Raw genomic sequence first — 57215 nt, 5'->3', positions numbered from 1 at the left:
GCCTGATTCCCTGAAGAGATGGTTATTTAGAATTTAATCCTACTGTTAGAAGGAAAATCCATCTGGTTCAGTTCCAAACTGGGAGAAAGGGGCTGGAAACAACATGGAGGCATGATTGGATAGTTTGTTGAACAGAACAACAAAGACAATGTGCAGTTCTGGGTTAGCTGACAAAATGGAGTTTAGAATTTGTGGGTTTTTATACCTTCTGGATTCCTATGGGGCTCATGTAGGGGATGATAGCCAGCTCTAAAGGTAGATTTGCAAATGCAAACCCTAGGTGTTTTGAGCTAATTTTGTCAAACTTTTTGTTTGTTGCTTATCTAAGTTTCTGCCTTGATCTAGTCTTTCTGAATGGATTACCAAATCTGCATTTCTAAAAGCTGGACGCCTCAGTTTCTGCTCGGGGCAGGGAAACTCTGGCTGGTTTCTGACTCCCTTAAGATTGTTTTCATTTCTCCTTTAGGGGAAATGTTTTATTCTGTTTTTTTAATATTTCTCAAAATATTTCATTATTCTTCTACTATATCCAAAGTTCAGTCAGAGTTCTCACTCAGACACAAATAATCAGGCTCAATTTCAATTTGTGTTCCAGGCTCAATTTCAATTTGTGTTCCTGGTGCAAATACTCTATTCTCTGGAGAGGGCTCTGATTCTGGGAAAGAATCAGAAAGAAGGCTTTGCAATTACAGATTTCTGGTAGGCCTGGAATGTTCAGGGAAAGTTTGCGTCTTCAGAAACAAACAGATTTGAATGAGATCATGGGAAAAGATGGGAGTTCTGGCTGGCACCATTAAGCACATTCTTTTACCTAGCTTCTCAAGCTTTCTGTAAACATCTATCACTATACCTGCAGCCTTATTTATGAAGTTGGCAGGCTCATGAATTACAGCATCATTAAAAACTGTGCATGTGTATTAGCTGCATTAGGTCATAGAAAACACATTTCGTAAACTACTCAAGACTCACTTATGCCGCCAGGCATGGGGGAGTTAAGATATTCCTTCCCCCTGGGCCATTACAAGTTATGCATGGTATGTTTGTGTGTATGTTTGGTTTTATAATAAGGGTTTTTAGTTGTTTTATTAATTGGATTGTTACATGCTGTTTTTATCATTGTTGTTAGCTGCCACCGAGTCTACGGAGAGGGGTGGCATACAAATCCAATAAATAATAATAATAATAAATAATTATAAAAGGTGCTGTGTAAAATAAGTTAGCATACAGTTAGGATCAATAAGTTAGCATACATATATGTTTTAGGATAAGTTGATTCTTTTGCTTTTGGTTCTTTTGGCTTCATGGCCTCTTCACTAATAAAGTAAGGCCTTTGGCTTTTTTCACCCTGTGATGCTCTTTGTCTATTATTAAATCTACGATGATTCAGTAATTAATGGCTTCAAGTCTAATGTTCATTTCTTTGAGTTATTTATAAAAAGAATGAAAGCTGCACTAAAAAACAATATATAGTGCCTCAACATCCATAGTGGCTAAAATGGCATTGTCAATGAGATTGATTATGGAGTCTTATTGGAAAAGGAGCCTCTCCTGGTGCCATCTCCTTGAATTCTAAATATAAAGCTTATTTATTTATACATTTACTTTTATTTACAGTGATACCTTGTCTTACAAACTTAATTGGTTCCGGGATGCGGTTCTTAAGGTGAAAAGTTTGTAAGACGAAACAATGTTTTCCATAGGAATCAATGGAAAAGCGATTAATGCGTGCAAGCCCAAAATTCAACCCTTTTGCCAGCCGAAGCTCCCATTTTTGTGTTGCTGGGATTACCCTGAGGCTCCCCTTCATGGGAAACCCCACCTCTGCACTTCTGTGTTTTTGTGATGCTGCAGGGGAATCCCAGTAGAGGAATCCCAGCATCACAAAAACGAGTGCTTCTCTGGCAACGGAAGTCCGAAGGTGGGGTTTCCCATGGAGGGGAGCCTCAGGGGAATCCCAGCAGCGCAAAAATGGATGCTTCGCTGGCAACGGAAGTCCGGAAGTGAGGCATCCCAGCGGCGGTGGTGGGTTTGTAAGGTGAAAATAGTTTGTAAGAAGAGGCAAAAATATCTTAATCCCCGGGTTTGTATCTCGAAAAGTTTGTAAGATGAGGTATCACTGTATTTATATTCTGCCTTTGTCATCTTTACAAATAACTCAAGACAGTGAACAGTGACTCCTCCTATTATCCCCATAACAAAAACATTATGATGTGGGTTGGGCTGAGAGAAAGCACAAAGTCACCCAGCTGGCCTTCACAGCTAAGTCGGAACTGGAACTCATCAACTCCTGACGATTGGCCCAAAATTATCTAGCTCCCTTTCATGGTATTTGAACTCATGGTCTCCCACTTTCTTGCCCAGTGCCTAAAATACTAGATCAAACTGGCTCTATATTTGGGGTTTGCATGCATATTGATCTCCTGTTTACACAAGGATTTAATTGTGTGTGGTATAATTACATTTGAAGCTATGCCCTCTTGTTTCTTCCAGCATTAAGTTATAAAAAAGATGTTTCATTTTTCATTTTATCAGATGTGAATGGTATCAAGAGAAATTAATCTATTTTATTTTACAGAAAGCAGAGCCTTTATTACATCTACTTATGAACTTAATTCGTTCCGTAACCAGATTCTTAAGGAGAAACGTTTGTAAGAAGAAACAACTTTTCCCATAGGAATCAATGTAAAAGCAAATAATGTGTACGATTGCAGAAACCACAGGGAGGGTGGAGGCCCTGTTTCCTCCCAGGAGATTCCTAGAGAGGCCCCACGGAGGCTTCTCCCTGCCTTTTCTGGTTACAGTTTCGGAGGCTCGGGTTTGTAAGTGGAAACTGGTTCTTGAGAAGAGGCAAAAAAATCTTGAGCACCCGGTTCTTATCTAGAAAAGTTCATAAGTAGAGGCCTTCTTAGGCAGAAGTACCACTGTATTCTTGTTCTGCTTATATGCAACATGAATATTTTAATTCCTGTTTCAGGCCAATCTCCTTGTCAAGTGTAATTATACCTATATCGTAAATAAATTTTAAACATTATTGATGTAACAATATCAATCACTGATTAAAAATAGAACTGCACAAACCATAGTAGGTGTACCGAGGTACACCCATATTATTGTCTGCTGTTGCACAAGATGGGTATCCTATACATAATATACTTAATCCAAATATGCTTACATATGAAGACTTTAATGGAATTGAGTTTAGCTTCGGAGAAATTATACATCGAATAGAGCTGTACATTTCAGTGAGAAACCTCTGGTGGCATTTATCTCTAAAAAATGAATTATATAAAGTTATCATTATTTCAGGATGGAAGAAATAAAAGCCAAGCAGCTATTACTGTGCTATAAAGTTTTAGCTGTTTGCTTCAAGAAGATAAATTGCTGGGAGGCAGAGGCCAAAGGGTAGAGGTGGCACCCAAGTCTTTATTCCCCAAAATACAATAAGTTATAGGATATATATTAAGTTACATGACATTTTAGTATGTATGGCAAAGATAACGACCAGGATGGCTACACTGTGTTCAATGTTTCTAATGTGTGTTTAATAAAATTTAAAAAAAATTGGAATCACTCAACACCCAGTTTCTGTCTATTGAGATTCAGGCTTGTTCTTGTGCCAAACTCTATTTTTTAGTTCACATTTACTAATTTGCTAACCTAAGTGTGCAGCAACAACAAAACACAACATTCTTCTTGCTTTCTCTTTTATGTAGTGAAGCTGAGTACAGGCAATGGAATGACTAAACTATGATAAGGCTAACCAGGGATGATGTACCCACCCAGGTATCTTTACTTGATCCACAGTGGCAGTCATTTTATATTTCATTGTACTACTGCATGGTCCTTTCTTCCTTTATTTTTTTTTAAATTTGTCAAACAAGTATAGTATTATAGTACATATTAACATAACATAACATAAGTAGAACGTAGTAATAGAAAGGATAATAAGACAGTAGGACAGGGACATTAGGCACATAAGTGCACTTATGCACGCCCCTTACAGACCTCTTAGAAAAGGGGAGAGGTCAATTGTAGACAATGTAAGGTTGAAGATTTTGGGATTGGCGGAAGCAGTAATGAGTTCCATGCGGTGACCACTCTATTGCTGAAATCGTATTTTCTGCAGTTAAGTTTGGAGCGATTTACATTCAGTTTGTATCTATTACGTGCTCTTGTGTTGTTGTTGTTAAAGGTGAAGTAGTCACTGACAGTACATTATGATGTATGATTTTATGAACAACAGTTAAATCAGTTCGGAGACGACGTAGTTGTAAATTTTCTAGCGTTAGTATTTCCTTCTCTCCTCTCCTGTCCCTGTCCTTCTCTCTCCTCTCTCCTTTCCTTTTTCCTTTTATCTTATTTTTCTTCCTCCTTCCTACTCTGACTCATTAACAACAAAGAACCAAAAGGATGTTTCTTTAAATAAAAATAAATTTGTACTACTAAAGAGCAACTCAACTCTTAGAATTCCAGTAGTGCCCATTTTGAGGTTACAACTCAACAAAAGAAGTCTACTGGTTTTTTAAATCCTTTTTAGCATACTGTTCAGCCTTAGGACTCAGTCACATTCTTTGGATGACTGGACTAGGAATTATTCTTGTTTAATCCATCAAATATTTTTCAACATTCCTGAAAGAGGCAGAAATTATCTTACCACCCTTTGCTATTACGGCTCAGGTAAAGGAGTGTTCTAATATAAAATTAACAAGCTTTTCCTTTTTTAGGTTTTGAGACATCTTTTTCCAGGTGAAGGAAGGAAATATGTGGATAATTAAAATTGAAAGCAAAAGATGAAAACTGTGAAAAACTGCAAATGAAGCGTCAATCGATTCCACTGCCCAAGTGAAGCATAAAATTGACCGAACTGATTTTTTTAAAAAATCTTCTCTTTATTTCTGTCTTCTACTCAAACTCAGTGAGCTGGAAAGTACTTCCCAAACTTACAGATTTCCTTTAGTGAAAAAGACCTGCCAGTTTTCTTACAGCACCAATGTAATAGAAAAAGTCATTTCTGCCCAATTTCTCTCTAATATGCTCAGTGCTTGGCAGCAGTTGTCTGATATTATGCAGGCATTTGAAGCTGGTTTATTTAGACTCTACATTTTTAACCAGCGCAATCTGAATATCAGGCAAGCTCATATGCTGCTAGTGGGGCATAATTTAACCAAGCATGGAAAAGAGGTAAAGAAAGATACAACCCATATTTGCAAGATGTCTGAGACAATGGAGAAAAGCTGAAATAAAAACCATAACCATCTTAAGCAAGCTGTCATAGTTCATACACAATGGCAGGTTCTTTCCACTTGCATTGTTGGTTTGCTCCATTTGTCTCCCCAGAAAGTAACGTATAATTGACCATGCCTGGAATCGGAGGCTAAGAAAACCCAAAACATAAGAACATAAGAAGAGCCATGCTGAATCGAGCATTCTGTGTCCAGCAGTGTCGAGTCCAGCATTCTGTGTCACACAGTGGCCCACCAATTGTCCATGGGGATCTTGAGCAGAAAGAGAAGGCAAGACCCTCCCTTTCCCTTGACCCCCAACAAATGGTACCCAAGGGAATCCTTCCTGCCTCAACCAACATAGAGGCGGCACTTGGACATCAGTTTCAATAACCACCGATACCCTTGGCATCTATGAATCTGTCTAATCCTGCCTTGAAGCTATCCAGGCTGACAGCTGTCACGACCTCTTCTGGAAGTGAATTCCATAATTCTGGGTGAAGAAATATTTCCCTTGATTTGTCCTCACTTTTTTACCTATGAGCTTTAGGGAATGCCTCCTCATCCTAGCATTGTGTGATAGATAAAATTTGCCTCCATCCACCTTTTCTATCCCATGCATGGTTGCATGAAACAAAATAGCAAAATGCATTTTGGGTTGGGTAAAATAGTTGCATTTCTGAAAATAATACTATATTTCACCAGGGTTCAGCCAGTGGTGAAATTCAAACTTTTTTACTACTGGTTCTGCGGGCATGGCTTGGTGGGTGTGGTGTGGTTTGATGGGCATGGCTTGGGGATGGCAGGGGAAGGATACTGCAAAATCCCAACTCCCTCCCCACTCCTGGGGGAAGGATACTGCAAAATCTCCATTCCCACCCCACTCTGGGGCCAGCCAGAAGTGGTATTTGCCGGTTCTCTGAACTATTCAAAATTTCTGCTACCAATTCTGTAGAACCTGTCAGATCCTGCTGGAATTCACCCCTGGATTGAGCCTAGTTGATGCTCATCATAAAAGAAAAGTGCAGGATAGACTGGGAAGTATAATAATGAAGAAAATAATGGCAAGTCATCTCTATACCCCTGCCAATAAAATTGAATGTACAGTATGTGTCATGGGGTCTCCAGGAGTTAAGTTCAAATCAAAGAACTCTTGATATTCTATTTTAACCTACCTCTCCATTTATCAACTCTTTGAAATGAAATATAGTGTATTATTTTCACCAGTTGCTCATGCATTTTGCCAATTTTTTTGTGTGTGTGGGTGTTTCTGATGCCATCACTGTCTGATTTTGGTTACCTGCGAAATTAGGGTTCACAATAGAACACCATGCAACTACATGCAGGCAGACATATTTACATACCTTCCCATCCTTCCTGCAAATGGGAATACAGTAGATCTGAATGAATGAAATATTCTCATTGAATACTTTGTTCTGTACAAAGTTGAATGTGCTGACAACATGTGAAATTGATTGTCAAACAGTGTTGCTTCCTTAGTAGACAGTTTGATTTAACAGAAGTTTGATTTACTTGGAGTTATATTGTGTTGTTTAAGTGTTCCCTTTATTTTTTTTTTAGCAGTATAGTTGAATGCTTTACGGAACTTACTCTGATACAATCTTTTAAGACAATCTGTTGTTCAGGAAACATTGTGACATCCTTCCTAGACGAGACTCCTAAAGAAATATATTTAGTTTTTAGAAAATTTTTTATCCAGGAAAAAAAATTAAGAAAGATTCATGATATTTCAACAGTGCCAATTTGTTTTGCCTAAAGAGATGCTTATAACTCTTGAAATCGGCTATTAGGAAGAAGTTCAATAGCATGAGAACTATTAATTATAGTTATTTGATATTATGCCAACTAATTAAAAAGTAAAATGTAGGCAACCAAATTAAAAATCAGCACAACAACAAAATTAAACATTAAGGAAAAAAGAAAAGTAGAAATTGCCTCTTAATCAGAGCAAAAAATGTGACGATGTTTGTTAGAAATAATTTTCTTTCCCTATCCACTGAAGAAAAAAAGCTAATTAAAAATATTGACAAACACATTTGCACAATCCATTGCTGCAGTTCCGGTACAGATTTCATCAAGTATTGAATAAATAATTATTTTAGCTAAATCCCATGTAGGAGGTATAATCAAGAATGACAAATGTATTTTTAGCCTACAATGGTTGATCCAGATTGAGCCCAGAATATAAAACCTGGTGAAAAACTTAAAAAAAAATATTTTGTTTTAAAAAATGCTTCAAAATTTCTGCAAAGACCGCATTGAAAGTTTTTATTTGTTTGTTTGTTTGTTTGTTTGTTTGTTTGTTTATTTATTTATTTATTGGATTTGTATGCCGCCCCTCTCCCGAGACTCGGAGCGGCTAACAGCAACAATAAAACAGTGTACAATAGTAATCTAATACTAAAAACGATTAAAAACCCATTAATATAAAAACCAGACATACATACATACATACCATGCATAGAATTGTAAAGGCCTAGGGGGAAAGAGGATCTCTATTCCCCCATGCCTGATGGCAGAGGTGGGTTTTAAGTAGCTTACGAAAGGCAAGGAGGGTGGGGGCAATTCTAATCTCTGGGGGGAGTTGGTTCCAGAAGGCCAAGGCCGCCACAAAGAAGGCTCTTCCCCTGGGTCCCGTCAACCGACATTGTTTAGTTGACGGGACCCGGAGAAGATCCACTCTGTGGGACCTAACTGGTCGCTGGGATTCGTGCAGCAGAAGGCGGTCCCTGAGATAACCTGGTCCGGTGCCATGAAGGGCTTTATAGGTCATAACCAACACTTTGAATTGTGAACGGAAACTGATCGGCAACCAATGCCTACTTTAGGAATAACTGTGATGATTGCCTTACTAAACTGAACTCAATCTGTATAGTCTGGAGGACAGAAAAAAAGGGGGGGACATGATCGAAACATTTAAATATGTTAAAGGGTTAAATAAGGTTCAGGATGGAAGTGTTTTTAATAGGAAAGTGAACACAAGAACAAGGGGACACAATCTGAAGTTAGTTGGGGGAAAGATCAAAAGCAACATGAGAAAATAATTATTTTACTGAAAGAGTAGTAGATCCTTGGAACAAACTTCCAGTAGACGTGGTAGATAAATCCACAGTAACTGAATTTAAACATGCCTGGGAGAAACATATATCCATTGTAAGATAAAATACAGGAAATAGTATAAGGGCAGACTAGATGGACCATGAGGTCTTTTTCTACCGCCAGTCTTCTATGTTTCTATGTTTCTAACTAAAATGAAAGCAAAAAAGATGTTGAGAGAGTGCAGAGAAGAGCAACAGAGATGATTAGGGGACTGGAAGATAAACCTTAAGATGAACAACTGAGAGAACTGGATATGTCTTGTCTAAAGAAGAGAAGAACTAGGAGGCTCAACTACTGTAACACTCTCTACATGGGGCTACTTTTGAAAAGTGTTCGGAAACTTCAGATCGTGCAGAATGCAGCTGCGAGAGCAATCATGGGCTTCCCTAAGTATACCCATGTCACACCAACACTCCGCAATCTGCATTGGTTGCCGATCAGTTTCCGTTCACAATTCAAAGTGTTGGTTATGACCTATAAAGCCCTTCATGGCACCGGACCAGATTATCTCAGGGACCGCCTTCTGCTGCACGAATCCCAGCGACCAGTTAGGTCCCACAGAGTTGGCCTTCTCCGGGTCCTGTCGACTAAACAATGTCGTCTGGCAGGCCCCAGGGGAAGGGCAGTATACCTGGATTTGGAGAAGAGAGGGCTGGGAAGGAGCAGCTGCCAGAACTTACACTCTCTTCTTTTCCAACTGATGCGCTATCTCAGAGTTTCTCAAGTTTGGTAGTCTTAAAACATGTCAATTTCAACATCCAGAATTGTCAAGGCACTAATTAAGGAAAACTTGCACAACATGAGGCTGTTAACAGAATGCTTAACCTGTAATATAAGGATATCTGCGAGACCGCCTTCTGCCACACGTATCCCAGCGACCAGTTAGGTCCCACAGAGTTGGCCTTCTCCGGGTCCCGTCGACTAAACAATGTCGTTTGGCGGGACCCAGGGGAAGAGCCTTCTCTGTGGCGGCCCCGGCCCCGACCCTCTGGAACCAGCTCCCCCCAGAGATCAGAATTTCCCCCACCCTTCTTGCCTTTCGTAAGCTCCTTAAAACCCACCTCTGTCATCAGGCATGGGGGAACTGAGATATTCCCTTCCCCCTAGGCCTATACAATTTATGCACGGTATGTTTGTGTGTATGTTTGGTTTTTAAATTAGGGTCTTTTAAATTATTTTAAATATTAGATTTGTTATATGTTGTTTTACTATTGTTGTTAGCCGCCCCTTGTCTACAGAGAGGGGTGGCATACAAATCAAATCAAATCAAATCAAAAAATAATAAATATGATGACAGTCTTCCAGTACTTGAGGGTCTGTCAGAGAGAACAAGGGGTCCACCTGTTTTCCAAAGCACCTGAAGCAGGACAAGATGGAAGGAAGATGAATAGAGGGTAGAGGATGAACAGGAAAAAAACCTGTGAAGTATTTTTTTAATTAATATTTTTAATATTAATATCTGTTAACACCATCATGTCATGTTGTGCAAGTTTTCCTTAATTAGTGCCTTGACAATTCTGGATGTTGAAATTGACATGTTTTAAGACTACCCAACTTGAGAAACTCTGAGTTAGGGCATCAGTTGGAAAAGAAGAGAGTGTAAGTTCTGGTAGCTGCTTCTTCCCAGCTCTCTCTTCTCCAAATTCAGGTATACAGTGTTCCCTCGATTTTCGTGGGTTCGAACTTCACGAATGTTAGAAAGTATGGTTTTTCATATACAGTGGTCCTTTGACTTTCATGGGTCCGACTTTCGCAGAAGGGCTATACCATGGGCTTTAAAAAAATATTAATGGAAAAAATACTCCACGGTTTTTTTGAACACCACTGGTTGTCCCGCGGTCACCCGATGTGCTGTGCGTTTTAACTCTACTCCTCCCTCGCAGCTGTCCTGCTTCTTTAAATAAAAGCTCCGCTTCCACTCCAGCCTCCCGATCCCTCCCCTTTAATTCTCGGAGCGTTGGTATGCTCCACTTGAAGCCGAACCTTGCGGCAGACAAGACCACCCTGACTTGCCCAAGTGGGGAGGAGCTAATGGCACTGTTGAGTCGATGGGGATGGCTCGCAGTGGGCCTATCACAACCCACCAGTAGCCTCCGCCCGCAGCTCAGTGTCACCTCAAGCACCAAAGGGCATGGTTACCTCTTTTTCCGCTGCTGTCGCTTACTGCCGCCCGCCGCTGCCGCCTCTTCTTCCCCCACCCACCTGAGCCGCCTCCCTTAGTGGTAGCGTCCAACCACCCAGCTGACCGGCCTGGAATCCCAGCTTCGAGTCCTGGCCTGGATCCCTCCTGCCTTGAGCTTCCCCTTCCCCTACCCTGATCACTGGTGCTGCCACCGCCACCATGGAAGACGCTGGCAGTGAACGCAGCAATGCCACCAGCTTGCCGCCCCATTGCCCATGCGGATTCTGGGGGTGAGCAAAACCAGGAAGGGAGAGGGAGGAAGGAAGGAAGGGAGCATCTCCACTTCGCAGAAATTTGACTTTAATGGGCGGTCTTGGAATATATCTCCCACGAAAGTGAAGGGAACACTGTAGTAGTTTTTGTATTGTAGATTTTATTGATGTTTTTATTGCTCTTTCTATCTTTTTTATATTTATAACAGTTGTTAGCCACTCAGAGTCCATTTCAAAGTGAGCAGCATATAAATGCAACAAATAAATAAATAAAATATATAAGAGGACAATAGGACAGTAGGATAGGGACGGTAAGCACAATGGTGCCCTTATGCACGCCGCTTACAGACCTCTTAGAAACGGGGAGAGGTCAACTGTAGGCAATCTAAGGTTACAGTTTTTTGGGTTTGGGGAACAAACGACAGAGCCAGGCATTGATCACTCTATTACTGAAGTCGTATTTTCTGCAGTCGAGTTTAAAATGGTTTATATTTAGTTTGAATCTATTACGTGCTCGTGTATTGCTGCGGTTGAAGGTGAAGTACAGTGATCCCTTGTTTTTTGCAGGGGATGCGTTCCAAGACCACCCGTGGAAAACAAATTTCCGTGAAATAGAGGAAAGATATTTTTTATGTATTTAACAAGTACTTGGACTTCTAAAACCCACCCTTTGCATTAAACAGTCATTCTATATTGTTTCTCAGCTGGAACTTCATGTGATATCCTACCAGTTTCTTTAAGTAGCACTGTAGAAGAATTTTATGAAATATTAATGGATTTAAAATTTTCAGTGGATTTAATGGACTTAAGCCCCCTTTGAAAACCCGTGAAGTAGCGAATCCGCAAAAGAGGAACCGCGAAGTAATGAGGGATTACTGTAGGGAAGCCCTCACTTTAGTTGTTCTTTTATCAAAACAGAAAGGACGGTGCCAATAGAGCAGCTGTCTGTTAAGGCTAAATAGGGCTCAGCAATGGGGAAAATGCCAAAATGTTATGCTAGCAACCTTCTTTGGCAGCTCAAGGGCAGCTGCCACTCTCTCGGTGGAGAATCTCAGTCATCCAGGTCATGGTTGTCCCAAACTTGTTTTTTCAAAAGGCAATTGTTTTTCCTTCAAGACATTTTCCTTCTTATCCAAGAAGCTTCTTCACTTCGGACTAAATAGTGGAGGACCAAAGGGTTTATATAGTCCTTGCAACCTGTCCATCCTCCACCATTCAGTTAGAATTGAAGAAGCTCCTTGAATGAAAAGCGAAATGCCTTCAAGGAAAAATAAAGGAAGTCCAGTTGCCTTCTCATCTCTTTGCAGTCTTCCACTGGACCTGAGCTTCTGAAGGCCAAATGCTATCAATAAAATTAACTGCCTTGGAAATGGTCCTGGGTTGGGGCGAGAGGCAAATAAGGAGCTGTGATGTTCCTTCAATACACCAGGGTGATTCGACATAAAAATATGTAACCCTTCCCTGGTGCAGAGCTGAAGGGATTGGATACTGTAGCCTAGAGGATAATTCTCTGCCTTACAAGGCAAAGGTTGCAGGTTCAAGTCCCAGTGGGTATGGCTAGCTGATGAGGCCAAAATAAGGTCGAAATAGATCTATCATCCTAGTCTCCCTTAATTTTCAAACTCAGCAAAAAACATGTGACATATATATATATATATATAGTCTGTCTTATTTATGAAATATATATATATGTCTGTCTTATTTATTAAATAAATAAATAAAGAGAACACTCAAAGAACACATTCTAGATCTGAATGAATGAAATATTCTCATTGAATATTTTGTTCTGTACAGCGTTGAATGTGCAGAGCAGCATGTGAAATGGATTGTCAATCAATGTTGCTTCCTAAGTTTGATTTCACAGAAGTTTGATTTACTTGGAATTATATTGTGTTGTTTTTCTTCCCTTTATTTTTTTGAGCACCGAACAAGTAGCCCCCGACTTACAACAGTTCATTTAGTGACTGTTCAATTACAACGGCACTGAAAAAATTGACATGTCCCTTTTTCACACTTGCGACCGTTGCAGCATCCCAATGGTCACGTCATCAAAGTTTAGATAATAATAATAATAATAATAATAATAATAATAATAATTATTATTATTATTATTATTATTATTATTATTATTATTATTATTATTATTTATTGTATTTGTATGCCGCCCCTCTTCGTAGACTCGGGGCGGCATACAAATCCAATAATTCATTGGAGTTCATCAACTGACTCACATTTGTGATGTCATGTCTCGGGGTCACGTGATCCCCTTTTGTGACCTCCTGACAAGCAAACTCAATGGGGAAGTCAGATTCTCTTCACCCACCAAGTTACTAACTTAACAACTGCAGTGCTCTGCTTAACAAGGGTGTCAAGAAAGGTATTAACCTGGGGCAAAAGCCACTTGACAAATGGCTCACTTAGCAATAGAAACAAACCAACAAATCATGTTGATTGCTTTAATTGAAGTATTTGGTTTTCAGTTATGGAGAAGATTACTGTTTAATCTTCCCCATAACTAAAGTTACTGATTATCCAGTCAACGAAGCAGTGGAAGTGATGTGCCGGTGTCTGGAGGCTGTTGGGGCCTGGATGGGTGTCAACAGACTCAAACTCAACCCGGATAAGACGGAGTGGCTGTGGGTTTTGCCTCCCAAGGACAATTCCATCTGTCCTTCCATTACCCTGGGGGGGGGGGATTATTGACCCCCTCGGAGAGGGTCTGCAACTTGGGCGTCCTCCTCGATCCACAGCTCACATTAGAGAACCATCTTTCAGCTGTGGCGAGGGGGGCGTTTGCCCAGGTTCGCCTGGTGCACCAGTTGCGACCCTATCTGGACCGGGACTCACTGCTCACAGTCACTCATGCCCTCATCACCTCGAGGTTCGACTACTGTAATGCTCTCTACATGGGGCTACCTTTGAAAAGTGTTCGGAAACTTCAGATCGTGCAGAATGCAGCTGCGAGAGCAGTCATGGGCCTACCTAGGTATGCCCATGTTTCACCAACACTCCGCAGTCTGCATTGGTTGCCGATCAACTTCCGGTCACAATTCAAAGTGTTGGTTATGACCTTTAAAGCCCTTCATGGCACTGGACCAGAATATCTCCGAGACCGCCTGCTGCCGCACGAATCCCAGCGACCGATTAGGTCCCACAGAGTGGGCCTTCTCCGGGTCCCGTCAACTAAACAATGTCGGTTGGCGGGCCCCAGGGGAAGAGCCTTCTCTGTGGCGGCCCCGACCCTCTGGAACCAACTCCCCCCGGAGATTAGAACTGCCCCTACTCTCCTTGCCTTTAGTAAGCTCCTTAAGACCCACCTGTGTCGTCAGGCATGGGGGAACTGAGACATCTCCCCCGGGCATATACAATTTATGAATGGTATGTGTGTATGTATGTGTGTTTAGAAAATGGGGTTTTTAAAATGTTTTTAGTAGAAATTTAGATTTGTTATAAATTGTTTTTCACTTTGTTGTGAGCCGCCCCGAGTCTGCGGAGAGGGGCGGCATACAAATCTAAATAAATAAATAAATAAATAAATAAATAAATAAATAAATATTACTATAGAGCACTGAACACCAAGACAACTAGACACAAGAACAGGTTTCTTCCCCAAACACTAAACAAATAATTCCCGCACCACTGTCAAACTATTTACTAAGCTGCATTACTATTACTATTGGTCTTCTCATTGCTCCTATCACCTATCTCCTCCCACTTATGACTGTACGACTGTAACTTGTTGCTTGTACCCTTAGGATTTATATTAATATTTATTGTTTCCCAAATGCTTATTTGTACCCTATGACCATCACTAAGTGTTGTACCTCATGATTCTTGACAAATGTATCTTTTCTTTTATGTACACTGAGAGCATCTGCACCAAAGACAAATTTCTTATGTGTCCAATCACACTTGGTCAATAAAGAATTCTACTCTACTCTATTCTACTCTACTCTACGAGGGTTATTTGGAAAGTAAGGTTACAAGGCACGTAGATCTCATGGGGAAAGTTCGCTGACGAAATTGGTATTACTATCGTATAGCAAGAAGCCAGTGGAAGAGAACGAGCAGTTCCATGGTCAGTAGATCATCGACTGGTGTTGTGGTTAAGGTCAGAGATAAACATCTTCATTCCATTTCCCTCCAGGCATGAAGTGTGCGCTGTAATACACTACCTGAATGCTAAGGGCATGAATGCTGCTGCGATGTGTGCCCAAGATGCTTAGTAAAGCGCACATCGGATAATAATAATAATAATAATAATAATAATAATAATAATAATAATAATAATAATAGAGAGCAAACATCAATCAATGCAGTGGCTGGCGCCATACCCATTCTTCTTCAGCCAAAAAATTCAAAACCTAGCAACCGGTGAGAAAAAACTTGGGCACCTATCACGCACAAATTTTGGGCGCATATCGCAGCAGCATTCATGCCCTTAGCATTCAGTTAGCATATTACAGCACATACTTTGCACTTGGAGGGAAACGGAATGAGGATACACATGAGGACCATAACGCCAGTCAATAATCTACTGACCATTGGCACTGATTGTTCTCTTGTGCTAGCTTCCCGCTACACAATAGTAATACCAACTTCCCTGGGTGAACTTTCCCCATGAAACCTATGTGCCTTGTAACCATACTTTCCGGATAACCCTGCTATTCTTTTTCTATTCTATTCATCTGCCCAACACGTGGCAGAATATTTCGTGCCTGTATAGGCCTTACCAGCTACCTGCGGACACATCGCGTACAACCCCACAACCCATTAGATGTCAAGGTCCTGTTTGAACACGATGGACGAACATCATTCTATTTTATCCTATTTCTAATTCTATTCTATTTCTATTCGATAGAGAGAGAGAGAGAAAGAGAGAGAGAGAGAGTAGGATAGATTATGTAGGATAGGTAAGTAGATGGTAGATAGGTAGAAGATAGATAGATAGATAGATAGATAGATAGATAGATAGATAGATAGATAGATAGATAGATAGATAGATATGGAGTAGGATAGATAGGATAGGATAGGATAGGATAGGATAGATAGATAGATAGATAGATAGATAGATAGATAGATAGATAGATAGATAGATAGATAGATAGTTAGATAGATAGATAGATAGATAGATAGATAGATGTACAACCTGGGAGAAACCCCTCTTAGCAGTAGCGACTGCAAAAGAGACCTCGGAGTCTTGGTGAACAATCAACTAAACATGAGCCAACAATGTGCAGCAGCAACTAAAAAAGCCAACACAATCCTAAGCTGCATCAACAGGGGAATACACTCCAAGACCAGGGAAGTCTTAATACCACTCTACTACGCCCTGGTCCGACCACACCTGGAATACTGTATTCAGTTCTGGTCACCACACTTCAAAAGAGACATTGAAGCTCTGGAGAAGGTGCAAAAAAGAGCAACCAAAATGATTAAGGGATTAGAAACCAAGACTTACTAAGAGAGACTGAGGGAACTGAGCATGGATAGCCTAGAGAAAAGGAGGGTCAGAGCGGACATGATAGCAGTCTACAAGTATACGAGGGGATGTCACAGAGAGGAGGGGATCACTTTATTCTTCACGGCACCAGAGGGCCGGACAAGGAACAATGGCTGGAAGCCGACCAAGGAGAGATTCAACATGGAGATAAGGAGGAACTTCCTGATGGTCAGAGCGATCAACCAATGGAACAACCTACCAGCGGACGTTGTGAACTCCAACACTCTGGACATTTTTAAGAGAAGATTGAATTGCCACTTGACTGGTGTACTATAGGGTTCCTACTTGGGCAGGGGGTTGAACTCGATGGCCTTCATGGTCCCTTTCAACTCTAACAATAAATAAATAAACGTAGGTAGAAGGTAGGTAGGTAGGTAGGTAGGTAGGTAGGTAGGTAGATAGATAGATAGATAGATAGATAGATAGATAGATAGATAGATAGATAGATAGATAGATAGATAGATAGATAGATAGATAGATAGATGTAGGTAGCAGAACGCCGCCTCCTAGTTTTTAAACAATTCCTCGAAAAGAGGAACTGCCAGGCAAGCTTCAAGGTTGTTTGAAAAAGCCGACGTGGCCCTCCCTCTGCCAACCTCTGAATGCCACGTCCGGAATATTCGCGACCCCCGGCTAGAGGTCATCCCTGCCATGACGCCCTTTGCCCTAATTTCGGCAATTTCCAAAAGACCCCAAGTGGGAGGAGCGCGAGGACCAATCCCCAGCCGGGGCTTTACGCGCGGGGCCACCCTTCTCCCCGCCATCGCCTCGCCTAGCCGGCGTCCCCAGGGCGAAGCTCAGCCGGCGGCAAAGGAGAGCAAGGCCGGCCGGGTGAGCGGCGGAAGGCCCCGGACTTCCTCTCGCCTCTCGCCCCCGTGATTGGCTCGGCCGCGTTATGAAATCCTCGAAATGGGAGGCCCCCGCCGCCTTTGCCTCAAAAAAGTCGCCCGGTTTAAATAGAAGCCCCGGCGCGGAGCAAAGGGCGAGCGAGGGGAGGCTTCGCTAGGCGGCGGAGCGATGAAGTCGGCCCTGGTGCTGCTGGCCGGGTGCCTGGCGCTGACCGCCTATTACGTCTACCTGCCGCTACCCAGCACCGTCTCCGAGCCTTGGTACCTCATGGTGCTGGATGCGACGTTCCGGTTTGTGCAGCAATCGGTAAGGAAAGGGGGAAAGAAGCCTCGCTCGCTCTCCCCTCCCACCCTCTCTTCCTTCCTGGCCGCTGCTCTCTGGGTTCACACGAACGCGCGCGATTTAACCGGGTGGTGGAGGAGAGAGCCAGCGGTTACCTCAGCAGAAGCAGCCGCCCAAGCAGAGTCGCTGTTATCCGCGATAACAGGCTGCGTCTTTGGATCGCCAGTCTCCGATTCCACCCATTTGGTCCCAGTCCCAGAGAGACAGACAGACACACAGCTTGTTTCTGATTCCACACATTCTCACTCACTCACACACACACACACACACAGCTGGTTTCTCATTCCACACACACTGTCCCAGACACGCACATACACACATAGAGCTTGTTTCTGAATCCACGCATTCTGACACATACACACAGCTTGTTTCTGATTCCACACATTCTGACACACACACAAACGCAAACTGCTGTTTTCTGATTCCACGCATTCTGTCCCACACTAACACACATACACGCACACACTGCTACTTTCTGATTCCACTCATTGTCTGTCTCTCTCTCATATACATGCAGAGCTACTTTCTGATTCCATGCATTCTGTCTCAGACACGCACAAATACACACGCACTCTCCTGATTTCTGATTCCACACATTCTGACCCAACATACACAACACACACACACACAGAGGGAGGGGGGCGGGAGGTGTTTAGGTCGGTAAATGGGTTGCGCGAATGCAGACATTCCTGGAGCGCACTACGAGATGCAAACGGGCGCGCTGCTGCCTCTGGTGCCTTCAATCGGCCTTCGCCGTCTGGTTTGCACCAGGACAGCTATCGGCATCGGAAAGGCGCGCCTCTTTTTTGGCACGCATCTCCCCTAGTTTCGGGTTCGCTGCAGGGCTGGGCCGGTTGCATGGGGCTTCCTGGTTTAGAAAGCCTTGGCAGGAGTATCGGTCCGAATCATAACAAACAAAGCAAAGTCTTCCGCCTTATGCGATCCAAGCAGCCGCCTGCTACAATTGGCTGAATTGTCCAAAACATGATGAAAGGACTCGTTTTCAGAGAGAGACAGACAGACTGAGAGAGAGTAGATAGATACAGGAGATGGATAGATAGATAGATAGATAGATAGATAGATAGATAGATAGATAGATAGATAGATAGATAGATAGATAGATAGATAGATAGATAGATGATAGACAGAGAGACAGACAGACAGACAGGATGATAGATAGATTGGATAGATAAGATGAGAGAGAGAGAGAGATACAGGAGATAGATTAGATAGATAGATTAGAGCAGTGTTTTTCAACCAGTGTGCCGTGGCACACTAGTGTGCCGCGAGACATGGTCAGGTGTGCCGCGAAGCTCAGAGAAAGCAAACAAGAGAGAGAGAGAGAGAAAGAAAGAGAAAGAGAAAGCAAACAAGAGATAAAGCAAGCAAGAGAGAGAGAGAAAGAGAACAATAGAGAAAGAAAGCGAGAGAGAGAGCAAGAGAGAGAAAGAGAGGGAGGGAAGGTGGGAGAGAGAAAGTCATAAAGGGAGGGAGGGAGAGAGAAAGAGAGCAAAAAAGAGGAAAGAAGGAAGAGAGAAAGAAAGAGGGATGGAGAGAGAGAAAAAAGAGGAAGGGAGAGAAATAGAGCGAAAGGGAGGAAGAGAGAATTTTTTTGTCCAATTTTTTTTAGGGCCCCCCCCCTCTCAATGTGCCCCATGGTTTTGTAAATGTAAAAAATGTGCCGTGGCTCAAAAAAGGTTGAAAATCACTGGATTAGAGAGTGAGTGAGTAGATAGATACAGGAGATATATATATATATATATACAGAGAGAGAGAGAGAGAGAGAGAGAGAGAGAGAGAGAGAGAGAGAGAGAGAGAAAAGATAGATTAGATAGTTAGATAGATATCTAACCCTTTGAGAAATACTTAGAAATGACTTCCTGGGTAGCCTTATGGTTGTTGGGAAGTCTCTCTCTTCTTGGCTACACCTTAGTTACTGTGTGGTGTCCACTTGACTGATTTTTGCAGCCTTATTTGAAAAGAAACCATCACTTGATAGGAAAAACGTGCTCTTTCTAATGAAATAAAAATGAAGGTGATTGAAGGTTAGGAAACAGAGAGCTCTGTTTCATCAGATGGTCACAGTGTCCCAGGGTCATTGGGTCAGCTTTTTGCCGAACCTCTGAAAATGGGGAAGCCAGATGTTGCTAATTTTAACAACTGCAGAAAGTCTCTTAAACAGCGGCAAGAAAGGGTCTTACTGCAATTGTTAAGTTAGTAACACAGTTGTTAAGCGAATCTGGCTTCCCTGGCTTCAGACAGTCGCAAAAGGTAGTAACAGAAAAATGGGACAAAACTGTCTTGCTTAGCAATATAAATTTTAGCCTCAGTTGTGATTATAAGTAAAGGCAGGGCATCTTCAAACTTGAAGATGCCCTGCCTTTAAGGAAAGACTTAATGAACTCAATCTGTATAGTCTGGAGGACAGAATGAAAAGGGGGGACATGAGACTTGTGGACTTCAACTCAATTCTATCAACTCCATAGAATTCTAATTCTATGCTGGCTGAGAATTCTGGGAAATAATAATAATTGTTGTGTTGTTGTTATTATAATTATTAGGAATTATTAGGAAAGGAATCCTCAATCTGAGTATTGTATTGGCAGTTCAGTGTTGGCAAATACTTCAAAAGAAAAGGATTTAGGGGTAGTGATTTCTGACAGTCTCAAAATGGGTGAACAGTGCAGTCAGTCGGTAGGAAAAGCAAGTAGGATGCTTGGCTGCATAGCTAGAGGTATAACAAGCAGGAAGAGGGAGATTATGATCCCACTATATAGAATGCTGGTGAGACCACATTTGGAATACTGTGTTCAGTTCTGTAGACCTCACCTACAAAAAGATATTGACAAAATTGAAGGGGTCCAAAGACGGGCTACAAGAATGGTGGAAGGTCTTAAGCATAAAACGTATCAGGAAAGACTTAATGAACTCAATCTGTATAGTCTGGAGGACAGAATGAAAAGGGGGGACATGATCGAAACATTTAAATATATTAAAGGGTTAAATAAGGTCCAGGAGGGAAGTGTTTTTAATAGGAAAGTGAACACAAGAACAAGGGGACACAATCTGAAGTTAGTTGGGGGAAAGATCAAAAGCAACATGAGAAAATATTATTTTACTGAAAGAGTAGTAGATCCTTGGAACAAACTTCCAGCAGATGTGGTAGATAAATCCACAGTAACTGAATTTAAACATGCCTGGGATAAACATATATCCATCCTAAGATAAAATACAGAAAATAGTATAAGGGCAGACTAGATGGACCAGGAGGTCTTTTTCTGCCGTCAGACTTCTATGTTTCTTCTATGTTTCTATTATTTCAATAATAATAATAATAATAATAATAATTATTATTATTATTATTATTATTATTATTAGTTGGAAGGGACCCTGGAAGTCTTCTGGTCCAACCCCCTGCTTAGGCAGGAAACCCTACACTACATCAGACAAATGGTTATCCAACATCTTAAAAACTTTCAGTGTTGGAGTACAGTATTCACAACCTCTGGAGGCAAACTCTCCCACTGTAATTGTACTGTCAGGAAATTTTTCCTTAGTTCTGAGTTACTTCTTTTCTTGTTTAGTTTCGACTCATTGCTTCTTGTTCTACCCTCAGGTGCTTTGGAGAATAGGTTGACTCCTTCTTCTTTGTGGCAACCCCTGAGATATTGGAACACTGCTATCATGTCTCCCCTGGTCCTTCTTTTCATTAAACTAGACATACCCAGTTCCTGCAGCCGTTCTTCATATGTTTTAGCCTCCAGTACCCAAATCATCTTTGTTGCTCTTCTCTACACTCTCTCTAGAGTCTCAGCATGCTTTTTGCATTGTGGCAACCAAAACTGATTGCAGTATTCCAAGTGGGGCCTTACAAGACCTTATAAAGTGGTATTAACACTTCCCGTGAGCTTGATTCCATCCCTCTGTTAACGCAGCCTAGAACTGTGTTGGCTTTTTTGGCAGCTGCTGCACACTGTCAACTCATATTTAAATGGTTGTCCATTAGGACTCCAAGATCCCTCTCACGGTTACTACAGTTGAGCAATGTACCACATATACTGTACACGTACTTGTATACTTGAAGTCCACAAGTCTTAAAGTGGCCAAGTTTGAAGACCTTTGAGTTAAGGACTGTCTGTTATAGAATCTTGCAAGTGTGAAAGCTCCTTTCTTACTTTTACTTGTGAAAAATTAGGGAAAATCCCTGCTGAGATATTTCTCATGCCTCTTTTTTTTCTGTGGGCTGATAAATCTTTTACATGGCATTCGTTTAGGCTGCAGCTCTTCCTCATTCCTCCTCCCCTCTACTCACTCCAAGGTCATTTGTACACATTGTACTATTACAGATAATGCTTAGCTTTAGAACTCATTCCAAGTTTATTATTGAGTATATACTGAGTACAGGTAATCCTCGACTTACCTGTAAATTTCTCTTACAGTTTATTTGGTGATTGTTTGAAGTTACACCATCACTGGGAGGGGGCATTGTCAGAGCCACAGTGGCACAGTGTAAATTTCAGGGCTCCAAAATAAATGCTGAATCCCACCATCGTTGGGGGTCCTTGTGACCCAGAGCTGTCCTGGAGGGACAGTGAAGAACTGGGCACGGGCTGGTGTGGAGGGGGAAATCACAATTCCTCTAAAATGCCCATGAAATTCCCCCAACCAGGCAATGTGAAAGACAGCCTGTATGAGCTGTCAAAAGCTGGGGTGACCACTCTGAAGAAGTAAGGAAAAGCGGAGTGAAACATCTGAGTGAGATTTTTTTTTTGGTCTTGTAAACAATAACTCTATTCTTAAAACAGCTCTCCTTTAAGGAAGAATTTGAAAACAGTTTGAAGAAAAGTGAAGCAGAGCAGCAAAAAATGGCTACCACCTTGTTCTGTGCACGGCCACCGACTCAAAAGTCCCTTATTTCATATTAAAATCACACTCTTTATTGAGAAAAGCAACACACAACAAAAAGCAGATTTGAATGACAAGGAAAAGGGAGTTATTTCTCTCTCCGGAGTGAAGCATCAACAAAGTCTGGCAAAGGCGCCAACTCAGCCTAATGGCTCACCGAAATTACGGAGGAAATTCATTCATTCTTTAGTGAGGCAGGAATCATGTTTTTGAAGCCTTTTTCAAGCACACTCCCACTCTAAAACCTGTTCCAGTGAATGGTGTTGAAACCTCATACCCAATTACCCCAAATCCTTTGCTTTTATACTGCCTGGCCCTGGAGGTGACATCACACCCTAAGGAGGTAAGGCTGTAGGCGAATACTTTTCCCTCTTGCCTTCTCAGCAATCTCCTATATCAAGGATCTATCCATGGATTATCCACTCTAATGTCTTCCTCATTCTCTGACTGGGACCACTCCCCCATTGTCATATCAGCCCTCTCTAGTGGTTCCTTGGGTTCTCCCTCCCTCACTCTCTGCATCAGCTGGCAACCCCCCTGATCCAGGGTATCCAGAAGGGCCTGGCTCACCCTCCTCAGAATCTGACATGACCTGAGGTTAACAAAGAGCACTCACAACACACCTCACACAAATAACAGGAGTGGACAATCAGAGACGATAAAATTAAAAACCTGGAAAGACTTTTAAATGATGATTTAGGAAAAAATCTTGAAAGTAAGATTGGAATTTTTTGATTTTTATATTCTATGTGTTTCCCTTTTCAAATTAGTTTAAAAAATTAAAACTGAAAGTAAATATACTGAATTCTGGAGTACAATATTGACATCTAATGGACAAAGAAGGAGAATAACATGACCTTGGACAGCTTCAGATAGTCATAACAACAGATGGCTGGATGTTTGTTTCTGTTAGGAATAATAATGAAGAGACTTTAAAGTAGAAAATTGAGAGACTTAGTCTCATATCATTGGCATTTTTTTGGAGGGATACTTCTCTTTTTATTTTTTAAGGGAGAAGGGTGGTGAAGGTTGGTTGGGAAGGTTTTTTTTTTAAATAAATTCCTCCTTTTTAAATTTGTGCTATTAAATTTTCAAATAAAAGACTGAATTAAATTTTTTATTCTTATTTTTCTCTTTGATGAGATTTTTTTCTGGATTCTTTTCTTTCTTCCTTTTTTTAAGATATACAGTTTTTCTACTTTTATACATTTTATACATTTACTGGATTGAGGTAACAGGAACCTGAAGATTGTGATTGTTTTTTTCTTGTTATTTTTTATTCTCTATTTTTTCCTATTCTTTTCTTTTTTTGTGGGTTTTTTTATCCTGATGGTGATTGATAACAATCAATTTGAATTATAAATATTGAATGGAAAATGATTAAGAAGGTAACTCCTCACTCTTCGGTAGCCACCAGCCCTACAACGCAGAAGACATCTGAGGCAGCAAGAAAAGATGAATTCCAAAGTAAAAAGTTTGCTACAGGCAATACACCAAGAGAGAAAGAGGTAAAAGGGGAAGTAAAAACAAACGAGAAAATAGGGAAAGTTGAAAATGAAGTTAAGGAAATGAAAGATATGATGGAGAAGACAGAAGGAAGAATCCAAAAAGTGGAAGAGAGGAGTGATCAAATGGAGAAAAAAGTAGAAGCAATATATTTGAATACAACGATTTCATGAGAGAGCAATCATAATGGAGATGGATCATGCTTACTATTATCTACGCTTCCAAAATATTGAAGAAGAAAAAGGAGAAAATTTACCAGAACTAATAGTGGAGATGTTGGCAGAACTAATGATGGAAAGTAAAGAGAAGATTTTGAATGAGGTTGATGAAATTTTAAGAGTGCATGCAAGATATATTATGAGACATAAATTACCAAGAGAAATACATGCTAGATTCACAAAAAAAGCAGTGAGAAATCAGATCTTACAGATGGCAAGAAATACCACAATAAAACACAAAATGAAAGTAATTGTGATTTTAAAGCAAATTCTCAGAAGAATAAGAAATATTACTTGCATAAAAATGTATCAATTTTTGATTAAGTGTCTGATTAGAAAAGGAATGAAGTTTAGATGGCTAATACCTGAAGGGTTATTGGTGAATTGACAAGAACAAAGACATATACTGGATACTTTGAATAAAACAGAGTCACTTTATTATCAATATATTGAGTTCTTGGAAGATACATAACCCACTGACGAAGGAAAGGAGAAGAGTCAAGAGATAAAGGAAAAAGAAATTGCTACCCAATTTGGCCTATCATACTCTGTGTATATGAAGAAAAAAGAGTTAAGAATAAATAGCAAAATATTAAAGTGCATCTTGTATTGCAAAAAATATGGTATGTTTCAACAACAAAATCTTAGTTCTGACTGCTATCCTGTGACCAGGTAGGAGTGGCTTGACAATCATGTGACTGGGGGGGTGGCCATGTGACTGGGGGGGAGTGGCTTACCGACGAAGATAAGTTTTCAAATAGGTGCTTGGACTCTTTTTCAGTTGATCAAGTCACATTTGAATAGCCACAAAAAAACACAAATGATGGACAGCATTATCTGTTGAGGAGCACAGTAACATTTTAAGGTTTTGTACTGAATCCACAAGGTTCAGTATGATAACAGATTAGGCAAGTAGCTCAATTTTCTTTCATTGCTATAAAAGTTCGGTTCTAGATCATGATTAAAATGATTAAAGCCATTCTTGGTTGATCTTATTGAACTGGTATAGGGTTTCCTGCTTGAGTAGGGGTTGCATAGGAAGACCTCCAAAGTCCTTTCCAACTCTATTAACTAAGCAAATGTAATAATTAGGTTGCTTCTTGAATGATAGATTGTTAATGTTATTGGTGAGCCAGGAAAGTGGGGTTTTTTTTTTGGTAAGCCTATAAGAAGGCTGCAATGCAGAACCAGTTGCATAATGTTTCCAAGAAAACTCCATTGTGGCTTGTTTCACAAAGTCATTCAGGTCATAATTCCATCTGTAAATTTTACAGATCACCTCTGCTAATGATCGCTACACGCTTAACTCTGAACCTTGGACAGAGTTAGAAGCTGCTCTTACGATATTTGAAACACAGTCACTGAATTTTACCCTGTTCTGACATGCTAGTAAGACATGTTGCAATTGGTCTGCTGTCTGTTTACTTCAGACATAAAGTACTCAATCTCTCTCCTCCCTAGTTATGCAAAGCATTTTTTTCCTCTCTGCACCTAAACAAGAAAATTGCATTACATCACTCACCAGATGGACTCAATTTTCTAATCTTGTAGTTGCTGGCATTTACTTACATTTCATATTTATTTTATTTGTTACTTATTTGTCTTGCCTTTTCGTCTAAAGGTTTCTGGCTGATGTACCTGACTCAATGCCCTTATATTTTAAAAACCCAACTCTCCTGGAACGTAGATGAAATAGATTAAGATCACCCAATATATTGACTTATTATTTATGCCATTTCTGTACTGCCTCAGTCCAAATTAGTTCCCACCTGCAAAGTTGCACTTAATGGTGGGAAGAAAGGTTGAAAAACGGGGCAAAATGCACTTAATAAATGTCTCCACATCAGGAATTTGGGGCTCCGTTGTGGTCATAAGTGGAGGACTACCTGTACACCACAGGTAGTCCTCACCACAGCATTGAAAAAAGACAGTGATGACTCTTTTTTTAAGATCACTTCAGCATCCCCCCAGTCACTTGATCAAAATTAAAATGCTTGGCAATGAGTTCATGGTTAGGGTGGTTGCAGCATCCCAAAGTCATATGATCCCCTTTCGCAACTTTCTGACAAGTAAAGTCAATGGGGAAGTCAGAGGCTCGACTACAGAGTGGGCCTTCTCCAGGTCCCGTCAACTAAACAATGTCGCTTGGCGGGACCCAGGGGAAGAGCCTTCTCTGTGGCAGCCCCGGCCCTCTGGAACCAACTCCCCCCAGAGATTAGAATTGCCCCCACCCTCCTTGCCTTTCGTAAGCTGCTTAAAACCCACCTCTGCCGCCAGGCATGGGGGAATTGAGATACTCTTTCCCCCTAGGCCTTTACAATTTTATGCATGGTATGTCTGTCTGTATGTTTGGTTTTTATAATAATGGGTTTTTAACTGTTTTTAGTATTGGATTATTATTATATGCTGTTTTATTATTGCTGTTAGCCTCCCCGAGTCTGCGGAGAGGGGCGGCATACAAATCCAATAAATAAATAAATAAGTAAATAAGTAAGTAAGTAAGTAAGTAAGTAAGGAAGGAAGGAAGGAAGGAAGGAAGGAAGGAAGGAAGGAAGGAAATAAATAAATACATACATACATACATACATACATACATACATACATACATACATACATACATACATACACTTAACAGCCTTGTTACTAACTTAATAACCGTGTTGATTCACTTAACAACTGTGGCAAAACGGTCATAAAATGGAGCAAAATTCACTTAACAACTGTCTCACTTAGCCACAGAAATTTTGGGGCTCAATTGCAGGGCTTCTGATGCAGTTATATTGTACTGCAGTTACTGTAGTATTAAGGTTTATACATATATAATACCATCTGTGTGTCTGTGGATATAATTATGCTGTATGTCTTTCAAATATTTTGCCTTTTCACTCTTCCTTTTTTTCACCCTTAGTGCGACTTCTATCATTACTTAGGACTGGGCCATCATTCAACATTGCTAAATAGTATAGTTGGTTGCCTGGAGGGCCTGACTATGCCCCCTGCAGGGCCTGTGAAGATAACAGATGCCATATTTGACGGTGTTGAGGTCCGCGTGTATCAGCCAGATACACTGGTCAGCCAGAAGACGTTACATCGCAGCGTCATCTACATCCACGGAGGAGGATGGGCTTTGTTAAGTACAAGTAAGCAGTCCGAAAGTGGAATGGGATAACTCGCCAAGCCAATTCACCTCATGACAATCACCTCGGGACAATTCACCTCAAGACAATTCACCTCAGGACAATTCACCTCAGGACAATTCTTTTCAGGACAATTAACCATGGGACAATTTGCTACAGGACAATTCATCAATTCACTTTAATTATTTAAAATAGCTTTTTAAAAAATCATTTTAAATGTTGTCATTTACATTTTTTTCGCCCCTCCTTGGGACCTATTCCATTATTTCTTGGCTATCAATATAATTTTTATCCTATGGTGAGTTGTCATGGGGCGAGTTGGCCATGGGGATGTGGCGAGTTGTCATGGGCTGGGCTGTGCATTGTTTTTCTTGTTCTTCTCCACCTTGCAATCATTAACTCTCTGGAGATAGTCCTGACTTAAGCAATAGTCATTGGGACTGGAATATCAGTCACTGGACTTCTAAAGCATGATGCCACAGGACCACATCACTTAGCAATGGCAGACCAGACGGTCCCACTGCTGTTGCTAAGCAAAGAAATGCTCAGAGTCTCTTGACAGCTTCAACAAGCTCGGTGAGTGGGGAAGCCAGCAGGGAAAATCACAAATAGCAGTAGCACTTAGACTTACCACAATTTTCAGAGTATAAGACGCACCGGAGTATAAGACGCACCTTAGGTTTTGGGGAGGAAAATAGGGAAAAGAATCTGCTTACCAGGTAGTCATCTGGCTAGCGTCTTTAGTCTGCTAAGCTTTAGCACATTATTTTATCCCCTGGTTATGGCTTAAAAAAAACTTTACTCTGAGAGAGTAACAGTGAAAGAGCTTGCAATCCAGTAAGAGCTGGGAACATCATTAGCACCTGGAAAGAAACATTTGGAGCAAGTAGATCAATGGGGAAAAAAACCTGCAAAGACTTAGGGCTTGGAAAACATTCTTTGCAGAGAGTAACAATGAAAGAGCCTGCAAGCTGGTAAGAGCTGGCAACATTGTTAGCACCTGATTAGGGCTGGAAAGAAACTTATTCGGAGTAAGTTAGAACAATGAAAAAAAAAACCTGGAAAGACTTAGGGCTTGGAAAACATGAAAGAGCTTGCAATTTGATAAGAGCTGGGAACATTGTTAGCACCTGGTTTGATGACTAGTCGTGGGAACCATTCTGTTCACAAGAACTACTCATTCAGCGTCATTTTAGTTTTGATCTCTCATTAACCAAGAACTACTTGTACACAGAGAATTTTTAGTGCTCTCTGAGCTTGTTTACTGACAGATGTTTCATCACCCAAACTTGCTGCCCTGAATCCTTTGGGATTGGGCGGCATACATATCAAATCAATAAATCCTCACTGGTATTTATGATGTTACCTAGTTTGCATAATAAATATCTGCAAGAAAACAAGCAAGCTCAAGGGAGTCCTCTTGTCAACCTTGAGCTTCAAATATTTATTTATTTATTTATTTATTTATTTATTTATTTATTTATTTATTTATTTATTTATTTATCAAATTCGTATGCCGCCCCTCTCCGTAGACTCGGGGCAGCTAACAACAATAATAAGACAATATAAACAAATCTAATATTTAAGTTAATTTAAAAACCTCAATTTAAGAAACCAATCATACATACAGACATACCATGCGTAAATTTTATAAGCCTAGGGGGAAGGGAAAGTCTCAATTCCCCCATGCCTGACGACAGAGGTGGGTTTTAAGGAGCTTACGAAAGGCAAGGAGGGTGGGGGCAACTCTGATATCTGGGGGGAGTTGGTTCCAAAGGGTCGGGACCGCCACAGAGAAGGCTCTTCCCCTGGGTCCCACCAAATGATATTGTTTAGTTGACGGGACCCGGAGAAGGCCAACTCTGTGAGACCTAACTGGTCGCTGGGATTCATGCGGCAGAAGGCGGTCTGGTAGATACCCTGGTCCGATGTACTCCTTGTACAGTATAAATTTGCCACATTTAGACTTTGAACACAGAAGGTGCTATGCCTGGAACACAGAAACATGGTCACATAGCATCTACTTTCAGGCTTTTGAAAGAAGCTACATCTTTTCTCCCAAGAACATGGAACTGCCTTGTGCAGCTGCCTCATGATCCCTAGAAAAGCCATTTTAAAGCCACCTACACCCTAGAAAAGCCATTTTAAAGCCATTTTAAAGCCACCTACTCCCTAGAAAAGCCATTTTAAAGCCACCTACTCCCTAGAAAAGCCATTTTAAAGCCACCTACTCCCTAGAAAAGCCATTTTAAAGCCACCTACTCCCTAGAAAAGCCATTTTAAAGCCATTTTAAAGCCACCTACTCCCTAGAAAAGCCATTTTAAAGCCATTTTAAAGCCACCTACTCCCTAGAAAAGCCATTTTAAAGCCATTTTAAAGCCACCTACTCCCTAGAAAAGCCATTTTAAAGCCATTTTAAAGCCACCTACTCCCTAGAAAAGCCATTTTAAAGCCACCTACTCCCTAGAAAAGCCATTTTAAAGCCACCTACTCCCTAGAAAAGCCATTTTAAAGCCACCTACTCCCTAGAAAAGCCATTTTAAAGCCACCTACTCCCTAGAAAAGCCATTTTAAAGCCACCTACTCCCTAGAAAAGCCATTTTAAAGCCACCTACTCCCTAGAAAAGCCATTTTAAAGCCACCTACTCCCTAGAAAAGCCATTTTAAAGCCATTTTAAAGCCACCTACTCCCTAGAAAAGCCATTTTAAAGCCATTTTAAAGCCACCTACTCCCTAGAAAAGCCATTTTAAAGCCATTTTAAAGCCACCTACTCCCTAGAAAAGCCATTTTAAAGCCACCTACTCCCTAGAAAAGCCATTTTAAAGCCACCTACTCCCTAGAAAAGCCATTTTAAAGCCACCTACACCCTAGAAAAGCCATTTTAAAGCCATTTTAAAGCCACCTACTCCCTAGAAAAGCCATTTTAAAGCCACCTACACCATCGGAAGCATCTTTCTGCTCTTGAATCCATCATTCTAGTGTCAACCCATTTCCCCTAAATTGGGTTGCTGAAAATAACATGTGGAGGAAATCCAGGGACAGATTGTTAAATGGAAAGATTTACACTACCACTTGATCTTTTGACCTTTTTTTGTTTATTGCTAGTAGCTGGATACCTATGCTTCACTACAAAACTATGTGATAGGGCATGATACATTGACTGTTAAACTTGAAAATGTATGTAGAAACATCATATCAGAGCATGTTAATATAAGACAACTGGCAGTTGGAACAGAATTCTTTTCGGGTGTGGAGGGGGAGTAGAATGTCTAAACTCCCAGCCCACAGGCTGGATGAGTCAAGTACTGGCCACACCCACACCTAGTTTAGAAAAGGGGTAGCATCAGAGTGTGTTAATATAAGACAACTGACAGTTGGAACAGGGTTCTTTTCAGGTGGGGAGGGGGAGTAGAAAATGTTAATTCCTTAGCATCAGAGCAGGTTAATATAATACTGTATAAAAATACTAATGATCTGATGGTCATTTTGAAAAAACCCTCTCTTAGTGAGCATCTGAAATCCAAGAGGAACATACATGCCAAGTTTCAAGTTTGTAGGCTTTACAGTTCTAGAGATTTTGTGATAATGGAGTGCTATTTGGCTTTCATATACAGCAGTACCTCTAGATACTAGCTGTTCCATATGCGAGTATTCCAAGTTACGAGCTGAGATGTGAGCAAAATTTCTGTTCGACACCCGAGCTCAAATTCGGGATATGAGCCGAGCGTCTACTAGGTGGCACAAGAATTCCATTTTTTCCAGTTATCTCGGCACAAAAAGCCAAATCTAAATGCATTGGTTCAAGATACGAATTGATCGACATACAAGGTCGGCTCTGGCACGAATTAAACTCGTATGTCGAGGTACCACTGTATATATATTAAATTTCTCTCCTACATGGTGATTCTGGACACTGTTTTCCAGAATTCTGTGGCCAGTTACCATAAAGCCTTAATTGGTTGGAGATTTTGATTTTAGGATTTTCCTTTTTTAAAAAAAAATGTTCAATTGTCCCTTTTTTAAATTTGACAATCTTGGGATTCTCGAAAGTCCAACATAAATGTTTTTATGCATCAAGAATGTCATTTGTAGAATATGTACCTTTGCAAGTAAAAATATCTGTTCTCTGGACATCCTGAAACTGTATGGTCAGCATTAGCCTCTCTCTCATCCTTGGTTGTCTCTCCCTGCAGAAGGAAGGTTCTATAATTATCTCTGTGCGACTATGGCTGAATCTCTGGATGCTGTCGTGGTCTCAATTGAGTGAGTATGTTGCAAGCAATAACTAAGAAACTCGTATGGTCTGGGTTTTATCTTTATTGTTTGGCAAGATTCAAGAAGAGGAAAGAAAAAGAATTAAATTGCTATGGAGTAGAACTCAGAATATGGAGAATGAAGGATAAAGTTCTGGAAAGAGGCATACCACTCAGCTGAAGTTAGTTCCATACGCCGACCATTATACCGTTCTTGGCAAAGGAAAACAAACGGTTCACCTTCATGACAAAGTGGTTCCATCCATAATCTCCCTCTTCCTGCTTGTTATACCTCTAGCTGCATAGCTAGAGGTATAACAAGCAGGAAGAGGGAGATTGTGATCCCCTTATATAGAGCGCTGGTGAGACCACATTTGGAATACTGTGTTCAGTTCTGGAGACCTCACCTACAAAAAGACATTGACAAAATTGAACGGGTCCAAAGACGGGCTACAAGAATGGTGGAAGGTCTTAAGCATAAAACGTATCAGGAAAGACTTCATGAACTCAATCTGTATAGTCTGGAGGACAGAAGGAAAAGGGGGGACATGATCGAAACATTTAAATATGTTAAAGGGTTAAATAAGGTCCAGGAGGGAAGTGTTTTTAATAGGAAAGTGAACAAAAGAACAAGGGGACACAATCTGAAGTTAGTTGGGGGAAAGATCAAAAGCAACGTGAGAAAATATTATTTCACTGAAAGAGTAGTAGATCCTTGGAACAGGATCAACAGCAGACGTGGTTGGTAAATCCACAGTAACTGAATTTAAACATGCCTGGGATAAACATACTGTATATCCATCCTAAGATAAAACACAGGAAATAGTATACGGGCAGACTAGATGGACCATGAGGTCTTTTTCTGCCATCAGTCTTCTATGTTTCTATGTTTCTAGTTCTGATAGAAAGCTGGAGTGGCTGTGGGTTCTGCCTCCCAAGGACACCTCCATCTGTCCATCCATTACCCTGGTGGGGGGGAATTTTGAAAAAAACCCCAGAGAGGGTCCGCAACCTGTGCATCCTCCTCGATCCACAGCTGACTTTGGAGCATCATCTGGTTGGCACACACAGGCATGTTGGAGTTGAGCAAGGGCAATGGCTCGTGTGACAGCAAATAGGGCTCCGCGTGCCACCTGTGGCACCCATGCCAAAGGTTTGCCATCACTGGCCTAGGATAATTCTTTACCATGTGCATATTCTTCCGCATTTACAATAGGATAACGTAAGCAGGCCTTTCTCCCAGCGAGCATTCTGTTGATGGAGTTTCAGATATCTATTATTTAAATTTTATTTTAAAATGCGAGAGAAAAGATATTAAGAGATCTCACAATGCAGCTATCGCATGCAAAAGTTTGCAGAATGATTAGACGATAAAATTAGAAGAAAATACAAACTATTCCATTGTGGGGGAGAAAACATACTTTATCTTTATATATCAACTAAGATTAGAACAAATATAAAGAAAACATCATGACAGTTTAATGCTTTAACCCTTTTAAAACTATTAGTAAAATCAGATTAAAGATTAGCTAAGGTAATTATGCAACAGAAATAAACAGCCATGATTAAAGGGCTTAGAAACCATATTTTAGGGGAAACCCCAATCTTGGTTATGGCAGCAAGCCACGTACAAAATTACAACCCACAAATGCAGGCTGAATTGAATTTACTATAACCTCAGCTTTGTTTTATATTTAGTTATTTTTGACACTGATACATACCCCCATAATCTAAAACCAAATTATAGTTTTGTGTGTTTGCGCAAATCCGGACCACGTGTACTTGCTTGTTTAAAGTATGATTGATTCCCTAATTAATATTCTTCTACCGCACGAATCCCAGCGGCCGATAAGGTCCCACAGAGTTGGCCTTCTCCGGGTCCCATCGACCAAACAATGTCGTTTGGCGGGCCCCAGGGGAAGAGCCTTCTCTGTAGCGACCCCGGCCCTCTGGAATCAACTCCCCCCAGAGATTAGAACGGCCCCCACCCTCCTTGTCTTTCGCAAATTACTCAAGACCCACCTTTGTCGCCAGGCATGGGGAGTTAGGATATTCCTTCCCCCTAGGCCATTACAAGTTATGTATGGTATGTTTGTGTTTATGTTTGGTTTTTATAATAAGGGTTTTTAGTTGTTTTATTAAATTGGATTGTTACATGTTGTTTTTTATCATTGTTGCTAGCCGCCCCGAGTCTGCGGAGAGGGGCGGCATACAAATCCAATAAATGAATGAATGAAGGAATGAATGAATGAATGAATGAATGAATAAATAAATAAATAAATAAATAATATTTATCATCCAGGCATTTCTCCTTTTTCTTCCTGTTTCACTTCCAACACTCAGAAGCTATAGGGACACAGTCTAATCAACCTGATTACTAAATCAGCCGTTTTCCAGATTTCCACAATACAGTGGTGTGTATTACAATACAGTGATCCCCCGGTTATTGCGTCCCCAAACATTGCGAACAGGGTAATTTGCGATTTTTGAACCCGGAAGTCAAAACACCATCTACGCATGCGTGCCCTTTTTTTCTATGGGCACGCATGCGTAGATGGGGCCCGGCAGATCAGCTGCTGGGCGGCTTCCCTGGGTCTTCCCCCTCTTGCTGGCAGGAGGGCGAGCAGCGGGCATTAGCAAGGAGTTTCCCCACCGCCCACGCAAACTCCTCGCTGCCGCCCGCCCTTCGCCCGCCCACACGCTGAGTCCTGAAGCGAATTCGCTCCAGGACTCAGCTCGAAAGCGCCGAGAGCCAGCCTGGACAAGCCGTTCGCTGGCGCTGGCTATCGGCGCTTTTGAGCTGAGTCCGGGAGCGAATTCGCTCCCGGACTCAGCTCCAAAGCGCCGAGAGCCAGCCTGGACAAGCCGTTCGCTGGCGCTGGCTATCGGCGCTTTTGAGCTGAGTCCGGGAGCGAATTCGCTCCCGGACTCAGCTCCAAAGCGCCGAGAGCCAGCCTGGACAAGCCGTTCGCTGGCGCTGGCTATCGGCGCTTTTGAGCTGAGTCCGGGAGCGAATTCGCTCCCGGACTCAGCTCCAAAGCGCCGAGCGCCAGCCTGGACAAGCCGTTCGCTGGCGCTGGCTATCGGCGCTTTTGAGCTGAGTCCGGGAGCGAATTCGCTCCCGGACTCAGCTCCAAAGCGCCGAGAGCCAGCCTGGACAAGCCGTTCGCTGGCGCTGGCTATCGGCGCTTTTGAGCTGAGTCCGGGAGCGAATTCGCTCCTGGACTCAGCTCGAAAGCGCCGAGAGCCAGTGCCAGCGAACGGCTTGTCCGCTGCCTGCCTGCCCGCTAGCGAGGAGCTGAAGATTGGGGGCGGCGCGGCTATTTTAAAATGTCGCTGCCGGCATGGGGTGCTTGCCAGCACCCCCCGGACCCCCAACCCGGGTTTGGGGGGCTGCTAGGAAGCCCCCCAAGCCGGCGGCAAACAGCCGCCCCGCCCCCAATCTTCGGCTCCTCGCTAGCGCTGTGGGAGTAAAAACACCATCTGCACATGCGCAGATGGTGTTTTTACTTCCGCAGCGCTACTTCGCGAAAACCCACTCGTTGCGGGGGATCCTGGAACGGAACCCTCGCAACGAGCGGGGGATCACTGTACAGTAATCAAAGCACATGAATTTCTCCAACATGTTAAATAATAATTAATGCAAGCTGGGGCTGCTTCACAAATAAATACATTTTCCAGGTCTTTAAAGCCACCTTGTGGAACCTAGACCTAATAAGAGTTAAGGGGATTGTGTGTTTTTTCCCCTCTGGGAGGGTATCAGTCCAAGTAGTAACAAAACATCAGCAACCAAATATAAATGTTGTACGTGTTCATCTCCTTGAAAACAAACTCCACAAGGACAAACAGTTGCCAGATTTGGTCCCGTAAGAATATCTCACGCTCATTCAGTTTCCCTCATTATCTTACCACACTTGTTTTTCAGATTTGTGTGGGTTTTCATAATCCAACTGCAATTGCATCTTTCCCCTGTGAAATCCACAGATTTCAAAACCTCAGCTAGATCTCTTAACAAGGACCTTCCCTGGATTTAAAGCTAAAATCCTTTGATCTATTCAGGCCTCAAGACCTGCTGTTGTCAAGACTCAAACATTGCTTGTGTTTTAAAAGGTGTTTGAACCCGTACTGAATTTATTTATTTGGTTGGTTGGTTGGTTGGTTGGTTGGTTGGTTGGTTGGTTGGTTGGTTGGTTGGTTGGTTGGTTGGTTGCTTTATATGCCGCCCCTCCCTGCAGACTCGGGGCAGCTCACAACACTGGCAAAAACAGTACATAGTAACAAATCTAATACAGCAATCTAAATTACAGTTTTAAGTTAAAAAGTCCATAAAAGCAACCCCAATATATATATAAAAAACAAGCACACAATCAATCATAGACCAAAACTACATGGGCAAGGGGGAGATGTTTCAATTCCCCCATGCCTGACGGCAGAGGTGGGTTTTAAGTAGTTTACGAAAGGCAAGGAGGGTGGGGGCAATCCTAATCTCTGGGGGGAGCTGGTTCCAGAGGGTCAGAGCCACCACAGAGAAGGCTCTTCCCTTGGGTCCCGCCAGACGACATTGTTTAGTCGACGGGACCCGGAGAAGGCCAACTTTCTGGGACCTAGCCGGTCGCTGGGATTCATGCGGCAGAAGGCGGTCCCAGAGATATTCTGGTCTGGTGCCTGGTCAATAATTTAACCCCTAAAATTAATTAATTAAAAAGACAGTAAACATAAAAACATATAACACATGGACAAAAATAGTATAGAATAATTATGGCTATAGGTGGGAAAGCAAAGTCTGATGTTCGCACGAAAGAGGAGCGACACTTTCTGGTTAATAGAAAGCTGTTTTTCTTTAACTTGAGCCACCACTGTGTTTCTGGGATTGTTTTTTTTTTTAAATAGGAATTTTCCCAAATGTAAAGAACCAGTGAAGAATAAATCATAGAATAGTTTCAGTTGAAAAAGTAAGTTGCACGGCCTCCCAAGGATAACTCCATCTGTACGTCCATTACCCTGGGAGGGGGGAATCATTAACCCCCTCAGAGAGGGTTCGCAACTTGGGCGTCCTCCTCGATCCACAGCTCACATTAGAGAAACATCTTTCAGCTTTGGCGAGGGGGGCGTTTGCCCAGGTTCGCCTGGTGCACCAGTTGCGGCCCTATTTGGACCAGGACTCATTGCTCACAGTCACTCATGCCCTCATCACCTCGAGGTTCGACTACTGTAATGCTCTCTACATGGGGCTACCTTTGAAAAGTGTTCGGAAACTTCAGATCGTGCAGAATGCAGCTGCGAGAGCAGTCATGGGCTTACCTAGGTATGCCCATGTTTCACCATCACTCCGCAGTCTGCATTGGCTGCCGATCAATTTCTGGTCACAATTCAAAGTGTTGGTTATGACCTATAAAGCCCTTCATGGCACTGGACCAGTTGTGGCCCTATTTGGACCAGGACTCACTGCTCACAGTCACTCATGCCCTCATCACCTCGAGGCTCGACTACTGTAACGCTCTCCACATGGGGCTACCTTTGAAAAGTGTTCGGAAACTGCAGATCGTGCAGAATGCAGCTGCAAGAGCTATCATGGGCCTTCCTAAATATGCCCATGTCACACCAACACTCCGCAGTCTGCACTGGTTGCCGATCGGTTTCCAGTCACAATTCAAAGTGTTGGTTATGACCTATAAAGCCCTTCATGGCATCGGACCAGAATATCTCCAGGACCGTCTTCTGCCGCACGAATCCCAGCGACCAGTTAGGTCCCACAGAGTTGGCCTTCTCCGGGTCCCGTCGACTAAACAATGTCGTTTGGCGGGACCCAGGGGAAGAGCCTTCTCTTTGCAGCCCCGACCCTCTGGAACCAGTTCCCCCCAGATATCAGAGTTGCCCCCACCCTCCTTGCCTTTCGTAAGCTCCTTAAAACCCACCTCTGTCGTCCGGCATGGGAGAATTGAGATATTCCCTTCCCCCCAGGCCTATACAATTTATGCATGGTATGTCTGTATGTATTATTTTTAATATTAGATTTGTACATATTGTCTTTGTTAGCCGCCCCGAGTCTACAGAGAGGGGCGGCATACAAATCTAATAAATAAATTAATTAATTAACAATTTTGTCCAGCTGCTCCTTGCCTCAAATGTTAATAAAGGATGGATAGATGTGTCCTTTCCCAGCACAAGGTTGCATTTCAGCTTTTGATGTTGGATGGATATGAGACCCTCCAGTGCATTTAAAGAAGACCTGATTGTACCATGTTTTCCCCAAAATAAGACATGTCCTGATGTTAAGGAATTTTCGGGGCATGTGTTCCCACACTCGCTGACTCCTGCACCCCCAAGATAATAATCCCCCTGCCCAATAATAAGGCCAGGGCCATATTTTGGGTAGTCCTGTCTTATTTTGGGGAAAACATGGTAGATGTCAGATTAATAGAGGAATAGAAAAAATTACTTCCATTAGCAAAAACTTTAGAAGAGAAGGATTTAGGGGTAGTAATTTCTGACAGTCTCAAAATGGGTGAACAGTGCAGTCGGGCGATAGGGAAAGCAAGTAGAATGCTTGGCTGCATAGCTAGAGGTATAACAAGCAGGAAGAGGGAGATTGTGATCCCACTGTATAGAGCGCTGGTGAGACCACATTCAGAATACTGGGTTCAGTTCTGGAGACCTCACCTACAAAAAAGATGTTGATAAAATTGAATGGGTCCAAAGATGGGCTACAAAAATGATGGAAGTTCTTAAGCATAAAACGTATCAGGAAAGACTTAATGAACTCCATCTGTATAGTCTGGAGGACAGAAGGGAAAGGGGGGACATCATTGAAACATTTAAATATGTTAATGAGTTAAATAAGGTTCAGGAGGGAAGTGTTTTTAATAGGAAAGTGAACACAAGAACAAGTGGGCACAATCTGAGGTGAGTTGGGGGAAAGATCAGAAGCAACGTGAGAAAATATTATTTTACTGAAAGAGTAGTAGGTGCTTGGAACAAACTTCCAGCAGACATGGTTGGTAAATCCACAGTAACTGAATTTAAACATCCCTGGGATAAACATATATCCATCCTAAGATAAAATACAGGAAATAATATAAGGGCAAACTACCGTATTTTTCGCTCCATAAGACGCAGTTTTTTTCCTCCCAAAGTAGGATGAAAAATCAGCCACGTCTTATGGAGCGAAGATGCAGGCAGGGAGGGGGGGGAGGCGCTGGAGCAGAGGGGGGCGGCGGCGATATACTCATCTGGAGACCGCCGCCTCTGTCGCCGCCTCTCCTCTTCCCAACCCCGAAGAGAGCCGCGCCTTTCGGCCTCTGGAAGTGCTGGGCCGGGGGACGCCTCCACCCCGCAGGTTTAGGAGGCGAAGCGGCACCGGAGGAGCGTTGGCGGTTCCGAGCCTTTGGGAAGGCTACGGGAATCGCTTCAGGAGGCGGGGAGGTCTCGAAGACCCAAAACCCAGCCAGTCGCTCGCAGCCGGCCGCCGCCTGTGCAAAGTTTGGCTGCGAACTCGGCTGGCTAGCTGCTGCCTGGCCCCCTCCCTCCCGGAGGAGGGTCTCCCTTCGCACCACCAGCGGCGCTCCCCCCGCCAGCCAGCCAAGCCCCGCGCCCGCCGGAGCCGGCTCTTCGCTCTTCCCCCGCTGCCCGCTGCGTTTGCAGGAGGTGGGGAGGGTCGCCAAGGCCAGGGGGACAGAGAGAAAGAAAGAGAGGGACAGTGAGAAAGAAAGAGAGGGACAGAGAAAGGGAGAGAGAGAAAGAGAAAGAAAGGTAGAGAGAAAGAGGGAGAGATAGAAAGAAAGAAAGAAAGAGAGAGGGGGGCTTTTTTGTATATTTTCCCAATTCCCCTAGGGCAGTGTTATTGTAATAAATATTTTAGCCTACTTTTTGGCTCAAAATATTTTTTTTCTATTTTCCTCCTCTAAAAACTAGGTGCGTCTTATCAGCAGGTGCGTCTTATAGAGCGAAAAATACGGTAGATGGACCATGAGGTCTTTTTTTGCCGTGAATCTTCTATGTTTCTGTAAAATACTTAGCAATCTATGACTCCTGTAACCATAGACCCAATCTCCTGAATAAAATTGCCAAGGGTCATCATCAATATTGAATTTTTATTGAAATAGGAGGTGTTATGTCTGCTTTGTTGAAGGGTTGAATTTTATTTTTCTTGTTATTAAATAAAATTAAAGGCTTTTGTCTTCTGCTGGATAGGACAGGAGCTGGCTAACACGTGCCATTGCTTAGAACAATAGCCCGTTTCTATAAATGGATTAATCTAAAATTAGAGACGCAGATACCTTTCTCCTTCACTCCGCTGAAAACAAGCAATTAATCCTTTTCCAATTTAGGGCAGCCGGCGTCCTCTAGTGGCTTGATATGTGAACTGCAAAAACTAGAAATGAAATTTAGCCTTTCTGAACTCTTTCCCATTATCAATAGAACAAATTAAGATTTGCAGTATTTCTCAAGTTGAAAATCCATAATGTGATTTGTTGAGTTTTTGGCTTAATGTAACATGTGGATCCCGTTGCAGCTTACAAATCACCATTGAAAATCAACATTTGTAAGCTAACCCTAGTGATTTATTTAACAAAGCACGATTAAATGAAGTGTAGTGTATTATGAGCTTTTAAATGCAGTCAGAAATAAATATGTAATGCTTTAGGTATCATCTCTAGCATATTTTACATAGCGTAATTTTAAAGTGATGTAATTCCACTACGCATTATTCATTACATTTCTACTTAGGCTTAGTTTACATATCATATAGCCTTACACTTTTGATATTCCCTTATTATTCTGGCTTTTGGTACCTATTGGAGCAGTCCTGACTATATTTGACTGGTTTCGTATGCCTACCTCTTCATAGTATATTATTTCCTATTATTTTGCAATCCATTGTTCTATGCTGGCTTTTGGCCACAATAATCTTTAAAATTCAGGTTTAAAGTAAATGAACTACATTGTGTGGCTTGCTCACCCAGGATTTGGTCTGGATTCTTCAGGATTTGGTCTGCAGTGAAATTTGTCTTTTTAAAACCCATTGTTCTCCCATCATTGATGCTGATGAAAATTTTTGTCTTCCCATAAGACAGTGTCATTGATTTTGGATAACAAGGTTCCATAGATGCTTGCGGCTAACACAAACTGCATAACATATGGGCCAAGAAAATAAGAACTTTTACTGAACCAGCACTCATGCAATTCAGGGACCGCCTTCTGCTGCACGAATCCCAGCGACCAGTTAGGTCCCACAGAGTTGGCCTTCTCCGGGTCCCGTCAACTAAACAATGTCGCTTGGCGGGACCCAGGGGAAGAGCCTTCTCTGTGATGGCCCCGGCCCTCTGGAACCAACTCCCCCCAGAGATTAGAATTGCCCCCACCCTCCTTGCCTTTCGTAAGCTACTTAAAACCCACCTCTGCCGCCAGGCATGGGGGAACTGAGATACTCTTTCCCCCTAGGCCTTTACAATTTTATGCGTGGTATTTCTGTATGTATGTTTGGTTTTTATAATAATGGGTTTTTAACTGTTTTTAGTATTGGATTATTATTGTATGCTGTTTTATTATTGCTGTTAGCCGCCCCGAGTCTCCGGAGAGGGGCGGCATACAAATCCAATCAATCAATCAATCAATAAATAAATAAATAAATATAATAATAATAATAATAATAATAATAATAATAATAATAATAATAATTCCCAGCCAAGATTCTTCAGAAGTTGTCAGACTATAATTTCTAACCAAATGGCCATATGGCTAGAAACCATCCCTAGGCATATGGCCAATAACCAGAAATGAGGACAGTTGTATTCCAACATTCTCAATGATGGGAGAGGCTGTGGCCAATCCTAACTCTTCCCTATTTAATAATCAACTCAATGTCTACAGAGAATCTCAGTCATCCAGGTCATGGTTGTTTCCCAAAGGTGCTTTTTCAGGAGTAAAATGGACTTTCTTGTTGTTGTTTTCTTTTGAAGATGTTTTGCTTCTCATCCAAGAAGCTTCTTCAGCTCTGACAGGGTAGTGGGGAATGGAAGGATTTATATTCCTTGCAGACAGCTAATAAAACAAGAAAGTCCAGTTGCCCTCTGAAAAAGAACTTTTGGGAATCAACTCAACAAAATGTTATTTTCACAAGAACAGAAGTTGATTCTGCGAACAATGTTTTTCAATCTTGGCAACTTTTAAGGAGTGTAGACTTCAACTCCCAGAATTCCCCAGCCAGTATGCTTGTTAAAGTCACCCAACTTGAAAACCGCTTCACTAAGATAACAATAATTTAATTTTTCTATGTATTTTGGACAGTAAAATCAGCCACTCACAAAATGGATCTGCAAGCAGGACATCTTTTTCCTGTGTACTTTCACAATGCAAAATATTGTTGTTATTAACCCAATCTTCCCACGACACTGTTTTTTCTAATTGTATCCCAACCATTCCCAGCCATATTTTCTTTCTTTGTCAAGTGACAAAGTGACACTGCTCAAAAAAATAAAGGGAACAATTAAACAACACTTAAACAATACAATATAACTTGAAGTGAATCAAACTTCTGTGAAATCAAACTGTCCACTTAGGAAGTAACACTGATTGACAATCAATTTCACATGCTGTTGTATACTTTGTACAGAACAAAGTATTCAATTAGAATATTTCATTCATTCAGATCTAGGATGTGTTATTTGAGTGTCCCCTTTATTTTTTTGAGCACATTTTGTAATTTATCATTTTGACTGTCCCACATTCTGTAATTTATCATTTTGACTGTCATTTGTCATATTGGCCATCCATTATAAAACCTGGCTTGTCTTAACACAAGAATCTTTTCTTTGCAGTTACAGGTTAGTGCCAGATTTCCACTTCCCGGCACAGTTTGATGATGTCCTCCGGGCTACCAAACATTTTCTGCTGCCAGAAGTCCTAGCTCAATATTCTGTTGATCCCACCAGAATTGCAATTTCTGGTGATAGCGCAGGAGGCAACCTGGCTGCTGCCGTGAGCCAAGAGGTAAGAAATGTTCTGGGCGGCCTGAACAAAGATCCATATGGATCTGTATGGAAGGTGCCAGGATTGGGACTAAGCGAGGACACTTTCACTTTGTTTGGGAAGGTTTTAGTGGTCAATTCTTGACTGTCCCCATGAAAAGGATTGGGGAAGGGGAAAGGGGACAATTTCTGAAAAGCCAGGATGGGTGGGTGGGTGGGTGGATGGATGGATGGAAAATAGATAGATAGATAGATAGATAGATAGATGGATGGATGGATGGATGGATGGATGGATGGATGGATGGATAGATAAGATAGATAGATAGATAGATAGATAGATAGATAGATAGATAGATAGATAGATAGATAGATACGATGGATGGATGGATAGATGGATGGATGGATGGATGGATGGATGGATGGGTTGATGGATGGATCGATGGATGGATGGACAGACAGAGTGACAGACATAGACACATAGATACAGTAGAAAGATAAATAGATACAATAGATGGATGGAGAGATAGGTAGGTAGATAGGTTGGTAGATAGATAGATAGATAGATAGATAGATAGATAGATAGATAGATAGATAGATAATAGATAGGTAGATAGATAGATAGATAGATAGATAGATAGATAGATAGATAGATAGATAGATAATAGATAGGTAGGTAGGTAGGTAGCAGACAGACAGACAGACAATGAAGGCACCTGGCTAGAACTCATAAATTCTAGTCCCACCTTTGGCATGAAGCTATCTAGGTGACTTTGGTTCAGTCCCTCATCTTTAGGAAAAAGAACCCGTGATTATCTTCTATAAGCTGTGATTATCTTTTATAAAGAAGACTCTATTCTGTCCTGAGACCAGCAAAAGTTATGAATGCCACAGCTACAAGAGAGATCAGCCTTTGGGAGAATGCTTAAAATAAAATTTGTGTCATACTACCCCCCCCCACCATTTTAGAGTTTTAAAAGCACTTTCAGTCCCTTTCTCAGAAATTTAGCTTCTCAGTTTCTTTATTGGCAGTTCTTTTAATATTTTCATGTAGATGTCATAAAATTTGCTCTGTAAAGACCTTTTTTCTAAGGAAGAAGTGAAGTGCAAGTTTTCTGGCCTGGCCTTCATGCTCTCAAATTTCCTAGGAAATTTTTCCGGGCTCAGGTTCTTAAGTAGAAAATGGTTCTTAAGTAGAGGCAAAAATCTTGAACACCCGGTTCTTATTTATAAAAGTTCTTAAGTAGAGGCATTCTTAAGTAGAGGTACCACTGTATTGGATTACAAATTCTTCTCTTTTTCCAGCTCATTCTGACCATTTGCCAAGCTAATGTAAGTTGTGCAACCCATTTACATTACAAAAAACTTCCAGTTAATAGTTCCACACACACCCTTCCAATCAGACATCTTAACTCCTTGGTATGTGCTTCCCACTAATCTGTAATGTGATCTCTTTGTTTTTGGTTAGTGTATTATGTAAAACCGGCCTAATAAAGTGAGGTTTATTGAGTAAAAGAAAATATATGCTGCCAAACTAAGGCTCGATTTTTGCAATACGGAAGGGTGTGTGTGTGTGTGTGTTTGTGGAAGGGGAAGCCTACAGCAGAGGTCCCCAAACCTTTTACACAGGGGGCCAGTTCACTGTCCCTCGGACTGTTGGAGGGCCGGACTATTAAAAAACCTATAAACAGATTCCTATGCACACTACACATACCTTATTTCTTTCTCTCTCTCTCTTGCTTTCTCTCTCTCTCTCTCTCTTGCTTTCTTTCTGTCTCTTGCTCTCTGTCTCTTTCTCACTCTCTCTCTTGCTATCTCTCTTCCTCCCTCCCTTTCTCTCTCCCTCTCTTTCTCCCCCTTCCTTCCTTTCCTCCCTTCCTTCCCTCCCTCCTTCCTTCCTCTCCACTTCTCTTTCCCTCGCTTTTCCCCTTCTCTTTCCCTTTTCTATCCTTCTCTCCACTTTTCTCTCTGTCTTTTCCCTCTTTCATCCTCCCTCTTCTCTCCCCGCGGAGGACTCACCCGACAAGCCTCCACCCTCCGACCCTGCACTCCCATTCAATCCCCATTCAGAAAACAGGAGCTAGCAACTCAAAGAGAAGGAGGCGGGTGTGTGCGTGTATGTGTGTGTGTTGTGCCCAGCTCGGCTTTCGGCAAGCCTTACTTTACTTTGGGTGAGATGAGATTGATGGGGACGTTCTCACTGCTTTACCAGTGTGGCCTTGGAAAAGACCCGCGGGCCAGATAAATGGCCTCAGCGGGCCGCATGTGGCCCGTGGGCCGTAGTTTGGGGACTGCTGGCCCACAGCATTGAGTTTAGGATAGAAGCGGTGTTTTAATTATATACTGCGGGCTCCTTATAGATTCAACAATAAGTGGAGAAATTATTTTGATTTATAGTTTTTAAAATGGCACACTACTGCGTGACAATACAATACAAATCTAATAAATACAAATACAAATATAAATGTTATTTTGCTTCCATGTGCCTCTGATTGAGATAACCGATTTAAGGGGCAATCATTTGAATTCCAGTGGATTTCTTCATACGCTGCTGCTGCTCCTTCCATAACATTGGGCCTGATATAAGGCCCTGAGTACCTAATGACCTCACCTACAAAAAGATATTGACAAAATTGAACGGGTCCAAAGACGGGCTACAAGAATGGTGGAAGGTCTTAAGCATAAAACGTATCAGGAAAGACTTAATGAACTCAATCTGTATAGTCTGGAGCAGTGTTTTTCAACCAGTGTGCCGTGGCACACTAGTGTGCCGCGAGACATGGTCAGGTGTGCCGCGAAGCTCAGAGAGAGAAAGAAAACAAGAGAGGGAAAGAGAGAGAGAGAGAGAAAGAGAGAAAGAAAGAGCAAGAGAGAGAGAAAGCAAGCAAGAGAAAGAGAAAGAAAACAAGAGAGAAAGAGAGAGAAAGAAAGCAAGAGAGAGAGAGAAAGAAAGCAAGAGAGAGAGCAAGAGAGAAAGCAAGAAAGCAAGAGAGAGAGAGAGAAAGAGGGAGGGAAGGTGGGAGAGAGAAAGACATAGAGGGAGGTAGGGAGGGAGAGAGAAAGAGAGCAAAAAAGAGGAAAGAAGGAAGAGAGAAAGAAAGAGGGATGGAGAGAGAGAAAAAAAGAGGAAGGGAGAGAAAGAGGGAGGGAGAGAGAAAAAGAGTGAAAGGGAGGAAGAGAGAGAGAGATTTTTTTTGTCCAAACTTTTTTTAGCCGCCCCCCCCCCACTCAATGTGCCCCATGGTTTTGTAAATGTAAAAAATGTGCCGCGGCTCAAAAAAGGTTGAAAATCACTGGTCTGGAGGACAGAAGGAAAAGGGGGGACATGATCGAAACATTTAAATATATTAAAGGGTTAAATAAGGTCCAGGAGGGAAGTGTTTTTAATAGGAAAGTGAACACAAGAACAAGGGGTCACAATCTGAAGTTAGTTGGGGGAAAGATCAAAAGCAACATGAGAAAATATTATTTTACTGAAAGAGTAGTAGATCCTTGGAACAAACTTCCAGCAGACGTGGTGGATAAATCCACAGTAACTGAATTTAAACAAGCCTGGGATAAACATATATCCACCCTAAGATAAAATACAGGAAATAGTATAAGGGCAGACAAGATGGATCATGAGGTCTTTTTCTGCCGTCAGACTTCTATGTTTCTATGTTTCTAATCAGGCACAATAATTATCCTTATGGATTGAAGGGATAGGCTGTCCTAGCAGATTAATTGTGAGACTAATTGAGATAAATAATATAGAACTACTTAACTGCAACCCTCTCCATTTTTTTCCCCTTGACATGACGACTTTAGATTTTTCTTTAAATTGTAAACACATATAATTACGTTATTAGCATTCAAATTATATAACATTCAAGATCAACATCCTTTGATCTTAAGGCTGGCCAATTTATGACCTGTCTAATACGAGGATTGCCCAGAAAGTAATGCACCACATTTTTTTTCTCCAACAATTATTTATTGAACAGAATGAAACTTACACACAAGAAAGAATGATGTTTCTTCTACACTCCCTATTTTTCCATGTAATCTCCGTCCTGTTCTATGGCCATCCTCCAGTGAGACACAAGGGTGTGTATGCCCTGTCGGTACCACTCCTTGTTCTGCTTACGAAGCCATTTCTGCAGTGTGCGAATCACCGAACCGTCTTCTAATGGCTTCACCCTCTGTGCCCAGCGACTAACCGTACTTCTGTTGACTGCAGATTCTCCATAAACTGTACAGAAACATTTGTGAATGTTCCCAATAGTTTCTTTCTCCCCAGTGAGAAATTCAATGACGACACACTGCTTATAACATACATCACTTACAGACGCCATTTCGAAACGCTGCTGCAGCTACACTATTTGTCTGAAGAAACACAAAATTTACACACACACTCTTGACAATTCAAATAATGTATATCTAAAGTTTCGCATTCGTACCATTACTGTAAGCTGAGAAAGAAAATGTGGTGCATTACTTTCTGGGCAACCCTTGTAGAATGCTTGAATTTTACAGAATAATAGAGTTGGAAGGGACCTCGGAGGTCTTCTAGTCCAACCTCCTGCTCAATACCATGGGTAGGTTCTAAATTACCTCGCTGCTGGTTAGCTTCCTCATACGCTGCATAGCCGCGCATATGTTCATATGCACGGTGCCATTTTTTTTTTAAAAAAATCCACCTTAAAGAGCCCAAAACAAGAGAGTGGCGCATGTGAAGTGCCAGAAGTTCAGCTCCCGCGCATGCGCAGAAGAAAAAAATCCCCCCTCAAAAAAATCCCCCCCCCCCCAAAAAAGATGGCGGTGTCCACAGACTGGCATTGATAGAACCAAATCTCACTTGTGCAAGCATCTTCATGCAAAATTTTACTTTCTGCGCATATGCAGAAGCCAAATCTTGCACGGGGGAACACGTGCATGCTTGGGAGGCACACAGCTGCGCACCATCTCAGAATTTCCTACTGGGACGGAACACCTGTGTTGTACATATGGGTTTAATTCATTCACTCACATATAGAGACCCGGGGTGGCGCAGCAGGTAGAGTGCTGTACTGCAGGCCATTGAAGCTGACTGTAGATCTGTAGATCAGCAGTTCAAATCTCATCACCGGCTCAAGGTTGACTCAGCATTCCATCCTTCCGAGGTGGGAAAATGAGGACCCGGATTGTGGGGGCAATAGGCTGGCTCTGTTAAAAAGTGCTATTGCTAACATGTTGTACGCCGCCCAGAGTCTAAGGAGAAACGCGGCATAAAAAATTTAATTAATAAATATTTATATTATATATATATATATTAGGTTAGCTTAGCTTAGCTTAGCTTAGCTTAGCTTAGCTTAGATTAGATTAGATTAGATTAGATTTGTATGCCGCCCCTCTCTGTAGACTCGGGACGGCTAAATAATAATGTCGCATGTTGAGTTTCTGGATTTCCCCCTTTCTTCCATATTGCAAAAATCAAGCGTTAGTTTGGCAGCATATATTTTCTTTTATTGAAACTGCACTTTATTAGGCTGGTTTTGAAGAAAACAAATTATAGGCCGGTGTGTTCAAGTTCTATGCGTTGTTTGACTGAGTCACTCCCTGTTTTCTGTCTTCTTTCTACAGATAAGCCAAGAGGAGAACATAACCAATGGATTTAAACTTCAGGCCCTAATCTATCCTGTCCTTCAATCTTTTGATTTTAATACTCCTTCATACCAACAGAACAAGCTCAGCCCAATCCTGGCACGTTCAGTGATGGTGCAATTCTGGGTAGAGTATTTCAACGGAAGTTATGATTTCGTCCAGCCCATGTTGATGAACTATCATACCTCTCTAGATGTGAGCGAAGCCAATTCCTTTAGAGACCAAGTAGACTGGACTTTCCTTCTGCCCTCAAGATTCAGGAAGAATTACAAACTTGTATCTCCTACCACGGGGAAACCTGAAATCATCCAAAATATTCCCGCTCTATTAGATGTCCGCGCAGTTCCGCTTCTGGCTAACAAAGAGCTTTTGCGCCAGCAGCCCAAAACCTATATTATGACTTGTGAGATTGATATTCTAAGAGATGATGGTCTCATGTACGCCAAGCGGCTAGAGAAAGCCGGCGTAGAAGTCACCGTTGACCACTTTGAAGACTGTTTTCATGGCTGCATGGTCTTCACCGTTTGGCCACTTAATTTTTCTGCAGGATTTCAAACCAGAGACAGCTATTTCAAGTGGCTGAACGAAAACTTGTAAACAGAGAAAGGTTCGGCCTCCAGAAAAGGAATTCATGCTACTCATCTGAAGACATTGTTAAAGAACTTCCTGTACAGGATAGCATGCTTCCCCTGTACATTTTGTGACACATAATTTATGGGGGGGGAAAGTCTTGTGTAATCTCCAGATCCGATTCTAAATGTATTTGCAAGGAAATAAATCTGGTTTTAAGGGAGGCAGTAGAAAAGGTTGGCTAAATAATAATAATAATAATAATAATAATAATAATAATAATAATAATCGACATCGCAATCCCAGGAGACAGCAGAATTGAGGAGAAGCAGCTAGAGAAATTAGTGAAATATGAAGATCTAAAAATCAAGCTGCAACGACTCTGGCATAAGCCAGTGAAAGTGGTCCCAGTGGTACTTGGCATGCTGGGCGCAGTGCCAAAGGATCTCAGCGGACATTTGAAAACCATCGTAATTGACAAAATCTCCATCTGTCAATTGCAAAAGGCCGCTTTACTGGGATCGGCAAACATAATTTGCCGCTGCATCACGCAGTCCTAGGTGCTTGGGAAGCGCCCGACTGGTGATGACATACGAAATCCAGCATAGTGATCTTGTTTGCTGTGTTGTACTGACATAATAATAATAATAATAATAATAATAATAATAATAATAATAATAATAATTTATTAGACTTGTATGCCGCCCCTCTCCGAAGACTCAGGGCGGCTAATAATCTATACCCCTGCACACAGCACAATTGGGTGTGCAAAGGGTTTGGGAGGCCTGCAATTTTTCCAAAAAATATGGGCAAAAAATGCTGCATTTTGCCAAAAGAAATTGGCCGTTTTAGCCTTTTCCCAGCCCCTAGGAGCACTCTGCATGCTTCCCAAACACTGTGTGCCCCATTTTTCAGAAAATGGGTGGAAACGAGTCCCTTTTTGCAAAAAAGTGGTGTGCAGAATGTTTGGACGGTCTGCAGAGTGCCCCTGAAAGCCAGGGAGGCCAAAAACCATTTTTCTTACTTACCTCTTTGAAATCTTAGTGCGTGTTATACACTCATGCATCTTATAGTCCAAAACGTATGGTATGTACCTGTATGTATGTAACACTGGATTCCAAACCTTTTTTGGAGATGGCACACAAGTTTGGAATTCAGAAGGGGTTTAAGTGTGTGTGCGTGCAAAATAATTAACAGTTACAGCACTTGCTTATGGGAGAAATAGTTGCCAAATTGGCTTGATGCTTCTGTCACTAGTCCAGAAGCTCTCTCCTTAGCACATTTTCCAGTAAGTGCCAGCCACTTAAAAGTCAATGGATTCTCAGCCTTTGGCAGAAGCACCACTCAAGATGAATTAATAACCACTAGCAATTTGAAGTAAGTTGCTAGTGAGGGCTGGTGCCAGATCAGTAGGTCTGAGGCAGGAATGTGGTCAAGACCAGGAATGCTACTAAAGCTGACTGCTAGATCTGCAGGACAGCGGTTCAAATCTCATCACTGGCTCAAGGTTTACTCAGCCTTCCATCCTTCCAAGGTGGGTAAAATGAGGACCCGGATTGTGGGGGCAATAGGCTGGCTCTGTTAAAAAGTGCTATTGCTAACATGTTGTAAGCTGCCCTGAGTCTAAGGAGAAGGGCCGCATAAAAATCAAAGAAAGAAAGAAAGAAAGAAGATTGACGGCAGAAAATGACCTCATGGTCCATCTAGTCTGCCCTTATACTATTTCCTGTATTTTATCTTGTGATGGATATATGTTTATTGTGTTGTGAGCCGCCCCGAGTCTGCAGAGAGGGGCGCCATACAAATCTAATAAATAAATAAAATAAATAAATAAATGTTTATCCCAGGCATGTTTAAATTCAGTGACTGTGAATTTACCAACCACGTCTGCTGGAAGTTTGTTCCAAGTATATTTCAGTAAAAAGAGTAAAGAGCCTTGGTGATCAATGGTGGGGAGAGGGAATCCAGAATGGACCACAACACAAGATGATATTTTAACACTAGATAAAATACAGGATATAGTATAAGCGCAGACTAGATGGACCACGAGGTCTTTTTCTGCCGTCAATCTTCTATGTTTCTATTGTGCAAGTTTTTCATCATGGATGGAACAAAGTGTCGTGCAGATGAATGGCCAGTAGCTGTTCAACTTTGATGGGACGGGAGTGAGGTCTTTGTACACATTTCTCCAATGACCTGAGAGCAAGCCTGACTGGGGAATTTCTGTCGATATTTTTTGTCTTTGCATGAGATTTTTCTTGCTGCACATGTGCAGAAGCCAGATTTTACGCCCGGGGGGTGCATATGCCTCATACTGGGGTCACATCGCACACATCCTGAAAATCACTACAGGAATGTAGCACCTTACTGTTCCGGTAGCAGGCCATCACCGCCCACGGAACCGGTAGGGGGGAAATTTGAATTTCACCCCTGTCTTAAAGGTTCTTTGGAGGAGCTGTTTTTACTGTTAGTTTATTGGGCAGTTCCTTGAATTTCGAAATATACTGCTCAAAAAAATAAAAGGAACACTCAAAGAACACATCCTAGATCTGAATTAATGAAAATATTCTCATTGAATACAGTGATACCTCTACCTAAGAATGCCTCTACTTAAGAACTTTTCTTGATAAGAACCGGGTGTTCAAGATTTCTTTGCCTCTATTTAAGAACCATTTTCTATTTAAGAACCTGAGTCCAGAAAAATTTCCCAGGAAATTTGAGAGCAGCACGAAGGCCCGGTCAGTTTCTTGCCATTCCCCCTTTAATCGCAGCCATCTCGAGCTTTTCTGGGCTACCAGAGGAGCCTTTTGCTGGCACTTAGGGAGGCTTTGGCAGTCCAGAGCGAACAAAGCATTTTCCTTTCTTTGGGCGCTTAGAGAGGGAATAAACCTCTGCCAGGGCCCAGAGAAAAGAAACACTCCCTTCGCTCTGGGCAGCGTAGAGCAAACAGAGTGTTTCCTTTCTCTGGGCCCTCAGAGTCCCTCTTTTTTTTTTAAGCTTTAAAGCTTTGGATTTTTTAAAAATTCACCTCACCTTCTTCCTCCAGCAGCGACTGTCCTCCTCCTCTTCTTTCTCCTCCTCCTCCCACCCAAATTCCAAGCTTTTATTTCTTTCCTAATGGGTTTGCACACATTATTTGCTTTTACATTGATTCCTATGGGAAAAATTGCTTCTACTTAAGAACGTTTCTACTTAAGAACCTGGTCACAGAACGAATTAAGTTCTTAAGTTCTCAACTTTGTTCTGTACAAAGTTGAATGTGCACAACAGCATGTGAAATTGACTGTCAATCAGTGTTGCTTCCTAAGCGGACAGTTTGATTTCACAGATATTTGATTTACTTGGAGTTATATTGTGTTAAGTGTTCCCTTTATTTTTTTTGAGCAGTGTATTTAGCTGTTACAAAGCTCTTCCTTTCTTTCGCCAGCAGGAGGCATACTTGGGAGGCATCAAGCTGTTTTTCTGTAAACCAGGAAGCTCTTTTAATGCGAAGTCTTCAGTTCTAAAATTATTATGTGTTTGTTTCGGAAATCCAGAGTTGACCGCAACTTCAACGTGCTTGTTTTTCACAAGAAACAATCTTTAAAAAGAGTTCAAGGCAAACTGATAACTGGTGGAAATAAACATTTCAGATTGGATATTTTGTTTACAATGCTTTTCTTTCGCAGCCGTAAAATGTATTCCTCTCCAGTTTTGACACATAACATTGGCAATATTAGGAAAAACAGTGGGACTTTATCTCTTCGCCACAGTTTTCTTGGTCTCAGTTATTCCAAAGGACTGCTAGAAAAAGTCTTAAATGCCAGCGTGCTTTAACTTGTGCAGTGCCAAAGTTTCCTCCTGCAGTTTTTCAACTGCTGCTCCTTTGTTTGAAGCAAAAGGAACATCTTTCAGTTATTTTTCAAGGGGGAAAAAAAGAAATACAGTGGTACCTCAAGATACGAATCCCTCGTCTTACGAACAACTCGTGATACGAACCCGGGGTTCAGAAAAATTCTGCCTCTTCTTACGAACTTTTTTTGAGTTACGAACCGGCGTTCGGAAACTGCTGGGAAGCCGCACGGCTGTTTTAAAAGGTGACAGCCGGGCGGCGGGGCTTCCCAGAAGCCTCCCGAACGCCGATTCGTAACTCGAACAAAGTTCGTAAGAAGAGGCAAAAATTTTCTGAACCCCGGGTTCGGTTCGGGAGGTTGCTGGGAAGCCCCCCAGCCCGGCTGTCACCTTTTAAAACAGCCGCGCGGCTTCCCAGCTGTCTCCCGAAGCCGAACGCGGAAGTTCGGCTTTGGCGTTCGGCTTCGGGAGACAGCTGGGAAGCCGTGCGGCTGTTTTAAAAGGTGACAGCCAGCCTGGGGGGCTTCCCAGCACCCCCCTGAACCCCAAACTTGGGTTCAGGGGGGTGCTGGGAAGCCCCCCAGACCGGCTGTCACCTTTTAAAACAGCCGCGCGGCTTCCCAGCAGTCGCCGAAAGCCGTTTTTTTGCGGGGGGGGGGGTTTGGTTGCACGGATTAATTGACTTTACATTGTTTCCTATGGGAAACAATGTTTCGTCTTACTAACCTTTCGTCTTACGAACCTCCTCCTTGCACCAATTAAGTTCGTATCATGAGGTATTACTGTACAGTGATACCTCATCTTACAAACGCCTCATCATACAAACTTTTCGAGATACAAACCAGGGGTTTAAGATTTTTTTGCCTCTTCTTACAAACTATTTTCACCGTACAAACCCACCGCCACCGCTGGGATGCCCCACCTCCGGACTTCCATGGTAAGCGAAGCACCTGTTTTTGCGCTGCTGGGATTCCCCTGAGGCTCCCCTCCATGGGAAACCCCACCTCCGGACTTCCGTGTTTTTGTAATGCTGCAGGAGAATCCCAGCAGCACAAAAATGGGTGCTTCGCTGTCGAGGGGAGCCTCAGTGAAATCGGAGCATTGCAAAAACACAGAGGTCCAGAGGTGGGGTTTCGAGGACTTCAGTGTTTTTGCAATGCTGCGATTTCACTGATGCTCCCTTCGCTGGGAAACCCCACCTCTGGACATCCGTTGCCAACGAAGCGGTCATTTTTGCAATGCTGGGATTCTCCTGCTGGGATTCCCCTGCAGCATCGCAAAAACACAGAAGTCCAGAGGTGGGGTTTCCCATGGAGGGGAGCCTCATGGGAATCCCAGCAGCACAAAAATGGGTGCTTCGGCAGGCAAAAGGGGTGAATTTTGTGCTTGCACGCATTAATCGCTTTTCCATTGATTCCTATGGGAAACATTGTTTCATCTTACAAACTTTTCACCTTTAGAACCTTGTCCTAGAACCAATTATGTTTGTAAGACAAGGTATCACTGTATTTCAGCGAACATCTCTTGGTTGTGACAAGCAATACAGTGGTATCTTGTCTTACGAACCCCTCGTCATACGAACTTTTCGAGATATGAACCCGGAGTTTGGATTTTTTATTTTGCCTCTTCTTAGGAACTTTTTTCGCTTTACGAACCCGAGACCGCCGCTGGGATGCCCCGCCTCCGGACTTCCGTTGCAAGTGGAGCACCCGTTTTTGCAATGGTGCAATTTCGCTGAGGCTCCCTCCATGGGAAATCCCACCACCTGACTTCCGCGGTTTTGCGATGCTGTAGGGAAATCCCAGGAGGGGAATCCCAGGATTGCAAAAACGGGCGCTCCACTGGCAACGGAAATCCGGAGGTGGGGTTTCTCAGCGAGGGAAGCCTCAGCGAAATCGCACCATTGCAAAAACATGGAAGTCCTCGAAACCCCACCTCCGGCCATTGCCCTAGCTCAGCTTCAACATGCATGTGTGTGCTGGCCAGCTGATTTTTTGCTGGCACAGAGGGTCTGGGAGGGTGTTTTTTGGCTTCCAGAGAGCCTCCAGGGGATGGGAAGGGCGATTTTATCCTCCCCCTGCTCCAGGGAAGAGCCAGGGGAGGGTAAAACACAAGCCTACTGGGCCTACCAGAAGTTTGGAAACAAGTTGTTTCTGGCTTCCAGAGGGCCTCGGGGGGATTGGGGAAGCTGTTTTCACCCTTCCCAGGCATTGAATTATGGGCGTGGGCACTCACACATATGTGATAGCACGCACGCACTTTTGGCACCCAAGGGAAAAAAGGTTCGCCACCACTGGCCTAAAATATTTACCTTTCCTTTCTGATGTATATCCCTTTAAAATTGCTAGGGGGTAGTGTTTATTAGCACTCTGTAATATCAGACATAATATCTATTTCTGATATTACAGAAATAGAATTTATCTGCAAAAGGAAATTGTCCTTCACCTTCGGAAAGTCAGAAAATCAATTGAAAAGTCCTTCCAACTCCTACCATACAACAACAGGTGAGCCAAAGTATACTTGGAATTCAAAAGCCTTGATTGCATCCAATTTCTAAGCATGCAAAAATATCCAGGAGTCCTTATTTTTAATCCATAAACACGCACACATGCTCTTTTGGCACCCGAGGAAAAAAAGGTTCTCCATCATTGTGCTAGTATCTGCAGTTGTCCAAAATTCTCACATTTCAAGCCAATGCCATGAGAAACGATCGGGGCTGAAGCCAGGGTGGAAGAAAAGGGAAGAGTGTTTGGAGCCTGTCAGCCACATCACCATAACTTCTGCCACGTTGCAATCTGTGTACTAAGTTTGAAAACAAGAAGTGATCTCTTTCTCTCCCACACCCAAAAAACCCTGAAAAACCTTACGCAGTTTAAGATTGAAGATTCTTTTTTTTTCCTTTCCAAGAGAGAAGATATGCAGAAAGTTGGGGGAAAGATCAAAAGCAATGTGAGGAAATATTATTTCACTGAAAGAGTAGTAGATCCTTGGAACAAACTTCCAGCAGACGTGGTTGGTAAATCTACAGTAACTGAATTTAAACATGCCTGGGATAAACATATATCCATCCTAAGATAAAACACAGGAAATAGTATAAGGGCAGACTAGATGGACCATGAGGTCTTTTTCTGCCGTCAGTCTTCTATGTTTCTATGTTTCTATTGGAGGGCACATTTTTGTGATTATTCTCTGGAATTTGTAACAGGCAGCAAATAAAGTTTAAGTGATGAAAAGAATAAAATTTGGGGGACGGGGGAATAACTACCCTCTTTTGAGCACTGCTATTCCAAAAAATGACTCTTCTTCAGCAAATTTATAAAGAAAGGAAAGAGTTATGAAACATCTGTTTGCAAATGATGCATTTGTTTTGATTTAGGCTTTCGCACTGATAATATATACTGAGTCATCACAAAGTCAGGTTGCAACATAATGCTGAGAGGTTCAGAATGGCAAAAAGAGTGACTCAGAATTACAATGGCTTTATTGCCATTGTATCTCTTCTGATGTGGGGACTCTAGAAAGAGTCAGAGCAACAAAGATGATTAGGGGACTGGAGGCTAAAACATAAAGAATGGTTGCTGGAATTGGGTATGTCTAGTTTGTTGAAAAGAAGAACTAAGCCATGATAGCAATGTTTCCACATTTGAGGGACTGTCACAAAAAAGAGGGAGTCAAGCTATTCTCTAAAGCACCTGAGAGTAAGACAAGATTAGATTAGATTACATTAGATTAGATTTATTGGATTTATATGCCGCCCCTCTCCGTAGACTCGGGGTGGCTCACAACAATGGTAAAAAAAAAATACATAGTAACAAATCTAATATTTAGCAATCTAAATTAGTTTTAGGTTAAAAAATCCAAAAGAAACCCCAATATATAAAAAACAAGCACACAGTCGAATCATACACAGAAACTACATGGGTAAGGGGGAGATGTTTCAATTCCCCCATGCCTGACGGCAGCGGTGGGTTTTAAGGAGCTTACAAAAGGCGAGGAGGGTGGGGGCAATCCTAATCTCTGGGGGGAGCTGGTTCCAGAGGGTCGGAGCCACCACAGAGAAAGCTCTTCCCCTGGGTCCCGCCAGATGACATTGTTTAGTCGACAGGACCCGGAAAAGGCCCACTCTGTGGGACCTAACCGGTCGCTGGGATTCGTGCGGCAGAAGGCGATCCCGGAGATATTCTGGTCCGATGCCATGTAGGGCTTTATAGGTCATAACCAACACTTTGAATTGTGACCGGAAACTGATCGGCAACCAGTGCAGACTGCGGAGTGTTGGAGTAACATGGGCATACTTAGAGAAGCCCATGATTGCTCTCGCAGCTGCATTCTGCACGATCTGAAGTTTCCGAACATTCTTCAAAGGTAGCCCCATGTAGAGAGCATTACAGTAGTCAAGCCTCGAGGTGATGAGGGCATGAGTGACTGTGAGCAGTGAGTCCCGGTCCAAATAGGGCCACAACTGGTGCACTAGGCGAACCTGGGCAAACGCCCCCCTCACCACAGCTGAAAGATGTTTCCCTAATGTGAGCTGTGGATCGAGGAGGACGCCCAAGTTGCAGACCCTCTCTGAGGGGGTCAATACTTCCCCCCCCCAGGGTAATGGGAGGACAGATGGAGTTGTCCTTGGGAGGCAAAACCCACAGCCACTCCGTCTTATCCGGGTTGAGTTTGAGTCTGTTTGAGTCAAGAAGCAGTGGGTGAAGACTAATGAAGGAGACAACCGATCTAGAACCAAGGAGAAATTTCCTGACTGTTAGAACAATTGATCAGTGGA

The 57215-nt window shown here is 42.2% G+C and overlaps 1 protein-coding gene across 1 annotated transcript; it reads left to right on the top strand.

Moving 5' to 3' along the window:
* The first annotated feature begins 17017 nt into the window (after window positions 1-17017).
* Window positions 17018-48830, top strand: NCEH1 (neutral cholesterol ester hydrolase 1). Its single transcript, XM_070753650.1, has 5 exons — window positions 17018-17394; window positions 26968-27199; window positions 31392-31461; window positions 42269-42440; window positions 48017-48830. Exons 1-5 carry the CDS (start codon window positions 17257-17259, stop codon window positions 48632-48634), a joined length of 1230 nt encoding a protein of 409 aa, XP_070609751.1. The 5' UTR covers window positions 17018-17256; the 3' UTR covers window positions 48635-48830.
* The last annotated feature ends 8385 nt before the right edge of the window (window positions 48831-57215 follow it).

Source organism: Erythrolamprus reginae, chromosome 5, assembly GCF_031021105.1.
Source record: "Erythrolamprus reginae isolate rEryReg1 chromosome 5, rEryReg1.hap1, whole genome shotgun sequence".
In the NCBI taxonomy this organism is placed as follows: domain Eukaryota; kingdom Metazoa; phylum Chordata; class Lepidosauria; order Squamata; family Dipsadidae; genus Erythrolamprus; species Erythrolamprus reginae.
Note: the sequence above shows the minus strand (reverse complement) of the source record. Positions and strands in the feature narration are given on the sequence as shown.

Excerpts from the sequence above, each read along its gene's own strand:
- NCEH1 (XM_070753650.1), top strand. The coding sequence starts at position 17,257 with ATGAAGTCGGCCCTGGTGCTGCTGGCCGGGTGCCTGGCGCTGACCGCC. Across the intron at positions 31,462-42,268 it reads GCTGTCGTGGTCTCAATTGA|TTACAGGTTAGTGCCAGATT; the intron begins GTGAGTATGTTG and ends TTTTCTTTGCAG. Across the intron at positions 42,441-48,016 it reads CTGCTGCCGTGAGCCAAGAG|ATAAGCCAAGAGGAGAACAT; the intron begins GTAAGAAATGTT and ends TTCTTTCTACAG.